General features: G+C 44.4%; 2 protein-coding genes across 4 annotated transcripts; both read left to right on the top strand.

Annotated features, from left to right (window-relative positions):
• Window positions 1–32,565: 32,565 nt before the first annotated feature.
• LOC125508563 (WD repeat-containing protein WDS homolog) lies at window positions 32,566–40,892 on the top strand. 3 transcript variants are annotated; one of them, XR_007283604.1, is made up of 6 exons: window positions 32,566–33,640; window positions 34,301–34,402; window positions 36,776–37,420; window positions 39,933–40,026; window positions 40,158–40,617; window positions 40,777–40,892. XR_007283604.1 is itself a non-coding variant. In XM_048673321.1 (4 exons), the coding sequence occupies exons 1-4, from the start codon at window positions 32,984–32,986 to the stop codon at window positions 38,256–38,258; spliced, it is 1,575 nt and encodes a 524-aa protein (XP_048529278.1). In that variant the 5' UTR covers window positions 32,569–32,983; the 3' UTR covers window positions 38,259–38,616. The 3 variants fall into 3 exon arrangements, 1 of the variants encoding a protein (XP_048529278.1); XR_007283602.1 differs by having other exon boundaries at window positions 40,155–40,617; XM_048673321.1 differs by lacking the exons at window positions 39,933–40,026; window positions 40,158–40,617; window positions 40,777–40,892 and adding an exon at window positions 38,088–38,616 and having other exon boundaries at window positions 32,569–33,640.
• LOC125532841 lies at window positions 39,976–44,958 on the top strand. Its single transcript, XM_048696732.1, has 7 exons — window positions 39,976–40,026; window positions 40,155–40,547; window positions 41,040–41,201; window positions 42,269–42,384; window positions 42,504–42,674; window positions 43,173–44,326; window positions 44,501–44,958. The coding sequence occupies exons 1-6, from the start codon at window positions 39,976–39,978 to the stop codon at window positions 43,540–43,542; spliced, it is 1,263 nt and encodes a 420-aa protein (XP_048552689.1). The 3' UTR covers window positions 43,543–44,326; window positions 44,501–44,958.
• The last annotated feature ends 27,131 nt before the right edge of the window (window positions 44,959–72,089 follow it).

Here is a 72,089-nt window from a genome sequence, read left to right as displayed (position 1 = left end):
GGATTTTTACGTAATATAAATTTATATTGAAATTGTATTTAATCTGACTAGAAATTTTGGGATAAAAATATTTCGGATCCCATCAAAATGTGGGAAATTTTATTGAATTCTGTTTTGAACGGTTGGTTGAAATGGGCTGTACTTTTAACAAACTGTAAATGGGCTGTAGTAAATTCCATTAGAATTCAAAAATGGGCTACACATTCTTACAAATCTCAAATGGGCTATAAGTTCTCTGCCACACACTTCTAGCCTTACTAAGTTGATGCGTCCCCTAAAAAAACAGAGTTGACGCGTATGCAAGGCTTTGTCAACTTATAGTCAACACACGGTTCTAGCAGCAGTGGCCGTTGGATGTCCATCCAATGGATGTTGTGCTTCTTCTTCAATCTCGGATATTCTACCTTCACCCGCCCAAAAAATGATCCCTCCCCCTGACATCTGGGGCGCACCGTTTCGGAAGCTGACCTGTGGGCCTACTAAGTTGACGTACCAAGGGTTTTGTCAACTTAGTCAATATAAACGATTCTAGCTGCAGTGACCGTACGATGTCCATCCAACGGCCGTAGTGCTTCTTCAACCTCTGTTCTTCTTGCTCCAGCCGCCCAAAGCAGTGCGTCATGCCGCCTGCTCCTGCCTCCCATGGCCGACTGTGCTACCGTGGAGGCCTCACCGCCCCCTACTATTCCCACCGCTGGCCAGGCCCTGCGGCGACGGCAGCCTCACACCGCAGCCGAACGAGTGAACCCTCATACTCCTCTCCGCGTGGGCATCCACTGCCGCATCTTCACCGGCTCCGCGTCATCCCCTTCCTAGGCCTCGTCGTCATCCACCGCCCTGGTGCTCTCGGCGCGGCGTGGTCAACATGGAAGGAACGACTTCCATCGGACGTGGACTGTACGTGGAGAGGCTGACAGCTGGGTCCACGGCGGCAGCAAGGAAGTGCCTCCTTATTACGCAGAAAATAATGATTCCTCCACCTGACAGCAGGGACCCACCGGACGGGCCACCAGTATTTTGCGAAAAAAATCATTTCCCCCTGACTGTTGGGACCCATCGGACGGGCCACCGTATTTCGCGAAAAAAACGTTCCCCCCGCTGTTAGCTCAGACCCACCGGAAGTGCCTCCTTATTATGCACAAAAAATGAATACTCCCCCGGCTAGCTGGGACCCACCTTGCTGGGAGGCTGACTTGTGGGCCTACTAAGTTGACGGGGACGAAGGGCTTTGTCAACTTAGTCAATATGAACGATTCTAGCTCCAGTGACCGTACGATGTCCATCCAACGACCGTAGTGCTTCTTCAACCTCTGGTCTTCTTGCTCCAGCCGCCCAAAGCAGCGCCGGTCGTGCCGCATGCTCCTGCCTCCCGTGGCCAGCTGTGCTGCCGTAGAGGCCTCACCGCCCCCTATTATTCCCACCGCTGGCTAGGCCCTGCGGCGACGTCAGCCTCACACCGCAGCCGAACCAGTGGACCCTCGTAGTCCTCTCCGCGCGGGCTTCCACTGCCGCGTCGTCCCCTTCCTAGGCCTCGCCGTCGTCCACCGCTGTGGTGCTCTCCGCGCGGCGTGGTCAACGTGGTCAAGGAACGACTTCCATCGGAAGAGTACTGTACGTGGAGAGGCTGACAGCTGGGTCCACGGCCACAGCATAGTTTTTTTGTGATTTGCCAAGTAAGTCGCTTTGTCAGGCCTGTTGGGCTGCAAATCTTTCAAGACGAGGAGCTTTCATTCGGCTGGCCAAGAAAATGGCCCATCAGTAATGAGAAATGGGCTGTACATTTTTAAAACACATCAAACCGGCAATTAGTTTCAAATATCTTTTTTCATTTCAAGATTTTAAATTACATTAACTTTTATGCGTGGAGAATTTGTTGGATTTTATATTGATATACATTTATTTTTAAAGTCAGTTTGAATGTGAGTCGAAATTTTGGGATTAAAAACAGTTCGGACCGCACCGAAATATGCAAAAATTCGTATAATTTTTTAACCGTTGCCACAATATGGGCTGTAATGCTAACAAAAAGAATATGGGCTCCAAAAAAAACCTTAAGAATTAGCAAATGGGCTGTAAATTATTAGAAATAATGGTAGATCGGTTGTATGCTGTTTTCCACAGATTTGAGGCTTTCCTAAAAAAAGGTTGACGCATAAGCACTGACTATTGGATGTCCATCCAACGGCCGTCGTGCTTCTTCAATCTCTGCTCTTCCTGCTCCAGCCGCTCAAACAAGCGCCGGCGGGACTGCCTGCTCCCTCCTCCTCGCGGCCGGCTGTGTTGCCGCGCAGGCCTCACCGCCCGCCCGTACTCTCAACGCTGGCCTAGCCATCCCTCTACTCACCCACACCTGCTGTTATTCTCCGGCGACGGCAGACGAACCAGTAAACCCTCATACAATCGTACTCCCCTCAGTGTGGGAAACAACTGCCGAGTCTTCCCTGCCTCCATGTCGTCCCCTTCCTAGGCCTCACCGTCGTCCACCGCCCTGGTGCTCTCGGCGCGGTGTGGTCAACGTGGTCAAGGAATGACTTCCATCGGATGTGGACTGTACGTGGAGAGGCTGGCAGCTGGGTCCACGGCTGCAGCAAGGAAGTGCCTCCTTATTACGCGGAAAATAATGATTCCTCCACCTGACAGCTGGGACCCACCGGACAGGCCACTGTATTTTGCGAAAAAAACGTTTCCCCTGACTGCTAGGACCCACCAGCTACATCTTCGCACGCAAGGAAGTGCGTCCGGGCAAAAAAAACAATTCACCCCCTGACTGCTGGGACCCATCAGCTACATCTTCGTAGGCAAGGAAGTCCCTAACAGTCGGGACCCACCTGGTCGAAGCGTACGTAGCATTGTCATTCTGGTCGCGAACGTGTACGTACATACTGGTCAATGTAGAGGCGCACACGTGTCGTAGTAGAGGCGCACACGTGTCGTAGTAGAGGCACGCACGTAGCATGTACACGTACGTATAGCGGCCAAGGTGCAAGAAACAAAATACGGCCACGTATGTGTACATACGGGCGGGGTCTCGAACGCCTACTCACGCATACGTACGGCGAGGGCTCGTGTACATTGCTGGGTCAGAACGGAGAAACAGCGTCATCGCCGTGTTCATCGGGAGGCAACAGAATGCTCGTGTTCATGGGGAGGCAACGGAATGCGTCGTGTTCATCGGGAGGGCTTAGATGGAACAGGCAATGGAAACGAGGCCTGGCGTACCACAGAACGGAGGAAACGGCCTTGTGTTCGACCGGCCACATTCGAAACGGGATCCTGTTGATCGGGAGGGGTCTGGCGTACTGCAAAACAGAGGAAACGGACCTCCTACGGTCGAAACGGGGGTCCTGTTGATCGGGAGGGGTGTGGCGTACCGCAAAACGAACGAAACGGACTTGTGTTGGAGCGCTACGGTCGAAACAGGGGTCCTGTTCATCGGGAGGGGTGTGGCGTACCGCAAAACGGGACTCCACGAGATACTGTTCATCTCCACCGTCGACCCCCTCCAGCCTCCACGAGCTACTATTCATCCACCGTCGACCTCCTCCAGCCTCCACCTGCGACTGTTCATCCACGGGCTCCTGTTCATCCAGCCTCCACAGCGCGCTACTCCACCGGCTACTGTTCAACCAGCCCTCTCCACGGGCTCCTGTTCAACCACCCCTCCACGGGCTACTGTTCATCCTGCCCTCCACGGTCTATTGTTCATCCTGCCCTCCATAGGGTGGTCCTGTTCATCCAGCTCTCCACGAGGTCCTGTTCATCCAGCCCCAACCGGCTCGATCGATCGGGGTCCTGTTCATCCAGAGGCAACACCACGGGGTCCTGTTCATCCACCCCCACTGGGAACTGTTCATCCACCCCCCCCCCCCCCCCCCGGCTCACTGTTCATCCAGAGGCAGTATCGATCGGCTACAGTTAGCAGCAGTAGCGAAGGAATCGCTCGATCGGGTTCAGTTAACAGCCATCGATCGATCGCTCGGGTTCAGTAACGCGTAGCCTATAGTGCAATCGCTCGGGTTCAGTTAGAGCCCAATGCCTCGCACACACGCGCGTACGTGTACGAGAGAAACGCGCATCGCTCGGCCCCCGACCTCCCACCGTAACCGGGAACTCCCCAAAATTTTCCTCGCCCTCGCTTCTACCATGGTTTTTTCCGTCATGGACGGCCCAAAGAATGTCATGCAGCTGCGTCTCCGGCTCGCCCAGGACGAAAAGCCCATTTTCTGTCATGATTTTTTGTCATAGAAGTAGGAGCCCACCACATCTATGATGATACCGGGTTTTGTCACAATTATCGTCATAGAAGTGTCATATGTATGACAGGAAAAAAATTCGTTCAGCCCAAAATGTCACGGATGTGTCTTTTTTTGTAGTGACTAGAGGAGAGACAACATACATCTCATCAAAATATCGAACGAATACCAAATTCACATGACTACTAATAGCAAGACTTCTCCCATGTCCTCAGGAACAACGTAACTACTCACAAAGCATATTCATGTTCATAATCAGAGGGGTATTAATATGCATATAGGATCTGAACATATGATCTTCCACCAATTAAACTAACTAGCATCAACTACAAGGAGTAATTAACACTACTAGCAACCCACAGGTACCAATCCCAGACTTGGAGACAAGAATTGGATACAAGAGATGAACTACGGTTTGGAGAGGAGATGGTGCTGGTGAAGATGTTGATGGAGATTGCCCTCTCCCGATGAGAGGAGCGTTGGTGATGACGATGGCGATGATTTCCCCCTCCCGGAGGGAAGTTTCCCCGGCAGAACAACTCCGTCGGAGCCCTAGATTGGTTCCGCCAAGGTTCCACCTCGTGGCGGCGGAGTCTCGCCGGAAATATGGCTTCTGATTTTTTTCCTCATCGAAAGACTCCATATAGCAGAAGATGGACATCGGAGGGCCACCAGGGGGCCCATGAGGTAGGGGGCGCGCCCAGGGGGTAGGGCGCGCCCCCCACCCTCGTGGGCAGGGTGTGGCCCCCCTGGTGAACTTCTTGCGCTTAATATTTATTATATATTCTGAAAATGACTTCTATGAAGTTTCAGGGCTTTTGGAGCTGTGTAGAATAGGTCTCTAATATTTGCTCCTTTTCCAGCCCAGAATCCCAGCTGCCGGCATTCTCCCTCTTTATGTAAACCTTGCAAAATAAGAGAGAATAGGCATAAGTATTGTGACATAATGTGTAATAACAGCCCATAATGCAATAAATATCGATATAAAAGCATGATGCAAAGTGGATGTATCAACTCCCCCAAGCTTAGACCTCGCTTGTCCTCAAGCGAAAGCCGAAATCTAAAAATATCTCCACATGTTTAGAGATAGAGGTGTCGATAAAAATAAAATACGGACACGAGGGCATCATGATCATTCTTTGAACATCAACTTATATAATTCTTGTCATATGATCTCTTATGCTAGAGTAACAATTCAATCACAATTTCAAGTATGGATCATAAACTTCATTGAAAATTAACAAACTATAATATCAGTCATTGGAGCAATTGCAATTTACCATAACATAGGAAAGAGTCAATATAAGAGCTTTTTAGCAAGTCCACATACTCAACTATCATATAGTCTTTCACAATTGCTAACACTCACGCAATACTTATGGGTATGGAGTTTTAATCGGACACAAAGAAAGATAGGGGCTTATAGTTTTGCCTCCCAACGTTTTACCTCAAGGGTAATGTCAACAATAATAGTTCATGAAAACTCACATCCAATTAGCCATATATACCAGGATCTTTCCAACATGTTGTGCTTGCAAAAAGATAAAATGTAAAAAGGAAGGGTGAAGATCACCATGACTCTTATGCAAAGTAGGAGATAAAATTAAAAGATAGGCCCTTCGCAGAGGGAAGCAGAGGTTGTCATGCGCTTTTATGGTTGGATGCACAAAATCTTAATGCGAAAGAACGTCACTTTATATTGCCGCTTGTGATATGGACCTTTATTATGCAGTCTGTCGCTTTTATTTCTTCCATATCACACGATCGTATAAAGCTTATTTTCTCCCACACTAATAAGTCATACATATTTAGAAAGCAATTTTTATTGCTTGCACCGATGACAACTTACTTGGAGGATCTTACTCAATCCATAGGTAGGTATGGTGGACTCTCATGGCAAAACTGGTTTAAGGGTGTTTGGAAGCGCAAGTAGTATCTCTACTTGGTGCAAAGAATTTGGCTAGCATGAGGGGGAAAAGCAAGCTCAATCATGTTGGATAATCCATGAAAATATAATTTATCTCGGATGTAAGAAAACATAACCCATTATGTTGTCTTCCTTGTCCAACGTCAACTCTTTAGCATGTCATATTTTAATGAGTACTCACAATCATAAAGGATGTCCAAGATAGTATATTTATATGTGAAGACCTCTCTTTCTTTATTACTTCCTTTTAATTGCAACGATGACCAAAACTATGTTTGTCAACTCTCAACAACTTTTATTCATCATACTTATTATATGTGAGCTCATTACTCTCCATAAGATCCATATGATCTCTTTCTTTCTTTTTATTCTTTCTCTTTTATTTTATTCACTCAAGATCATGGCAAAATAATCAAGCCCTTGACTCAACACTAATCTTTATTATATATAGCTCACAGACTCAATTACATAGAAGGATCATAAAGCAAAACTCACAACTAGATCACACTAAAAGCTTTATACTACTAGATCAAGATATTATCAAAAGGATCGAACTGAGAAAAATGGTAGAGATAGAAGTGATGGTGATACGATACTGGGGCACTCCCCCAAGCTTGGCAGTTGCCAAGGGGAGTGCCCATACCCATGTGATTATATCTCTCTTTTCGGCGATGGTGATGTGATATTCTTGGCGATGATGCCCCTCAGGATACGATTTTCCTCCTCGAGCTTATTGACTTGCTGCTTGAGGTCCATTATCTCCTTTCAAAGCTTTTCTGTAACAGTCAAAGCTCCCTGCACCCAAGGGTGCTGCATAGATGCGGGAGAACCAGTGACATTCTTTTTCATATTCTCATAAGAAAGAAATCTAACATTGGAAGGGATAACCGAGTGTGGAATAGCCGAGCTATGCAGTTCCCCCATTGTGAATCCATCTCGGAAGCGAGAAGTGACTTCTTGATCCTCCTCCATGGCATATATTCTCTTCAAATCAGCCTCCATCTCTTCCTCCGTTGCTGGCCCAAAGTGGTCAACATTGTTGTTTGTCATTGATCTCGGTGCCGGATGAGACACCCGGCTCTCCCCGACTGACTCTTGCGAAGACATCTTGCTCTAATCTGCAGCAGTAACAGCTCGAAACACAAACAGAGGATAATTGCGTGATACGGGAGTCAAAACCTCTGGGAGATTATATAATGAATTTTTACCGACCAAAATACGTAACGTGTAAGAAAACGGAGTCTGGAGAGCACACGAGGTGCCCATGAGGTAGGGGGCGCGCCCTCCACCCTCGTGTCCTTCCCGGACTGCTTCTTATTTTTCTATTTTTCTAAATATTCCAAAATGGAGAAATATTGCCATTAGAACTGTTTTGGAGTCGGTTTACTTACCGTACCACATACCTATTCCTTTTCGGAGTCTGAAACGTTCCGGAAAGTGCCCCTTATGTATTCCTCTGGGGTTACAGTTTCAATAACATTGGTTTCAACATTTATAAGATTACCTGAGATATAGTGTTTGATTCTTTGACCGTTCACCACCTTTGGATTTGTGCCTTCAAAGTTGTTGATTTTTATGGCACTGGAACGATAGACCTCCTCGATAACGTAAGGACCTTCCCATTTAGAGAGAAGTTTTCCTGTAAAAATCTTAAATGAGAATTGTATAGCAATACATAATCACCTACATTAAACTCGCGCTTTTGTATTCTTTTGTCATGCCATCTTTTAACTTTTTCTTTAAATAATTTGGCATTCTCGTAGGCTTGGGTTCTCCATTCATCGAGTGAGCTAATGTCGAATAACCTCTTCTCACCGGCAAGTTTGAAATCATAATTGAGTTCTTTAATAGCCCAATAAGCCTTATGTTCTAATTCGAGAGGTAAGTGACATGCGTTTCCATAGACCATTTTATACGGAGACATGCCCATAGGATTTTTATATGCAGTTCTATAGGCCCATAATGCATCATCAAGTTTCTTGGACCAGTTCTTTCTAGAGCAATTAACAGTCTTTTGCAAAATTAATTTGAGCTCTCTATTACTCAATTCTACTTGACCACTAGACTGTGGGTGATAAGGAGATGCAATTCTATGATTAACATCATATTTATCAAGCATTTTACAGAAAGCGCCATGAATAAAATGTGAACCACCATCAGTCATTAAATATCTAGGGACTCCAAACCTTGGAAAAAATAACTTCTTTAAGCATTTTAATAGAAGTGTTATGATCAGCACTACTAGTTGGAATAGCTTCTACCCACTTAGTAACGTAATCAACAGCAACTAAAATATGTGTGTATCCATTAGAGGCAGGAAAAGGTCCCATATAATCAAAGCCCCAAACATCAAATGGTTCAATAACAAGTGAATAATTCATAGGAATTTCTTGACGTCTACTAATATTACCAATTCTTTGACATTCATCACAAGACAAGAAAAACTTACGGGCATCCTTGAAGAGAGTAGGCCAATAAAAACCGGATTGCAATACCTTGTGTGTAGTTCTATCTCCAGCGTGGTGTCCTCCATAAGCTTCGGAGTGACACTTGCGTAGGATCTATTCCTGTTCATGCTCAGGTACACAACGTCTAATAACACCATCTACTCCTTCTTTATAAAGATGTGGGTCATCCCAGAAGTAATGTCTTAAATCATAGAAGAACCTTTTCTTTTGCTGGTATGTAAAGCTAGGTGGTATAAATTTAGAAACGATGTAATTAGTATAATCAGCATACCATGGAGCAGTACGAGAAGCATTTATGACATTTAATTGTTCATCAGGAAAGCTATCATCAATAGGTAGTGGGTCATCAAGAACATTTTTTAACCTAGACAAGTTGTCTGCAATGGGGTTCTCAGCTCCCTTTTTATCAATGATATGCAAATCAAATTCTTGTAGCAAGAGAACCCATCTAATAAGTCTAGGTTTAGCATCTTTCTTTTCCATAAGATATTTAATAGCAGCATGATCAGTGTGAATAGTTACCTTAGAATCAACAATATAAGGTCTGAACTTATCACAAGCAAATACAACTGCTAAGAATTCTTTTTCCGTAGTGGCATAATTTCTCTGGGCATTATCTAGAGTTTTACTAGCATATTGAATAACATTTAATTTCTTATCAACTCTTTGCCCTAGAACAACACCTACAACATAATCACTGGCATCACACATAATTTCAAAAGGTAAATTCCAATCAGGTGGCTGAACAATAGGTGCAGAGATCAATGCTTTCTTAAGTATTTCAAATGCTTCTACACAATCATCATCAAAAACAAATGGTATATCTTTTTGTAATAAATTAGTCAGAGGCCGAGAAATTTTTGAGAAGTCCTTAATGAACCTCCTATAAAAACCGGCGTGACCGAGGAAACTTCTTATACCTTTGATGTCCTTGGGACATGGCATCTTTTCAATAGCATCTACCTTGGCTTTATCAACTTCAATACCTCTTTCAGAAACTTTATGCCCCAAGACAATACCTTCATTAACCATAAAGTGGCACTTTTCCCAATTCAAGACAAGATTAGTTTCTTCACATCTCTACAAAACTCGATCAAGGTTGCCCAAGCAATCATCAAAAGAGGATCCATAGACGGAAAAATCGTCCATGAAAACCTCACAAATCTTTTCACAAAAGTCAGAGAATATAGCCATCATGCATCTTTGAAAGGTAGTAGGTGCATTACATAAACCAAAATGCATATGTCTATAAGCAAAAGTACCAAAAGGGCAAGTAAAAGTAGTCTTTGATTGATCATTGGCCGACACAGGTATTTGAGAGAAACCAGAATAACCATCTAAAAAATCAAAAATGTGTATGTTTGGATAATCTTTCTAGCATTTGATCAATAAAAGGTAAGGGGTAATGATCTTTTTTAGTAGCTTTATTTAATTTGCGGAAATCAATTACCATCCTATAACCTGTAATAATTCTTTGCAGGATCAACTCATCTTTATCATTAGGAACGACAGTAATACCTCCCTTCTTAGGGACACAATGGACAAGACTTACCCACTGACTATCAGCAACTGGATAAATTATACCTGCCTCAAGAATCTTTAGTATTTCCTTCCTTACCACTTCCTTCATCTTAGGATTCAGCCGTCGTTGATGATCACGAACTGGTTTGGCATCTTCCTCCAAATTTATTTTGTGTTGACACGGAGTGGGACTAATGCCCTTAAGATCATCAGGAGTATATCCAATAGCAGCACGGTGCTTCTTCAGAGTTTTCAATAATCTCTCTTCTTCATGCTCTGAAAGGTTAGCACTAATAATAACAGGATATATCTTTTTCTCATCAAGATAAGCATATTTAAGAGTATCAGGTAATGGTTTAAGCTCAAACACGGGATCACCCTTGGGTGGAGGAGGATCCCCTAGGATTTCAACAGGAAAATTGTGTTTCAGGATGGGTTCCTGTTTAAAGAATACTTCATCTATTTCCTTTCTTTCATTCATGAACATATCATTTTCATGGTCTAGCAAATATTGTTCTAAAGGATCACTAGGAGGTACGGCAATAGAAGCAAGACCAATAATTTCATCTTTACTAGGCAATTCCTCTTCATGGTGTTGTCTATGAAATTTAGAGAAATTAAATTCATGAGACATATCACCTAAACCAATAGTAACAACATCCTTTTTGCAATCTATCTTAGCATTAACAGTGTTCAAGAAGGGTCTACCAAATATAATGGGACAAAAGCTATCTTGTGGGGAACCAAGAACATGAAAATCAGTAGGATATTTAGTTTTCCCACACAAGACTTCAACATCTCTAACAATTCCCATAGGTGAAATAGTATCTCTATTGGCAAGTTTAATTGTGACATCAATATCTTCTAACTCAGCAGGTGCAATATCATGCATAATTTCTTTGTATAAGTCAATAGGTATTGCACTAGCACTAGCACCCATATCACATAAGCCATGATAACAATGATCTCCTATTTTAACAGAAATAACAAGCATGCCTACCACTGGTCTAGGTTTATCTTTAGCACAAGGTTTAGCAATTCTAGTAGTTTCATCACAAAAATAAATAACATGCCCATCAATATTATCAGACAAGAGATCTTTAACAATAGCAATATTAGGTTCAACTTTAACTTGTTCAGGAGGTGTATAAGTTCTAATATTGCTTTTATGAACCACAGTTGAAGCTTTAGCATGATCTTTTATCCTAACAGGAAAAGGTGGTTTCTCAACATAAGAAGTAGGAACAATAGGATCATTATAAGTGATATTCTTTTCTTCAACTTTAATAGGTGCAACTACTTTTACTTCTATGGGAGGATGATATTTAAACCACTTCTCCCTAGGGAGATCAACATGAGTAGCAAAAGATTCACAGAAAGAAGCTACTATCTCAGAGTCAAGTCCATATTTAGTTCTAAGTTTACGGAAAACATCGGTATCCATAAAAGATTTAACACAATCAAACTTAGGTGTCATACCTGACTCCTTACCTTTGTCGAGGTCCCAATCTTCAGAGTTGCATTTAATTATTTCCAATAAATCCCTTTTGAATTCAATAGTCTTCGTCATAAAAGAGCCATCACAAGAAGTATCGAGCATGGTGCGATTGTTATTAGAAAGCCGAGCATATAAATTTTGAATAATCATTTCTCTTGAGAGCTCATGATTGAGGCATGAATATAACATTGATTTAAGCCTCCCCCAAGCTTGAGCGATGCTTTCTCCTTCGGGAGGCCAAAAATTATATATATATATATATATATATAATTGTGATCACGATGAACAAGATGAATAGGATAAAACTTCTGATGAAATTCCAATTTCAATCATTTGTAGTTCCATGACTCCGTATCATCACATAGCCTATACCATGTCAATGCATCTTCCTTCAAAGATAAAGGGAAGACCTTCTTCTTAATAACATCTCCGGGTACACCTGCAAGCTTAAATAATCCACAGACTTCATCCACATATATTAAGTGCTCATCAGGATGCGTTGTTCCGTCTCCTGTAAAAGGATTAGCTAGCAGTTTTTCTATCATACCCGAAGGAATTTCAAAGAAAACATTTTCATTTTCAGTAGGTTCAGTAGGTTGAGGAGCAACTCTTTGCTCTACTGGTCGGGGTGAAGATACCCCGAACAAGCCCCTCAGAGGATTACTTTCCATAGTAACAAGTGACAGTAAATTTCAGCACACTATATAAATTTTTCCTTACCAACTTGCACCTACCAAAGGCGCTTCACTCCCCGGCAACGGCGCCAGAAAAGAGTCTTGATGACCCACAAGTATAGGGGATCTATCGTAGTCCTTTCGATAAGTAAGAGTGTCGAACCCAACGAGGAGCAGAAGGAAATGATAAGCGGTTTTCAGCAAGGTATTCTCTGCAAGCACTGAAATAATAGGTAACAGATAGTTTTGTGATAGGATAATTTGTAACGAGTAACAAGTAACAAAAGTAAATAAAGTGCAGCAAGGTGGCCCAATCCTTTTTGTAGCAACGGACAAGCCTGGACAAACTCTTATATGATGTAAAGCGCTCCCGAGGACACGTGGGAATATCGTCAAGCTAGTTTTCATCATGATCATATGATTCACGTTCGGTACTTTGATAATTTGGTATGTGGGTGGACCGATGCTTGGATATTGCCCTTACTTGGACAAGCATCCCACTTATGATTAACCTCTATTGCAAGCATACACAACTACAACAAAAGTATTAAGGTAAACCTAACCATATCATGAAACATGTGGATCGAAATCAGCCCCTTACGAAGCAATGCATAAACTAGGGTTTAAGCTTCTGTCACTCTAGCAACCCATCGTTTACTTATTACTTCCCAATGCCTTCCTCTAGGCCCAAATAATGGTGAAGTGTTATGTAGTCGACGTTCACACAACACCACTAGAGGAGAGACAACATACATCTCATCAAAATATTGAACGAATACCAAATTCACATGACTACTAATAGCAAGACTTCTCCCATGTCCTTAGGAACAAACGTAACTATTCACAAAGAATATTCATGTTCATAATCAGAGGGGTATTAATATGCATATAGGATCTGAACATATGATCTTCCACCAATTAAACCAACTAGCATCAACTACAAGGAGTAATTAACACTACTAGCAACCCACAGGTACCAATCCCAGACTTGGAGACAAGAATTGGATACAAGAGATGAACTAGGGTTTGGAGAGGACATGGTGCTGGTGAAGATGTTGACGGAGATTGCCCTCTCCCGATGAGAGGAGCGTTGGTGATGACGATGGCGATGATTTCCCCCTCCCGGAGGGAAGTTTCCCCGATAGAACAGCTCCACTAGAGCCCTAGATTGGTTCCGCCTCGTGGCGGCGGAGTCTCGTCCGGAAAGATGGCTTCTGATTTTTTCCTCATCGAAAGACTCCATATAGCAGAAGATGGACATCATAGGGCCACCAGGGGGCCCACGAGGTAGGGGCGCGCCCAAGGGGTAGGGCGCACCCCCCACCCTCGTGGGCAGGGTGTGGCCCCCCTGGTGAACTTCTTGCACTCAGTATTTATTATATATTCTGAAAATGACTTCCGTGAAGTTTCAGGACTTTTGGAGCTGTGCAGAATAGGTCTCTAATATTTGCTCCTTTTCCAGCCCAGAATCCCAGCTGCCGGCATTCTCCCTCTTTATGTAAACCTTACAAAATAAGAGAGAATAGGCATAAGTATTGCGACATAATGTCTAATAACAGCCCATAATGCAATAAATATCGATATAAAAGCATGATGCAAAATGGATGTATCAGACGGCGTGATGATGGTGATGATGTCGCTACCGACGCAAGGCTTCGCCTAAGCACCGCTACGATATGATCGAGGTGGATTATGGTGGAGGGGGCACCGCACACAACTTGGAACAATCAACTTGTGTGTCCTAGGGTGCCCCTGCCCCCGTATATAAAGGAGCAAGGGAGGAGGCCGGCCGGCCTTTGCAGGGCGCGCCAGGAGGAGGAGTCCTCCTCCTAGTAGGAGTAGGACTCCCCTTTCGTACTCCTACTAGGAGGGGGAAAGGAAGGAGGAGAGGGAGAAGGAAAAGGGGGGCGCCGCCCCTCCTTCCCTAGTCCAATTCGGACCAGAGGGGGAGGGGCGCGCGGCCTGCCCTGGTTGTCCCTCTCTCTCCCCACTAAGGCCCATGTGGCCCATTACTTCTCCCGGGGGGTTCCGGTAACCCTCCGACACTCCGGTTTTCTCCGAAATCACCCGGAACACTTCCGGTATCCGAATATAGTCGTCCAGTATATTAATCTTTATGTATCGACCATTTTGAGACTCCTCGTCATGTCCGTGATCACATCCGGGACTCCGAACTACCTTCGCTACATCAAATCACATAAACTCATAATATCGTTCGTCACTGAACGTTAAGCGTGCGGACCCTACGGGTTCGAGAACTATGTAGACATGACCGAGACACGTCTCCGGTAAATAACCAATAGCGGAACCTGGATGCTCATATTGGCTCCTACATATTCTACAAAGATCTTTATCGGTCAAACCGCATAACAACATACGTTGTTCCCTTTGACATCGGTATGTTACTTGCCCAAGATTCGTTCGTCGGTATCTCAATACCTAGCTCAATCTCGTTACCGGCAAGTCTCTTTACTCGTTCTGTAATGCATCATCCCGCAACTAACTCATTAGTTGCATTGCTTGCAAGGCTTATAGTGATGTGCATTACCGAGAGGGCCCAGAGATACCTCTCCGACAATCGGAGTGACAAATCCTAATCTCGATCGATGCCAACTCAACAAGTACCATCGGAGACACCTGTAGAGCACCTTTATAATCACCCAGTTACGTTCTGACGTTTGGTAGCACACAAAGTGTTCCTCCGGTAATCGGGAGTTGCATAATCTCATAGTCATAGGAACATGTATAAGTCATGAAGAAAGCAATAGCAGTAAACTAAAACGATCAAGTGCTAAGCTAACGGAATGGGTCAAGTCAATCACATCATTCTCCTAATGACGTGATCCCATTTATCAAATGACAACTCATGTATATGGTTAGGAAACATAACCATCTTTGATCAACGAGCTAGTCAAGTAGAGGCATACTAGTGACACTCTGTTTGTCTATGTATTCACACATGTATTATGTTTCCGGTTAATACAATTCTAGCATGAATAATAAACATTTATCATGAAATAAGGAAATAAATAATAACTTTATTATTGCCTCTAGGGCATATTTCCTTCACCAAGGCCAAGCCGAAGCTCTCTACCACCGACGGGCAGCCCTCCACGGACACCGCTCTCTACCGCAACATTGTTGGTGTTCTTTAGTACCTCACACTTACCTAACCAGGCATTCAGTATGCCGTGCAGCAAGTTTGCATTCACATGCACTCACCTCATGATGTTCACAGGTCTCTGGTCAAGCGCATCCTCCGTTACATTCACAACTTATGGTCTTCGACTTCACGCCTCCGCCTCCACCGAGCTTCTTGCCTACACATATGCAGATTGGGCTGGCTGTCTTGACACACGAGATGAACATCTGGCTACTGTGTCTTCCTTGGCAACTCGCTCATCTCATGGTCCTCTAAGCGACAGCCCACTGTGTCCCGCTCGAGTGCCAAGGCTGAGTACCATGCGGTGGCCAACGTTGTAGATGAGACTTGTTAGCTGCGTCATCTCCTTGGTGAGCTTCGGGTCCCCATTCCCACGGTTACGATGGTTTTCTGTGACAATGTTTCAGCCACCTATCTTGTTGCCAATCCAGTGCATCATAAGCGCACCAAACTGATTGAGCTAGATGTTCACTTCATGTGCGAGAAGGTACGGTTGGGTGAGCTTCGCGCGCTTCACGCACCGACCACTCAACAGTTCATCGACATTATGACCAAAGGGTTGCCACCTGCTGCATTCTAGGAGTTTTGCTCCAGTCTTTGCATCGCCGACGACAATGCTCGGACTGGGGGGAAGGGGGTGAACGTGACATATGTGTACATATCTCCCAATTGATCTCTCTCCCCCCCCCTCTCTCTCATCTCTAGCCATGTATACTTTAACTTCTAGAGATTTTTTAGGGTTAGTTGGCTTGTCACGCAAGACATCTCCTGTATATATTGTATACGACTTTGATGAATACAATTGAGTTGCATCCAATATCCTTTCTACACAGGCCACCGCACGACCAACCACTGGATCCCCCACTCCACGATTGATGACCCACAAATATAGGGGATCAATCATAGTCTTTTAGATAAGTAAGAGTGTCGAACCCAATGAGGAGCAGAAGGAAATGACAAGAGGTTTTCAGCAAGGTATTATCTGCAGGCACTGAAATTGTCGGTAATGTATAGTTTGATAGCAAGGTAATTTGTAATGAGCAAATAGTAGTAACGGTAACAAAGGTGCAGCAAGGTAGCCCAATCCTTTTTTTAGCAAAGGATAGGCCGGAACGATCTCTTAGAATAAGCAAAGCGTTCTTGAGGACACACGACAATTTCATCTAGTCACTTTCATCAGGTTTGTTTGATTCACATTCGTTAATTTGACAATTTGATATGTGGGTGGACCGGTGCTTGGGTGCTGTTCTTACTTGAACAAGCCTCCCACTTATGATTACCCCCTTTCGCAAGCATCCGCAACAATGAAAGAAGAATTAAGATAAATCTAAACATAGCATGAAACACATGGATCCAAATCAGCCCCTTACGGAATAACACATAGACTAGGATTTAAGCTTCTGTCAGTCTAGCAACCCATCATCTAATAACTACTCCACAATGCCTTCCCTTAGGCTCAAAGATGGTGAAGTGTCATGTAGTCGACGTTCACATAACACCACTAAGGGAAACAACAACATACATATCATCAAAATATCGAACGAATACCAAATTCACATGATTACTTATGACAAGACTTCTCCCATGTACTCAAGAACAAATGTAACTACTCACAAATCATATTCATGCTCAAGATCATAGGGGTATCGAATAACATCATGGATCTGAACATATGATCTTCCACCAAATAAACCAACAAGCATCAACTACGAGATGTAATCAACACTACTAGCAACCCACAGGTACCAATCTGAGGTTTTGAGACAAACATTGAATATAAGAGATGAACTAGAATTTGAGATGAGATGGTGCTGGTGAAGATGTTGATGAAGATTGGTCCTCCCACGATGAGAGGATCTTCGGTGACGATGATGGCTTCGATTCCCCACCCCGGAGGGAAGTTTCCTCGGCGAATCTCTCCGCTGAAGAGCAAAAGTGCTCCTGCCCAGATTCCGCCTCGAGACGGTGGCGCTTCATCCTGAAACCTTCCTTTTGATTTTTTTTCAAGGGTAAAAGGCAGCATATAGGAGAAGATGGGCCCCGAAGGCCTGCCAGGGATGCCGCAAGCTCGGGGGGGGGGGCGCCCCCCAGGCTTGTGGCTGCCTGGTGGATCCCCCTCTGGTATTTCTTTCGCCAATAATTTTAATATATTCCAAAATAATTCTCCCTAATTTTTCATCTCATTTGGAGATGTTCAGAAAAAGTGCCTCTGATGTAGCCCTTCCCGGTCCAGAATTCCAACTGCCGGCAATCTCCCTCTTCATGTGAAACTTGCAAAATAAGAGATAAAATGCATAATAATTGTATCATAAAGTGAAATAACAGTCCATAATGCAATAAATATTAACATAAAAATATGATGCAAAATGGACGTATCAACGATGCATTTTCTGGACATCACCACTGATGAGTGATATTTTTACACTCATTCACCCTTTTTTAAACCGACATATTTCGTTAAAATAGAGATATTCGCTCTGGTATTGCTACTAATGACTAATTGAAAGGATCGATATAGTTGACTAGAGGGGGGTGAATAGGCAACTAACAATTTTTAGCTTTTCTTCACCAAATTAAACTTTGCATCAAAGTAGGTTGTCTAGATAAGCAACTAGGTGAGCAACCTATATGATGCAACAACAACAAGCACACAAGCAAGCAAGGGAAATAACAAAAATAAGCTTGCACAAGTAAAGGTACGAGATAACCAAGAGTGGAGCCGGTGAAGACGAGGATGTGTTACTGAAGTTCCTTCCTTTTGAGGGGAAGTATGTCTCCGTTGGAGTGGTGTGGAGGCACAATGCTCCCCAAGAAGCCACTAGGGCCACCGTATTCTCCTCACGCCCTCACACAATGCGAGATGTCGTGATTCCACTATTGGTGCTCTTGGAGGCGGCGACCGGACCTTTACAAACAAGGTTGGGGCAATCTCCACAACTTAATCGGAGGCTCCCAACAACACCATGAAGCTTCACCACAATGGAATATGGCTTCGCGGTGAACTCAACCGTCTAGGGTGCTCAAACACCCAAGAGTAACAAGATCGCAAGGGATTAGTGGGGGGGATCGAATTTCTCTTGGTGGAAGTGTAGATCGAGGCCTTCTCAACCAATCCCTAGAAAATCAACAAGTTTGATTGGCTAGGGAGAGAGACTGGGCGAAAACAGAGCTTGGAGCAACAATGGAGCTTAGGGTTAGAAGAGGTGGTCAACTCAGAGAAGAAGACACCCCTTATATAGTGGAGAGACAAATCCAACCGTTATCCTTAACCAGCCCGCGACCTGCGGTACTACCGCACCAACCAAGCGGTACTACCACAAGGGCTCACGGTACTACCGCAGTGAGCCGCGGTACTACCGTGGCCACGGCAGGAGCTAGCCCAGGCCTATAGCAACTAAGCTGGGGCGGTACTGCCGCTCGCGCGGTACTACCACACCCCCTTGCGGTACTATCGCAAGGTAGGATTGGACCAGCGTGGGAAGGGCGCGGACAAATAAAGAAACGTTCGTGGCAACTTCCGCTGATTTTCAAACAGTGCAAAAATCCGACACGGTACTACCGCTCAAGGCATGCGGTACTACCGCACGGGGAGCGGATGTAAAAAATTACATCCGCCCCTACTTCCGCTTATGGTGCTGTGCCGGACCAGGACTCACGGTACTACGGCTCCCAAGCAGCGGTACTACCATGACCACCTGCGGTACTACCGCTCCTAAGAGCAATACTACTGCAAGCCCCAGAACAGCAACACTAGGAATTCTTCTTTTTGCACAAACACGAAGAAACGGAGGATGTTCCAAAGTGCTAAGGGAAAGGCGATGCAAAGAGGAGTAAACGTGTACGTGACGATTCCACCCAAACCTTTCCAAAGCGGACCCCCTCTTAATAGTACGGTTTTCCTACGACTCAAATCCATTGAAAATGGAACGTAGAAAACGCCGTCTTCAATAATCTTCGAGGGGCTCCTAACCGTCTTGTGCCTAGTAATGAAATATCTAAAATACTCGAGGCACACGATTAGTTCGCAAATGCATTTTCATCAATCACCAAAACACCTTAGTTATGAATATGCCCTTACAATCTCCCCCTTTTTGGTGGATTAATGACAATAGGGGATTTGCATAAGGGAGAAAGTATAGAACATGAGCAAACCATACATCTCTAAAATATAGACGGCCCCCCTAGATGTGTGCTATTTAGATAAGTGCTTTGGACTGCACGACACACATACTAGGATCAACACTCCCCCTATATTTTATAGACATGGCATATCTTGCAATAATAATGCTAACACTAAGCAAGATAGTAAATAAGAGCATAAACTAAGTAGCACAATATATCATAAGCTCAAGAAGGTGCGATAGATAGAGTGCATATGTCTTACACCATATGATAGAAAAGTCTCACAAGCTCAGCCTTGTTTAGTCATCCATTCGGCCTCTGGAGTGATGTGCTCCTTGAAGCCGCCAGAAACATCCTCTCCAAAAACCCTCATGATCTTCTTGTCGCGGCGGCGACTCTCCTTGGAGGCAACGTGAGTCCGGTACTGCCCCTTGGCCTGCATGCAGAACAAGGCCTTCATCTTGGCCTTCAGCTTCTTAGCCCATGAGGGCTCAGTGGAGGGAGGTGCATATCCAGCAGAGCTGTCCTCAGCAATATTCTCCTCCGCAATCTCCTCCTCATCAACAACCCTCTTAGCAGCCTCAGCCTCGGCACGAGTAGTAGTGTTAGCCCACTAGGGCTTGATGCGGAGTCTGATGAGGTCATGACGGATCCAGTCAGGGGCCAAAAACTCCTCAGTGGGATAGAGCTTCTCCCAGGTCTTCGATATCAGGAGGAACAGATATGGACCATAGATGGGTACCTTGTAGGTGAACACCGTGAACCGAAGCTCGCACCACATGATGTGTGAGACATCAAGTGGTTGAGTCTGAGAAATGCGCGCCTCCTCACAAATGAGCAACATGTCCAAAAGATAGGCATGCACCTTGTCCTTGTCCCCAATGCGTGGAAAAAGGGAGTGACGGAAGATTCGATGCATGATGTCAAGGAATGGGTTGAGCACCCACGTCGACTTGTCATTGGCCAGTTTCTTCTCAACATAGTATGACTGAAGCTTATCCTTGCTAGCTGACTCAGTGTTGGCATGAGGGCGAACACCAACAGGCGTGTGGAGCCCCTCATCAGGTACTCTGAGCAAATCCATGAACTCCTTCCAAGTAGCAGTCAACTGACGTCCATTGGTCATCCACGTCATCCGCCGATCCTCACCAGTATGGAAGTGGACCGAAGCAAAGAACTGGGCCACCAGCTCGGGGTCAAAGTCCAGGTGGAAAGAGATCACATCTTCAATGGCAAACTGCTCCACCAGATCCAAGGCCTCACCAAAGTAAGCACGATGCTTCTCATCCCTCATGTGATTCATGTCAATCCAGTGCACATCCACATACATATTCTTCTTGGCCTTGATCATATCCAGGTAAATGAGATTCTATTGCTTGGTCCAGAACAGTTCATTCCCTCTGAAGTTTGCACGAGGATTTGCATAGGGGTTGATCTTCCTTCGAGAAACAAACTCAGCAAGAGGTATCTCATCCATGCCCTTTGAGGGTTCCTTGAACTTGCTTGCAGTGGTCTTGACATTGCGCTTGGGGGCATTGGAGCCCTCTGGAACTTCATCTTGGTTGCGCAGATGTTTGGAGCCCGTGTCACGGCTTGGTTTGGAACGACGAGCAGGGACACCGGAGCCACCACCTAAGACACACACAAACCACAAAAACACGAGAGCGAGAAGGATCAATGCAAAGACCACACCAAAACAGGTGAAACAAGTAGAATGCGCATTTGGTAATTGCCATGAAGAAGATTTGACAGCAGCGGTAGTACTGCCTATTTGTGCAGTACTAAAATTTTAGTGCCGCTCCTAGGCGCGGTAGTACCGCGCGGTGGCACGGTAGTATCGTGGCTTGGAGCGGTAGTAGAACTTTTAGTAATGCGGCTCGTGCGGTAGTACCGTGCCTGAGGAGCGGTAGTATCGCACCTGAGACGCGGTAGTACCGCACAGCATCAGATCCGAACCAACTGAATCTGAGAACAACCGCGACAACGAGGCGGTACTATGGTTGATCAAATCTACCACGGGACAACATATCAAGTACAATTTCTACGCATCACTACTCTCCTACATCCCACTCTTGCAAAGATTCGGCCTAAAATCGCAAGGTCAACAAGCATCTCCCCCAAAACCTAGAAGCGAAAGGACGAATAAAAGAGAGAGGGATTTGGGGAGAAACCTTGGTCCATGGCAAGAGGAAGTGGTGGGGAACGATCCGGCGAGGGTCTCCGACGCCTTTCTTGAGCGAGAGAGAGAGAGACCACGGGGGAGAAAAGGACGAATGGGTATGGGAGAGTTGGAACTCCCCTTGCCCGCTCTTAACCCCCACGAGCCCACGGCAGCGTGGTAGTACCGCACGTCATCGCGGTAGTACCGCACGGACGGAAGTACCGCACCAAGGACAGTAGTACCGCTCCCCCAGGCGGCGGTAAAAAATTACTGCCGCGCTGGGTGCGGAAGTGCCGTGTGCTCCTTACGCGGTAGTACTGTGGCGGGCCGCGGTAGTACCGTGCGCTCAAGAAGATGCAGGTTTCAAGAAGGGGAAAACTAAGCCTTTGCACGGCAACCTTCAAGCGAACGGACACCCAAAAAGCTGACACATGAGATAACTCAAACAAAAACGGCACGACGAATGGAAGACAAGAGACGAGAAGGACTAAGACACTCAACACAACCTCTCTAAAGAGAGGGCGGTGGATGGAGCCACCTATGTTTGAGGCAATTAGTATGGCACCGCGAAGAATTATCCTTGGGACCATGACCAAAACTCGTCTTTGAAGCACAAGTACCATAAAAAATGGCTAATGTGAAAGAGTTGATTAATTTATGCCTAATGAGGGGAGGGAAAGTTCATTGAGAGAACAACACTCCCCCTATGTCCATGCCTACACCTAAACGAGATAACAAGTTGAGTATGGTGGGATGTGCACGGGTTCAAGCAACATTGCTCAAATCAATGATATTTAGCTCATGCCTTAACTCGCGAAATCTTGCTTCATCCAAGGGCTTCGTGAAGATATCTGCAAGGTTATCAAGAGTGTTGACATAGTTGAGGTCGATCTCCTCTCGCCTAATATGATCCCGGATGAAGTGATACCGGATCTCAATATGCTTCATCTTGAAGTGTTGCACCAGGTTGAGAGAAATCTTGATTGCACTTTCATTGTCACACCAAAGAGGCACTTTGTCACAAATGACACCGTAATCCTTTAAAGTTTGCCTCATCCATAAAAGTTGTGCACACAACTACCGGCCGCCACATACTCCGCTTCGGTGGACGAGAGAGACACACAACTTTGCTTCTTTGAAGACCAACTTACCAAAGAGCAACCAAGGAATTGGCACCCTCCGGAAGTGGACTTCCTATCCACTTTGTCTCCCGCCCAATCCGAGTCCGAATAACCTACAAGCTTGAAGTTTGATCCTCTTGGGTACCATAAGCCAAAGTTTGGGGTATGATCCAAATATCAAAAGATTCGCTTGACCGCCACAAAGTGACTTTCCTTAGGTGCGGCTTGAAACCGTGCGCAAATTCCCACACTCAACATGATATCCGGTCTAGATGCACAAAGGTAAAGCAAGGAGCCAATCATGGAGCGATATACCTTTTGATCCACCGCTTTACCATTGGGATCTATGTCAAGTTGGCATTTGGCGGGCATAGGAGTGGAAGCTGGCTTGACGTCATTTAGCTTGAATCTCTTGAGCATGTCTTGAGTGTATTTGGCTTGGTTGATGAAGGTTCCTTCTCTTCGTTGCTTGATTTCGAACCCGGGAAAGAACTTCAACTCTTCCATCATGGACATCTTGAACTTGGAGGTCATGAGTGCGGCAAATTCCTCATTGAAAGCTTTGTTAGGGGAGCCAAATATAATATCATCAACATATAGTTGGCACACAAACAACTCCCCTTTGACCTTCTTAGTAAAAAGAGTGGGCTCGATTTTCCCAATTTCAAACCCACGATCTTGCAACAACTCGGTAAGGTGGTCATACCACACACCTGGGGCTTGCTTAAGGCCATAGAGTGCCTTATCGAGTTGGTACACATGATCGGGAAAGTAGGGATCCTCGAACCCGGGGGGTTGCTTGACATATACCAACTCATTAATAGGACCATTAAGAAAAGCACTCTTCACATCCATTTGTTGTAACTTAAAGTTATGATGAGAAGCATATGCAATCAACATGCGAATGGATTCAAGGCGAGCAACAGGAGAAAAGGTTTCATCGTAGTCGATACCCTCGACTTGGGAGTAGCCTTGTGCTACCAAACGAACCTTGTTGCAAATGATAATACCATGAGCATCTTGCTTGTTCTTGAATATCCACTTGGTTCCAATGACATTATGGTTCCCTGTTGGCCTTGGCACCAATATCCACACCTTGTTGTGCTCGAAGTTGTTGAGTTCTTCATGCATGACACTGAGCCAATCCGGATCCTCGAGCGCCTCATAGACCTTTTGGGGTTCAACACAAGAGACAAACGCGTGATGTTCACAATAGTTTGCTAATTGTCTATGAGTGCTTACCCCCTTTATTAAGCTTCCAAGTACATTTGTCATGAGATGATCTTTGGTGGATAGCTTGGATGCGATCTTGGCGGCACGATGCTCTAATTCCTCCTCTGGAGAGAGTTGACGAGCGGTCACTTGATCTTGATCATCTTGAGCGTCTTCTTGAGCTTGTTCTTGATCTTGAGCTTGCTCTTGATCTTGGACTCGCTTGAAAGGTAGAACTTGACCTTGGGCATCACTTGGTGATTCAACACCATCTTGAGGTTGATCTTGCCCTTGGTCTTGTTCATGAGGTTGAGGGCCTTCACTTTGTTCTTCAGAAGCGTGTGGGCCTTGAGTTGGTGATGGTTCCACATGAGTGGAACACTGTCCTTCTCCTTCGGCCACAAGGGGATCATCAATGGGTAGGATAAAACCAACACCCATTCTTCTTATGGCTTGGGGAGGAATTTCATCACCTACATCACAAGTTCCACTTTGCTCCACTTGGGAGCTGTTATTCTCATCAAACTCCACATTACATGTCTCCTCAATAAGTCCCATGGACTTATTGAGGACACGGTAAGCATGGGAGTTTGTAGCATAACCAACAAATATGCCCTCATGAGCTCTAGCCTCAAAATTAGACAAACAAACACCTTTCTTGAGAATGAAACACTTACACCCGAACACCCGGAAGTACTTGAGGTTGGGCTTGTTACCGGTGAGTATCTCATATGGAGTCTTGTTCAAGCCTTTGCGGAGGTAGAGCCGATTGGATGCATGACACGCGGTGTTGATGGCTTCGGCCCAAAAGTTGTATGGAGACTTGAACTCTGCCATCATGGTCCTTGCCGCATCCATCAACGTCCGGTTCTTCCTCTCCGCTAAACCATTTTGTTGAGGGGTGTAAGGTGCGGAATATTGATGTTTGATCCCCTCATCACTAATCTTATTGTCAAGATCTTTGCATTGTGTTGACGTTGAGCTTCATTTGCAAAGTCAATGACGGTTTGTTGGGTCTCACTCTTCCTCTTGAAGAAATATACCCAAATGTATCTTGAATAATCATCCACAATCACCAAGCAATACTTCCTAACCCCAAGACTATCAAAAGATGGAGGCCCAAAGAGATCCATGTGAAGGAGATTCAAAGGCCTCTTTGAGTAAATGATAGTCGTGGGAGGGTGAGCCTTTTCATGTAGCTTTCCTTCGATACAAGCACTGCAAGCACGATCTTTGGCAAAACTAACATTTGTTAGTCCACGGACATGGTCCCCCTTGAGAAGACTTTGAAAAGATCTCATATTGACATGGGCTAAACGGCGATGCCAAAGCCATCCCACGTCAACTTTAGCCATTAGGCATGTCGCGGTCTTAGTGGGTCGCTCCAAAAAGTTAATCACATAGAGATCGTTCTCGACATGCCCAACAAAGTCTACTTTAAGAGTCTTGCTCCACAAGAGGGCCACGGTATCAACATCAAAGAAGGTGACAAAACCCATGAGTGCTAGTTGACGAATGGAAAGTAAATTGTATGTAAGGGACTCAACAAACATGACCTTCTCGATCTTAAGATCATGAGAAATGACAAACTTGCCGAGTCCCAATACCTTAGAGGACGAGGCGTCACCCCACTCGATGTTGGTGGGCATGGATGGAATATTTTGCATGTCCACCACGAAGTCCTTGCTTCCGGTCATATGATTAGTAGCTCCACTATCGAGCAACCACGATCCCCCACCGGAAGCAAACACCTACAAGAGATCAATGCTTGGTTTTAGGTAACCATTTTGTGATGGGTCCTTTGATGTTAGTAACAAGGGCCTTAGGAACCCAAATAGACCATTCAATGTACTCATAAGGAGAACCAACAAATTTGGCATAAACATGCCCATCACTAGCATGGCACAACACATAAGAAGGGTTAAAGTCGCCGGCTTTGTTGGGAAGGGAAGCGTTGTCCTTCTTGGCATCACTACCCCTCACGGTGTACTTCTTCTTCTCCTTAGTAGCGCCCTCTCCCTCCTTCACAAAGGTTTGCTTGAGAGGAGGAGGTCGTTTGGCCTTGTCATTCTTCTTCTTGTTCTTGGACTTGGGCACGTACCCAATCCCTTCTTTGGCCACAACTTCCTTTTGGTTGCTCAAAAGGTCGTTGAGGTTCTTCTCGCCTTGTATGCAAGGCACAAGACCTTTCTCAAGTTGCTCCTTCAACTTAGCGTTCTCCTCAATAAGATGCACATGCTCACAACATGGGTTAGTAGCATTTGCATTATCAATTAACATCATATGAGGAAATGTGGCTTTTTCCTTGGTTAGTTTTACTTGAAGTTGATCATGATACTCTTTGAGGCTATCATGAGCACCCTTCAAGACCTTGTGAGCCTTGTCAAGTAAGTCAAACTCCTCTTTGAGTCTAGCAAGATCAACCCCAAGCTTGTCCTTCTCGGAGTTTAGCACACGAGAAACAACAAGAGCATGATCAAAATCTTTCTTTAACTTAGCGTGATCAACGTTGTGTGACTCCTCAAGAGCCAAACAATGACCACGCTCTTCCTCAAGAGCATTGGAAAGATCCGAAATCTCATCGGCATAGTCACGACTATGCCCCTCCATCTTGGAGATAGTATCTTCGTGAGCCTCGATCATGTCATTGGCTTCACCAAGTTGTTCCAAGGGAGCAACGAAGTGCTTCTTGGATTTACCCTTGAGTTTACCCATAAAGGACTCAAACTCATTCTCCTCCACATTAGATCCCTCATATCCATCAATGCAATCCGTCAAAGAAGGATTATTAATGATGGTAGTTTTGATGTTGGGGGTTACCTTGTTGGTGGCTTTAGCCATGAGGCACTTGGCAGTGATGTTCTCATTGGGTGAGTCAAAGAGTGACACCCGTGGAGTTGTCGCAATGGCAACGGAGGCCATGACAACCAACTCACCATCTTCATCATCATCATCCTCATTGTACTCTTCTTGTACCAGCAACGCCTTGGAAGGAGTCTTCTTGGTGAAGTTGCTCTTGTTGGGGAAAGACTTGGCTTTGTCCTTTCGGATGAGCTTGCCACCATTGTCTTCCCTCTTCTCATAAGGGCATTCCGCAACAAAATGACTCACATTGCCACAATTATAGCAAGTCCTCATACGTTGCTTGACCTTCGCGTCACTTGAGTTGTTCTTGTTGAAGTTGGGCCTTGAGTTCTTCTTGCTCCAAAATTGCCTTGAAGCAAGAGCCATGTGTTCATGATAGGCATACTTTGTATCTTCAGGGTTGCTCTCCTCTTCTTGCTCTTCGTCCTCTTCTTCCACCCTAACCTTGGCTTTTAATGCAAGGTTGGGCTTCTTTGCTCTTTGAGAACATAGCACCGCATTGTCGGCAGTTTTGTCCAAGATGCTCATAGCCACAAATTCATCCAACACTTCACTTGAGGACAAGGTGTGGAAGTCCGGCCTTTGACAAATGACGGAGGACATGGCCCTGTGGTAAGGCATCATTGCCTTGAGGAATTTGCGCTTGATCAAATTGCCATCCGTGTCCTTGCTCCCATGATCTCGGAGTGAGACCGCGAGTTTGGTTACTCTCCGGTAAAGCTCATGAGGTTCTTCATCTTCCTTCATAGCAAACTCATCGGCTTCATCTTGCACCACTTCATAGTTGGAGCGTTGAATGCTTGTGCTTCCCCTGTAGAGGGAAACAACTTGGTGCCATGCATCTTTGGCCATGGCGAAGGGCCGGAGGTGAGGAAGATCTTCGGGTGGAATAGCATCTTGGATGATGAAGATAGCATTCTCATTGAATTGATTATCCGCGGCTTCTCCAGGAGTGAAGCTGCTTCGGTCATGCAGATAGAAACCTTCTTCAATGATTCTCCAAAGATTAGTATTCACATGATTTAAATGATGCTTAAAACGATAGACCCAAGAATCAAAGTCCTCATTTTTCACAATCTTGGGGGGAGGACCGGCATGATTCAAATGAGTGGAAGGAATCGGTCCACCATAAACAAGTGGAGGCTCCACATGGGCAAAGATGCCGGTGCCATTTTTACCACTAGAAGAAGGAACTTGATCACTAGTAGATTCCCCCTTGTCAGAGTTAGCATTCGTCACCTTGTTAGTAGGATCACCCACTCTCAATGGTGCGGTGGAAAGTTTAAGCCCTTCTATGAATTTGTTAAACAAGCTTTCAACCTCGATCGTCATGGAGGTCTTCAATGTGTCCAAGGCCACATTGAATTCCTCACGAGAGATCGTGGTTCCCCCATCGGCCGTAGACGAGATTGGATTCACACCAGAGTGTTTCTCCGCACCATCTACGGTGTCAACCATACTCTTGACGGCAAAGTCATTAGTAAAGAGATGAGGCTCTAATGCCAATTGAAAGGATCGATATAGTTGACTAGAGGGGGGGGGTGAATAGGCAACTAATAATTTTTAGCTTTTCTTTACCAAATTAAACTTTGCATCAAAGTAGGTTGTCTAGATAAGCAACTAGGTGAGCAACCTATATGATGCAACAACAACAAGCACACAAGCAAGCAAGGGAAATAACACAAATAAGCTTGCACAAGTAAAGGTATGAGATAACCAAGAGTGGAGCCGGTGAAGACGAGGATGTGTTACCGAAGTTCCTTCCTTTTGAGGGGAAGTACATCTCCGTTGGAGCGGTGTGGAGGCACAATGCTCCCCAAGAAGCCACTAGGGCCACCGTATTCTCCTCACGCCCTCCCACAATGTGAGATGCCGTGATTCCAGTATTGGTGCCCTTGGAGGCGGCGACCGGACCTTTACAAACAAGGTTGGGGCAATCTCCACAACTTAATCGGAGGCTCCCAACAACACCACGAAGCTTCACCACAATGGAATATGGCTTCGCGGTGACCTCAACCATCTAGGGTGCTCAAACACCCAAGAGTAACAAGATCCGCAAGGGATTAGTGGGGGGAATCGAATTTCTCTTGGTGGAAGTGTAGATCGATGCCTTCTCAACCAATCCCCAGAAAATCAACAAGTTTGATTGGCTAGGGAGAGAGATCGGGCGAAAACGGAGCTTGGAGCAACAATGGAGCTTAGGGTTAGAAGAGGTGGTCAACTCGGAGAAGAAGACACCCCTTATATAGTGGAGAGACAAATCCAACCGTTATCCACTTAACCAGCCCGCGACCCGCGGTACTACCGCACCAACCAAGCGGTACTACCGCAAGGGCTCATGGTACTACCACAGCGAGCCACGGTACTACCGTGGCCACGGCAGGAGCTAGCCCAGGCCTGTAGCAACGAAGCTGGGGCGGTACTGCTGCTCGCGCGGTACTACCGCACCCCCTTGTGGTACTACCGCAAGGCAGGATTGGACCAGCCTGGGAAGGGCACGGACAAATAAAGAAACGTCCGTGGCAACTTCCGCTGATTTTCAAACAGTGCAAAAATCCGACACGTTACTACCGCTCAAGGCACGCGGTACTACCGCACAGGGAGCGGATGTAAAAAATTACATCCATCCCTACTTCCGCTTATGGTGTTGTGCCGGACCAGGACTCACGGTACTACGTCTCCCAAGGAGCTGTACTATCGTGACCACCTGCGGTACTACCGCAAAGGCCTGCGGTACTATCGCAGGGGCCTGCGGTACTATCGCAGGGGCCTGCGGTACTACCGCTCCGAAGAGCAGTACTACCGCAAGCCCCAGAACAGCAACACTAGGAATTCTTCTTTTTGCACAAACATGAAGAAATGGAGGATGCTCCAAAGTGCTAAGGGAAAGGCGGTGCAAAGAGGAGTAAACGTGTACGTGATGATTCCACCCAAACCTTTCCAAGCGGACCCCCTCTTAATAGTACGGCTTTCCTACGACTCAAATCCACCGAAAAAGGAACGTAGAAAAACACCGTATTCAATAATCTTCGAGGGGCTCCTAACCGTCTTGTGCCTAGTAATGAAATATCTGAAATACTCGAGGCACATGATTAGTCCGCAAATGCATTGTCATCAATCACCAAAATACCTTAGGGATAAACATGCCCTTACACTAATGAATGCAAAGGATTGCACAAATCCTCTCTTTGATGGGGTTTCACAGGAAATGGGCTAAAAGGGGAAGAAATCCATGTGAACATGGAAAGGAGTGGAAATGGAGATATAAGAAATCATCAGGAGGCACACAAGCAAAGATAACACAAAAGACAGTGTTCCATACGGCCGCAAGCGCTCGTATGAGCGGTTGTATGGTGCGAATTCTGAGGTGCCTCCTCCACCTAAACAACTTCTATAAACAGGACCACATCGAGATGTCAACAGAACATCGTCGGTTGAAGCCAGAACAGAACCATCGTCATCACCCTTCACAAATCCTAGACGCCGCCATCACCATCATAGTCCATCTCCCTCTAGTTCATACTTGTAATCGTGCACCGCACAAGGCATTCATTGTAAGACATATTTGCATTCACCGATCTTCAAGATGTGTTGTTTAATGTGTTCTTCTTGCGATCCGATCTTCATGCGTAAGTAGTTCGATAAGGTATGGGTTGAGGCATAGGCCTTGCAACCCTTTGTATTTGTTGTAGGGATCAATGAAAGTGCTTTGAATTAACATCCCGTATGTGTGAACGAAATTGTTTCATAGATGTCTGTTGTCTCGTCCGCGATCTTCATCCTCGCAGGTATCCAGGATCATGGAGACCGAGCCACGAAGAGGCTAAGGACATGGAGAAGGTGAAGTGTTATTCTGAACACTAGTGACAGAAGGGTTTAGTACAGTAACACAGATCCAATCCTTGGGGATTCATGAGGTGTAGTCATTAACGCCTAAAGCTCCTGTCTGATTATTTTAATCTTAGTTATCGAGGCTTAATTATCGACGAATAGGGCCTGCGGTAGGACAACTTATTCTTGATGCAGGACTCGTGTCAGTTAAGATGTTATTCGGACACATCCCCCACTTTGATTCATAACAAGTACATCTCGATGGGTGACTTCCAGCGCACAAATTAAGACCATATTTGGTCCCAACACAAATACATGATTGTAAGCATTAAGACCTTATACTCGTACCTATTTTTATTACAAGTGTTTGAATCACCATTTGCTTGATTGTTATGGTCAAAAGCTGAAATTGATCCTTTAACGAAAGCTTGCTAGAGACCATCGCTTCAAGGAAGCCTTCCTCTCGTGGGTTCGATTATCCAGGGTCACCTATGAAAAGATGCATGATACTTTCTGTTACTTTACCGGATCACTAAAAGAAGGTATGGGCCATTGCACCCACAATCCCCTAGAACGTCGAGTTCATCGATGGCCCGACCATTGTTTCTGGCAGCAAATGGCTATTGCGTCCTTCAATGGCTGGTTTAGTGCATTTTTAAGCTCCGAACGACAGTGTACTCTAAGGTAAAACACGAGCAATACGTTTTTGGTTGTAATTTTATATTTTGCAGGTCGTTTTGTGTCATTTTAATTGTATCAACTACTCTTTCTTGATAATTATCTAACATAAGTTGCCCAATGTCTTCTTTGAAATAGAAATTCATTATTGAACAAAAGTGGCGTATTTCTAGGCTTTGTACAAGGCCTTGGTGATTGGCGATCCGGAACTAAGTAGCTGTCAACCCGAAACTTAGGGCCTGTTCTGAAACTGCCCAGCTTCCCCAAAACTTCCTAGATTTAGCTTCTCGTACCGCTTCTCACTTCAGGTGGCGATTTAAAAAGCGTTCAGAACACAACTTCAGCTTCTGTCGTTAGGCATAGGGTTGCTAGCCCATTTGGCAGGATTAGTCACGAGGCTGTGGCCTAGTTGAGGCCCAAAGCAAATGGGCAACGTGAGAAAGAGAGAGAGAGTTTGGAAAAGAAAATCAAACCGGTATGTGAAACTCACTTGGCAGTGGCAATCCGTCGTAATTAGCCTGAACTCCAACTTCTTGGTTTCTACAGATCTGGAAAAGGGCAGCTTCCTCAACTCCTTCCTTTTTGCACTAAAACGGGTCGCCGGCTTTCTGGAGTTAGAGCGTTCGGCTTAGCTTCATGCATGGAGTTAACGAAGCTGAGAGCTGGAGCGTTGCCGAGCAGGCCCTTAGTAGGGCTAGTCTTCATGAGCTTCATTCATTACTTGCGCCATCCAAAATTATTAATCCTCTTCGTACTTAGTGTCAAATTTGATCATACATTTGACTACTAGTAAATCCTAAGTTCATGTAATAAAAATTATATCATTTGAAACATTATTTAAACATGCATCCAATAATATAATTTTTGTTGTATATAATTATTTTTTGCTAATATAAAATCTATGATCAAAATTTTAACATAAATCCGAGGGAGATTATGAACCCGGACGTGGGGAAGAAGTGGTCTGCATCATCAATGGAGGGAGAGAACAAAACCAACTCGGGACCCCACCGCCGATCTTATCCTCGTCTAGTGAGCTCGGGCGGCTCGGATTCAACTCCAGTGTAGAATGGACGGCCACGGCCCCTCCAGCGTCCCGTTCGAAAACAACCGTCCGAGCTGTGTATGCATTCCCAAAATATCTACTTTTATCGGCCCACAGATCCACAAGGAAACCAAAACTCCCCACAAATTTGATCTGATCATTTCAAAATCCCACACCACCTCTTCCAAAATCGCGTCGTCACACCAAGAAGCTCTCGGAATTTCGAGTTCTCCTCCAATTTTTCCTGTCATCGGGCGCGCAGATTTTGACCAGTTATCAGCTGTTCTTCTCCAGTCCCTCGAAGCGCAGAATTTTGTTCCTTTTTCCGGCTGTTTTGATCCGACGGTTCTTCCGAATCACTCTCTCCGCAGCTGACGTCCCTTTTCCGGGTTTTGCTGTTGCTGGGGGCGTAAAATCCCTCAAGCTGGCGAATTCGGCGTGTCCATGGACCAGCCCGAGAGCTCTCTCCCCCATGCCGCGGTCCAGAAGGGGCAGACCCCACGCCACGAGGAGCTCGTGCGGCTCATCGCGCAGTCGCTCTACTCCCTCGGTTACCGGAAGGCGGCAGCCACGCTCGAGGCGGAGTCCGGTGTGCCACTGTACCCCCCGGAGCACGACCGCCTGCTGCTCGACGTAATGTCCGGCCGGTGGGACGCGTGCGCGGCCACTATTGACTCTCTTACCGGCATTACCGAGAGGAACCGTGCGGTTGCCGAGTTTTTGGTGTGGAGAGGGCACTTCCTGGAGCTGCTGGGCACTGGGGACGCTGGTCTACGCCTTGCAACGGAGGTGCTCTCGCGTCGGATCGCCCCTCTTGCCATCGACAGAAGATGTGTGCACTGGCTGGCACGCGCAGTGGTCACGTCCGAGGGCGCGGTTGCACCAGAGGCTGTGGCTGAGTGCAGGATTGGGCTTTTCTTGGATTTGGTTGAGGCGTTGCCGCCATGGTTCCGGGTGCCAAGTGGGCGGCTTGAGCATTTGGTGGAGACTGCGGTTATTCAGCAGGTTGCTTCGTGTATATACCATAATCTGCCGGATGAGGTCACTCTATTTGAGGATCACAAGTGCCATGAAGAGCAGATCCCTTCTGACTGTAGACAGGTGTGAGTTCTTGTAATTCTTGTTTTTTCTTACCAGCTTCTCGATAAATTTCATAGCCTGCCAAGAAAATGGGAAATCGTGCGCCATACTCAGAAACTAGAGTTATCGAAGCAGAAATTTGAATACGGCAACTTCTATTGAGTAGTTCGCTGAGCACACTCCAGCATGTCTATTTACATAAGGTCTTTAAATTTCTGTCCCATGATGTTGCTATATCTGCAGCTTCATCCCTCCCTGTGTTGACTATTGGAAGCATATAATTATCATTCAACCGGAACTTGTGCTTCAGAAGTACCACGTGCTCCTTTTCCATCGGCGAGGCAGGACTTGTATCATTTTGTAATCTTTACACTTGAAGTGTAGATTAATCTGCTTCATTCGCTTGTATGCTTTCCATAGCCACCATGCTAATTCACATAAAACTTACTGTTCAGTACAGGTTTACCCTGGGTTTCAAACATTGCTTAATCCTAAGTGACATGGTTATGATTTATAATATTTTAAAACCAATATCCACACAATTATTAATTTTGTTTATCAAAGGGGACGACTGTTTACGCACACTATTTGTGTATCCTAAATGAATAGACATAGTACATGCTTGGGTGCTGGGGCCGTATTGCAGAGATGGATACTTGAAATTTCTATGCCTGTTTGCAGATATTGTGTGCTCATAAAAACGAAGTTTGGTTTGTAAGGTTCTCAAATGATGGGAACTACCTGGCATCATCTTCAAGTGATTGTACTGCCATCATATGGAAGGTATAGTTTTACACACCCTAACATTGACCTGAAAAGTAACGTGCCTTGTTACTTGCATAAATAATGCTAAGATTATATCTATTTTTCCTGGCACTAGAATTTTGAAGCAGAACCATCAGATTCAGGGCACAATAGAATAGTCTTGTTTTTCTGCTCCCAGCTATACCTGACATCATTAAAATATAAAGTGAATAAACTGTTTTACTCTGACAGCACTATTTAACTCTTGGAGCATTGCTCAAACAAGCAGTGCAATACGACATACTCCCTCCGTTCCAAATTACTTGTCTTGGATTTGTCTAGATACGGAGGTATCTAGTACTAAAATGAGTCTAGATACATCTGTATCTAGACAAATCCAAGACAAGTAATTCGGAACGGAGGGAGTATTTATCAGTACAGAGCTTGCTCCAAACTCCCAGAGTTGTAGATAAGCTGACTGCATTAAGTACTATCCGCAGTGAGATACTCTTTCAGTTGAACTCTTGGAGGTGTAGTATTCACCGTGACACATTTATATTAAGGACGCTCTTTACCTCTGCTGAATCTGACTATGAATAGTTTACACTCTGTCAACCTTATCAGATATCCTTGTTACATATGATCGTTGGCTGATCATTACTAAGAACTTCATTCATGATGGATACATTTTATTCAAGGCAGTGCATAGGAGAAATATGCATCTTTCTCTTGCTTCTGGTTTGGCTCCTAGTAAAGCACCCAGCCACCTACTCCCTCCGTTCCTAAATATAAGTCTTTTTAGAGATTCCAATAAGAGACTACATATGGAGCAAAATGAGTGAACTACACTCTAAACTACGTCTATATACATCCGTATGTAGTCCATGGTGAAATCTCTAGAAAGACTTATATTTAGGAGGGCCATGAGCCCTCACCCTTGATTGGCCACCTGGGAGCTCATCTCCCATGTTTGCCATGGCTCTGGGGCCTGGTTGAAGAAAAGTGGGATTCTAGAGAGCTTCTGATTATTTTTTATTCTTTGCTTAAGAAAGGATAACTGTTCTGTGCTTAAGGAAAGTTTTGCCATTTCCCTGATAAAAAAATCCCTGAATAAAGTTATGCATTTAATTATTTTTCCAAATTAATTAGTTAGTTTCAGAGTTTTCTCTGAATAAGAAAAGTTTTGCCATTTTGATGTTACCAGGCTGGGCCACCCATGAACAAGTCAAAATACATGATGTTTTCGAGTACATGTAGTCAAACCATTTCGAATTTAGCCACTAATTTGTTCAATCTTTTTTATTATTACTTGTACGACATAACACTGAATTACTTCCATAGTATAGTAGTATTTTATAGTTTCGTTATTTTATATTGCTATGGATATCGATGTGAAAAGATGATTGTTGGAGACCATACTGATTTCCACCTACGACTGGCAGTAGTTTTTCCTGTTCATACTTTCATTGCTTTTGTTACGGCCTTTTCTGCCGTCCTCTTGTATCATATTCCCATCATTCATCATTGGCATATGCATATTACCACGATATCTCTCTTCAGATGATTAATGTCGTCTTCTCTTCCAATTTTTATGCTATGATAGGAAGATGGGACTATATTCAACTGAGTAGTGATACAAACCTGGGCTTGGGAAGATCATGCTTCTCATGTGAGATCTTGGTCTTCTTTCTGGTTTGTTCATATACTTCATTTTAACCGGACCTGTGAAGACTTAGGCTCAGTTTGCGGTTGCTGAACTGTGCTGCGATGTGCTTATTCTATAATCTGGGAAAATAGTCACTAAACTAGAGACAAGTTGGTTAAATAAACACTAAATGCGGTCACGTGCATTTGTGTCGTTATGAAGATCACTGCATAAGTTAACTGGGTTCATGAAAGATCATATAGGCGGGTCTATTTATGCTAATTGAACTTCGTTTGTACAAGGGGTGCATGGAAAATGTACATCTTGAGTGAAGTAAATGACATTTCATAGCTCTCATGTACGCACTGTAAGATGTGTCAAAAGCCTACCACTGTTGCCTATGTTCCCTTTTCTGTTGATCATCATTGATGTTTCCTATTCGAAGCTAGTGGAGAGATGAGGGTGTAAGTATGTTAAGTATATACATGCACCACAAGGTGTGAGGTTATGAGTTATGACTATGCGTCCTTTTGATTTTATTTATTTTTTATTTTTACAGCTCGTTTAAAGGTAGTAAGCGCGATTTATAATATGAATATTGTAACCAGCCTTTTGTAAAATCACATGTTTTCATCCACAAGAATATCCTGTTTTTTATTGGCATTCACATGTAGTCTTTATACAATTTATGTGTTATGTTAACTCATTTCCTCGCTTGTATTACAACTTCAAATTGTTGTCATGTCTAACCCCTGGAGATGATGTAGGTGGAAGAAGATGATACATTAACCAAGAAGTACTGCCTCGAGGGTCACAAAAGTCCTATTTCTTTTGTTGCTTGGAGCCCAAATGATAGAATGCTTCTCACTTGTGGTAATGGGGAATCTTTAAAACTGTGGAATGTTGATACTGGTGAATGCAATCTTAAATTTGGTGCTGCAGTAAAACACATCATCGCGTCATGTGCATGGTTTCCAAATTCAGAGAAAATAGTATGTGCCAGCTCTGAACCTGAAAGTTCTCCAAATATGATTTTCACTTGTGACCTAGAAGGCCAAGAACTGGAAATGTGGGCTGGAGAGAGAATACCCAAAGTTAGTGATCTTGCTGTGACACCTGATGGCAAACATCTAATCTGTGTATGTCCCAACGAAATTTGGATTCGAGAACTTCGGAAGGGGCGGGAATGGAAAATTCCTGAACGGCAGACAATTTCATCTCTTTCTCTTTCAGGTGATGGACAGTCAATGATTGTCAACCTTAATAGTCAGGAAATTCATTTGTGGAAAACCAATGGAAGTTCTAGAGTGCCCGATAAATTCAAGGGGCACAAGCAAGGAAAGTTTGTGATTAGATCATGCTTTGGGGGATCAGACTATCATTTCATTGCTAGCGGCAGTGAGGATTCACAGGTACACCCTCTTGAAGAGTTTAACCTTCCCTTCGAAGAAATCTTGGCCTGCTTCCATTTCAACTTCTTGCTTAGATTCCATTCTCAGCCTGCGTATGCAATATAATCAACCTCTCGTACCTGAGCCTGTTAGGTGGTATTTTGAAACAAGGAATGGCATTTGTTTAGAATAAAGCAGTACCATGCGTTTGGAGGTTTTATTCTCTTGCACTATACCTTCTCCGTGAGGAGCGATGCTGAATTTGCAGACTCGCATAGCCAGAAGTAGTATTCTTTCATACCTGAAATACCAGTATTCTTGCTGATCATTGCAGACTCACCAAGTTTGTGTTGAAGAGGGCATGCTTTGGTTTGCAGTTTTGCTAAATTAGCACTATTAACTAGTGGAAGCAGACACATTAGTTGGCATGTACTCCAATACATGCAAACAAACTTGGTGATATAGTAGAATTTTAGAGGACCACTACAGACAAACCAACACAAACTTTTGTGATCAATCACACTAATGTTTAAATCAACCTGCTGTATGACCTTTATTATCTATAGAAATGTAGGATACAAATAGCAAAACTCGTGTCGAATGCGAAACAATGGGAAGAGTTCACATCTGTTTTCTTGTGCTCTTGTTGAGCGTTTCTGTTTTGCTGATGCGTAGAGATAATGGGCAGGTGTACATTTGGCAAAGATGCATGGAGATGCCGATAAAGGTCCTATATGGGCACTCAATGACTGTAAATTGTGTAAGCTGGAACCCCGCGAGGCCCCAGATGCTGGCTTCCGCAAGTGATGACCGTACAGTTCGAATATGGCTAGGGCGCAAACCCCACAGTTTGACTTGAAAAGTTTTGTATGTTTTCCCTGTGAATAGTTGTACATTTTGACTGTATGCACAAACTAGTTGGGGATCCTTTTCCCTCGTAAAGAGCTTTTAGCTACTTGAGAGAGGTAAACTTTAAGCAGCCAGAGATAGCAGGATACGGGTAAGTTATTTATGAGATGGCGGTGCCGGTTGGAGTTTTGCCCGCACACTCTGTAAAGAAACACAGTTGCATCAGGGCCTTGTACGCATGAGTGCTGTTGTTTAGTCTGGATGGCTTGTGCTTGGGTAGATTCACTTCTATTCCTGCCTACTGCCTATCTTGCGTAGAAGAAACTGGGACAGCTGAATTTTGTATGTGAAAAGTCCGTCTGTCCTTCCGGGTCACGAATTGTTTTTTCGTTTTGGTTGCGGGGGGACTTTTTTTTTTGCGGGGGGACTTCAAAGTTTACATTGTGCACATTGAACTATTCTTTGCCTCTGTAAACTAATGTAAAATCTTTTGGATCAGTACTTTAACGATCCACAAAAGATCTTATATCAAAAGACACTGTTTATTCATATTTTTTTGGAATCGATAACTCCCGAACGCCCGCGTTCACAGCCCCTTGGTCCGAATGCGCTGATCGACGTACGTCCAGTTTGCACGAATCTTGACGCGAGCCGATGCCACGTAGGACAGCCAGCACCCGTTAGGGGTAACGGTCTCTCGGTCCGAACTCCCCTCCCCCACCCCACTTCTCCTTCCCCACCACTCCGCCGAGCAGTTGTCGTACACCACGGTGAAACCGCCGCCGCGCGCCCCCTTTTCCCCTCCCTATTCTCCAGTTGCTCGCATTTCCCATCCGCATTGCACCCCTCTCCCCGCCGCTCCCCCACCGCTCGCTGGGTGGTTTCAGTACCGCCCGCACACTTCGTTCTCTTCGGCGAGATCTGAGGCAGTCGGATCTCAGCCGGCCGCCGTTGTTCTCGGGGGGGGGGGCGAACTGCGGCGGCGAGTGGATTGATTCGTCCGGAAGAAGCTATCCAGCGGAGGTTGCGTGCGAGGTGACGGCGATTTTTCGTCGGAGATTGGGTGTACAAGCGCTTGCTCACCGGAGCTACTCCTCGGCGGATTTCAATATGTACAGACAATTGATGCTACCTTTGCAACATACACAAAGTACGTTTTTATCGTGTCTCTCTGCGATGTGAGATTCCTTTCATTCCTAGTGTTCACCCCGTTCATGCTGATGGCAAGTTTCTGACGTTACTACTGTCAACTACAATTTCGTACATATATACGTGTGACTTTCAGAGAGAGTGAATCGTGCGAACTATGTTTCCGCTTTCTTTATCTGCTGACTACGGCTTAGTCGATGGCAATTTACCACATGTCCCATCTATACTGTGGATGGAACTACAGTGCTATCATACCTGTTTATCTTGTTTTTTTGCAGATATATTTCCATTTTTGATGGCAACTTTTGCATACTTAACATATGTACATGTCCTAGTTCTTCTGCATGTCATTTCTCACCACCTGCCGCACTGTTAGTGTGACTTCACCATCAGCCACATGGCAACATTCTTACTATTTGTGCTTCACATTTCTGAGCTGTCATCTTCTAGTACACATACTTAGTTCACGCTTTAGGATGGCAACTTTATTACCACTCAGGGTGCACTGACGTTTCGTGTTGACATTTTTTGGCAGCACTATGGTTCGGAACGCCCCTGACTCTGACGATGATGACTTCATGCCTCCCAGAGCTGAAGTTGCGGGTGCTGCTAACGGGAATGCAAAGAAGGTATGTACAGTCCACATGCCTCTATCTTTCTTTTTCATGTTAAACATGTTTTTGTCTGTGATGGTACCAACCCCTAAGCCCATATTATCACCTTTTCTAACTTAAATTTTTGCACATGTGTTTAACAGCAGAAAGCCGCACGCAATAGGGGATCACATGAACGCCTAACGGGACTGTATGAAGATTTCGATGATGCCCAGAAAGAAGCTGCAAAGGAAATCGGTATGCAGGCATTGATGAACATTCAGTGCACTAACTTAAATAACCCCATGTGTGACTGGTTTGCGAGGTTATACCATCCGGACAAGAGGGAATTTGTCATACCAGGACGTGGTAGGATTCCACTTGATGAGGAATCTGTTTTCAATACACTTGGTGTCCCCAATGGCGGCATGGATGTCCCATACAAGATCGATACGGAAGTGCAATCACGTCTTTTTCCTGAGATGTTCCCTGGTCTTACATCCCTCCCGGTGAACTCTGCTTTCGCGAACATGCTTGCTGCGATGGAAGCTGCTTATGTACCTCATCTCAAATGTGTTTGCTCCCATGACATCGTTATGGCCCAGCAGCAGATGCTTCCCTGTTTTGGTATGAACTTTTTGCCATGTACCCCGCGTGCACCTTACCTGCTTAGTCATTCATTTTCATTTGTTAGCTTTGAAGACCATTACCTCCTTTTTTTCACCAAAATAATGCCGCAGCTTACGCTTTTTTCCTTGTTCTTTTGTCATTTCCTCCATCTCACAGGACCAGATAGGGAATGTCGCCAACATGAACTGGTGCAAGTTCATAGTTGGTTTCCTTCACACTTGACTGTCAAACAAAGCGTTCAACAAAGGCTGTCGGCTGCATCTGATGGCAAGTTTACTTAATGCCATACCATCTTTCTTTTATATTCTTATTCGCACCCCCTCCCCCATACTCGACTCTGCTTTCTTACTTATTTTACGCATTACAATTTTTTTTCTATGCCAGTGGCTTGACCTGCATGTCTCACACATTCTCTTCAGCTCATGTATGTCGATAAGCTTGACATCAACACTGTCAAACTTAACCCGGTTGGTGGACTGCCTGCACCTCACAGATTTGCTGCGTGTGCTTGGACTGATGCTGCAATCAAGGCTGTTCTCGCTGCGGACAGGAAGCCCGATGGGACATTTGGCAAGCTACAGGCTAGTCCTTCTATCCGAACTATACTTTATGGCCCATGGCCCAATTCTTTCCTGTCTTATCGTTAGCAATTTACTTTTCTACATAAATCATAAATTTTACTATACATTTACCCCATGGCAACTTTAACTCAGCTCACATGGCTTCATTGCCATGCTGTTGTACATCTATACAATTGCCCCTTACAATTATCACTTCAACAAGGCACACTTAGAAAGTTCTCCTGCATCATGGCAAACTCGCCGTCCATCAAATAGTTGCGACCATTTTTCACATTTTTCTTGCCATGAAAAATGACCGCTAATTGCCACTTCAAACGATAACTTCAACATGGGAAATTCAGTTATTTCACCATTGCAAATGCATTTTATCGATCATGGTCAATTTCATAATTGACCATGCCAAATTTAGTTCTCACATTTCATTGATGAATTTAGTTTACTTTCATCTTTTTACCGACTTTTCAAACTTGCCACCTTTTCTTCTTTTTTTCAGCTTATGGGAGAGCACAATGTTGACTACAACATCTTTGGGCCCCCCGACAACTTCGGCAAATGGATGGACAGTCACACAAACGATGCATGCCCTTTAACTGTTAGTACCACACAACTTTTTCTTATGCAGCAATTTTTCCAACATAACTCATACCCTTTGCTGAGCATTTTTGGCCTCTTCCATTTTTTCTTTCTGTGTTTTCCAAATGCAAGCGCGAAGTAACGTCGAGAATCTCGTTGGACAGTTTGCGTCCGGTATGACCAACCTCCTTGGCAACCTTGTATGGGGCTGGACTGCAATGTCGGCTGGTGACAGAGAAGAAGTTGCCAACCAGTTTCGTTCTTTTGTTCGCGGTGGCACTTCTCGTCCAACTGGGTCTAGTGGTAGATATGACCACAACGATTCGCAAGAGATACCCCCTAGCAATGAAGACTTATCAGTTGACGATAGTGACTTCAACGACGATGAACCGCAAGACGAAGCCCGTAATGATGGCGATAACAGAATGGACGGCAACGAGCATGACACGTCGCCTGAGCACAATTGCGGAGGTGCTGAGACATCCATCGTATAGGGTTTGGGCGGTCGTTCTGGTACTCAAGCCTCGAAAAGGGTTAGGGAAGCACAAGATGCCGACCTACAAGCTGCTTCTAAAAGGACAAAGTTGGACCCCGTTGCTGCTAGAAAGCGGTATACTTTCCTCTTCACCACTGCTTCTTGCAATTTTAAATCATTTATTTATTTATTACATCTATTTTCTGCTTCATACTTCCCACTCGGCAACTAATGCTTTTTTGTTTTTCTCGTAGGGAGGCAACCGCTGGCGGAAGAGTAACCACCGAGAAAATCGCCCAACAGCCTCCCAGATCTTCTGCTCGTGCAGGCAAGGCTCAGATGACTATACGTTCATCTCCTCGCTTCGTGTCCTCCAACACGGGAGATTCGGTTGTCCTTGAGGACATGAGGGGTGTGGCTAAAAGGTTAGCACTACGACATATGTACATTTTTTAAGTGTTATGTTTTTGTATGTCTACCTTTACATACATTTACATGATAACTTTTAGTTGTCCATACATGGCAACCTTTTACCTTGCACACTTATGTCACCCCCACTTTTTTGCTCTCATACCTGCTAAGGTGGCAACTTTACTTCATTACATTTTTCTTCTACCACATGTCCCAACTTTCGGGGTACCCTCCATGTGGTAACTTGAACCCCTACAGAAATGCCTTTTCATTACTACCTACTGATCCACATCATGTGCACTTTCTATTTCTGCTTCATCTTATCTTCGTTCATAGTTACAAATTATTAACCACATGGCAACTTTTCTGCTTCTTTCATACTTCCAACTTTTCCCCCTCTGTTTTGCAGTCCTTTAACCTTCATTTTACACCACAGTCAATTTTTTCACTTATGACTTTCATGCACGGCAACTTACAGCCTTTCTATTTGTTACTACCTTACTTACATGCAGGCTAAAGAAGAGAAGCAATGTGTCTGCTCATACGACTAAACATTCCAAGAAAGACCCCTTGCAGCGCATGCATGCTAAGCTTGCTTCATCTGACAATGTGGACTTTGTTAAAGCATCTGCTGCCACTAGTTCTCATGCAGCAGCCAAGTTGTTGTCATCTGTTGTTGCTGTGTTGACCGGCAATGAAGGTGCAACATCAGGGGGCTCTAATGAATTGATCTCCCCAAGATCAGCTGACGTTGCGCCGGCATTGGTATCGATGAGGCAAGGGCTCGAAGGTAGCCCACTACTGTCTGATCTTCCACACCAACCACACCAGCCTAAGGTGAATGCACCAAACTCCACTGTTGATACGTCTGACAAACCTTAGTCAGTAGGTAAAGATTGCACAAGTTTGGCTGCCTCAATTGCTGTTCAAAACAAGGGTCCGGCAGTCACGCAACAAGGACATCAGGCTGGCCCGCATGATCGTGCTGCTCATACGCACACTGTTTCCAAAGCTGCTCCACACGTTGCTGACAAGAAATCAGCTAAACAGGCAGTCGGTACCAGGAAGAGCACTCGGAACAAAGCTGATCAGCCAGGCAACGTGCATCGTCAGGACATAGGGTATGTGTCTGCGTCAACCTTCTTCCCGCCTGCCCCCAGGGCAAGATCGTCGATCTAGTTCAGACAAATGTACTTGGAGGTGGAAGGTCCAGGAACCGATAGTCCCTCAGAAAGAAAAGATTCATCCAAATCCAACGCTCAAGCACACACGTGTCCCACTAGATATGGGGGTCCCTTACACTCCAAGAGTTAACCATCAGTGAAAGGGACAACCAAGAAGGTGCCTATCGATATTCCGGACATGACTCCGCGCCCCACTTCCAATCCTAAGGATGCTGGATCAGTTGACAAGGACGTCTTTGTTGATCTGTCTCCGTTGGCAGCGTCTCTTGGTGTGACCGAGAAGCAGAATGAGCGCGAGTTCAGGCACCCTATTGTTTTCACGCCACCACCGTTCAGCCTCGAAATTGATTTGAGCCAGCCAATTGAGCCTGTTGATGCTATCCCAGTGTCTTATGCATTCCCGTCACAACCGGAGCAGATGATGGCGCAGCCAATTGTTGATGGCAGAAAGGCTGTCAAATTTGCCGAGCCTATTGTTCAAGGTACTATCCACATATCACTTTTTGCGGTGGCAACCTCATTTTTTTTCTTTTGTTGGCAATTCCAAGATGTTGTACTCCATGTGTCCATTGCCCTATTTTGTCATCTTTTTCTTTCTATTAACTGCATGGCTGTTTACAAATTGCCTTCCTGACAAGTTTGTTTACCACACGCAGGATCACCTATGGAGATATCATCATCAATGGATGAAGCCCTATGCAAGATGGAGCAGGATGTGCTCCTCCAGAAAAAAATGCAGCCAAAAGCCCCTTCTAGCTCACCTGTCGCACACGCTACCACTTCTGTAGATGTGCAGAGCAGCGCCACCCCAGGTTCTGTGCGGCAGGCAAGGGTTGTGCAACCCCCCCGGAAGTGGACTATGAACCTCCAATAAAGGCCACAAAGCAACAACAAGCACTTTACGAAATCATTAGGCGTTTTGGAAATGCGTGAAGCAATAGCAAGCATATGAATGCAATCAGAGAGTAAGTTTCTGCTCATCCTCCACTTCTTGTGTAGCGACCCGACCTTAAACGGTCAAGTCTCTGTGCTTCAGTGTCATTCCTGGATCGGTAATGCTGACACACAGTATTCGAAGGATTTATAACAGAGTAGCAATCACACACTTATTACATCGAATGTCTCAAAAGAGAACTTATTACAATAATATGGCTTAAGGCCATCTAATGCGATAATAACGGAAGACTTGGAAGATAAGTAAGTCCATCAACTCCAACGGCATAGCTGAGCTGCACGACAACGACCTAACAAACCTTACTCCTCGTCTGAAAAGTCTGCAACATAATACGTTGCAGCCCGAGAATGGGTCAGCATATTCCATGTGCTGACAATGTAACATAGTAAAGCAAGAACAGAATAATGCTATCACTATATGCATATTTAGCTGGTGGAAAGCTCTATGGTTATAATTTTTGCAAAAAGCCAATTTTTCCCTACAACAAAGGAATAGATTTTAATTTAACTATCTTAGTGGTTGAACAAATATTGAGAAGGTAACCCCAACTCAATCCCAATTAAGTAATTAACAACCCAACAATATTAATTAAGAGTGATGAGATACATGTGATAACCCAAGTACTAGATACTCAAGATTGTCCATAACCGGGGACACGACTAACCACGATTAGATTGTACACATTACAGAGGTTTGCGCACTTTTTCCCACAAGACTCGATCGCCTCCGTTGTATTTCTCGCACTACATGGTGTTTGAGAAACGGATGACCGAGACACAGCCTCTCAGAAACATTAACTCTCTACTTCGGGTAGACCATACCAAACCTACAAAACCCACTACCTGCTGATCCACCTCTTCGAGAGCTTCACGTAACTTACTCAACTATGCTAGAGCCCATAATAGCTTGTGGCTGCACATGGAAGTTTCTAGCATGAATCATCCCAGTTCCCTTTGAGCCTGGGTGGCGGTCCATAGGAAGATCACACGGGTACCCCGGGATTTCCAAAAAAAACAGGCAACACTGGGTTCCCCAGGTGCCTCAATCCACCCAGATGTGTATTCAAGTTGCCACCTTAAGTTGAACCATTAATTAATAATCTCACATCTGTCATGGATTTCACTCAAACCCAGACCACGTCTACGAGCATAGCATAGCAATAAGCAACACGCAGAAGTAACTCCCAAGGGTTTGATAGTAACAGGGTAATAGGTTCTACCTCAACAACTACTTCCCAACCCACAAGTTAATGACTTCCTAATCATGCAATGTGTGAGGATTGGAACTAATGCAATAAAACTAGGTATGAAAAGAGTATGATCAATGTGCTACTTGCCTTGCTGACGATCCGCAAAACCTAGAGACTCGTAGTAACACGCTTCACACTCCGGGTGTTCTATCGCAAACAAACACTAACATACATAAGCAACAAGCAAAGATGCACAATCAAAACTCAAATAAGAGGGGTTGACCAGAAAGTTCAACTTAAGAACTCCGGTACGCAAAAAGAATCAAATCAAACGGAGCAACGAAATTTAAACGGCAAAAGAAACAAGATCCGTTTACTAATCTGAACTAAGGTCAAATTTTACAATAGCAAAAACTTGTGCAAGTTGGTTAAACAGAAAGAGGGTCTTGAGACGAAGATCCAGGCGCTTGAATCGCCTGATTCCGACTAACGAGTGAAAAGATAAACAGAAACTAAGATCGGATCAAAAATCGCGATCGAGAAAAACCGCAGATAAATCCGATAAAAAGAAAACTGAAAAACAGTCTAACGAACGAGCGTTCGTTAGCTGTGACTAACGGGTGAAAACCGTTCGTTAAAACGAACGTAGGGACGAACGTCCGCTAAATAGAAAAACCGAGAAGAACCGGCGAACCGATAAAAAACGAATTAGGGTTTCTAAAAAAGCCGAATGGTTTAAAAAAACCGGTGGCTTGGGATCCGGCGCGGTACCTCCGGCGAGGGGCTCCGGTGTGGCGGGGTTGGGCGGCGGGGCGGCGGCACTAGGCGGCGGCGACAGGCGCAGGAGGCGGCGGCTGCGGCAGGCGCGGGCGGCTGTGGTGGTGGTGTGGTGGTGGTGGGGGGGGCGGGTGGCGCGTATATAAGGGGGGGGGGACGGCGACTTGGGGAGGGGGCAAGGCGCGGCGGAGGCGGAGTCCGGCTCGGACTCCGGTCCGAGCTTGACGGCGGCGGCGCTCGCGCGGGGAGGCGGCGACGGCTTGGGCCGGCGGCCCGGCTGGGTTCGGCCCAGTCGGCTGGAGAGATTTTTTTAAACAATTTCGCCGACAGAAATAAAATCCTAGGAAATAAAATAAAAATATAAAAATGCCAAAACAAATTTTCATCGTCTAAATGAAATATTTAGAACGAAATGAACATTTGCTTGGCCCTAAAATGCAGTTTCGAAAACGTGCAATTTTTATAATGCAAATAAAATCCAAATAAAATCGAATAAAAACAAAATAAATGATTTTAATATTTTTTCCTCCAATATTTCAATTATTTTGAAGAAGTCATATTATCTCCTCTCTTATATTTTAATATGAAATATTTTTCGAAAATAAAAATTATTAAAATCAAAATCCTTGTTTCATTATTTGATAAAAAATCAAATATGAAAACCTGGAAATCCCTAACTCTCTCCGAGGGTCCTTGAGTTGCTTAGGATTTTGAGGATTGCGAAAACGAAAATGTAATAAAATATGATATGCATGCATGACCTATGTATAACATTTTAAATTGAAAATTTGGGATGTTACAAACCTACCCCTTAAGATTAATCTCGCCCTCGAGATTCAGGTTGGCTAGAAAATAGGTGCGGGTGGTCTTTGCGTAGATCATCCTCTCGTTCCCAGGTGGCTTCATCCTCGGTATGGTGGCTCCACTGAACTTTGCAAAACTTGATAACCTTGCCGCGGGTGACTCGGCTGGCAAACTCAAGAATCTTAACTGGCTTCTCCTCATAAGTCAAGTCACTGTCCAACTGAATCGCCTCCAAGGGTACTGTATCTCTTAACGGTATATCGGCCATCTCAGCATGACACTTCTTCAACTGTGAAACGTGAAACACATCGTGAACTCCTGACAATCTCTCAGGTAATTTCAACCTGTAGGCAACTTCACCCATCCGTTCCAAAACACGATACGGTCCTACAAATCTCGGGGCTAACTTTCCCTTAACTCCAAAATGTTTCACTCCTCTCAAAGGTGATACTCGCAGATATGCTCTGTCTCCAATTTCATAGGTTACCTCCTTGCGTTTCGAGTCTGCGTAACTCTTCTGCCTGGACTGAGCAATCTTCAGTCTATCACGAATTAGCTTAACCTTCTCCTCAGACTCCTTGATCAAGTCTGGTCCAAACAACTGCCGGACTCCTACCTCATCCCACATCAACGGCGTTCGGCACCTGCGTCCATACAGGGCTTCAAACGGTGTCATCTTCAAACTGGCTTGGTAGCTATTGTTGTATGAAAACTTTGCGTAAGGCAAATTGTCATCCCAGCTAGATCCATAATCTAGCGCACAGGCTCTCAACATGTCCTCCAAAATCTGATTGACTCTCTAAGTCTGTCCATCTGTCGGCAGGTGAAATGTTGTACTGAACTCCAATCTTGTTCCCAAAGTTTGGTGTAACTGATGCCAAAACTTTGAAGTAAACTGGGTTCCTCTATCTGATACGATGGCCCTCGGAACTCCATGTAGGCATACGATCCTGGACATATATATCTTGGCCAACTTCGCACTTGTATATGTGGTTTTCACTAAGATAAAGTGAGCCACTTTGGTCAAGCGATTAACTATTACCCATATAGAATCATATCCTGCTTTGGTTCTGGGCAATCCGGTGATAAAATCCATGCCAAGTTTATCCCACTTCCATTCGGGTATTGGCATAGGCTGTAACAATCCTGTTGGCTTCTGATGCTCTGCCTTCACTCTCTGACAAACATCACATACTGCTACATACTCGGCAATATCCTTCTTCATACCAGTCCACCAGAAACGTTCCTTCAAATCCAAATACATCTTGGTGTTTCCGGGGTGTATCGAGTATGGTGAGTCATGAGCCTCCTGAAGTATTAACTTCCTGATCTCTGGGTTATTGGGTACATAAACTCGGTCCTCAAACCATAAGGTATCGTGCTCATCCTCACGAAAACCTTTGGCCTTTACTTGGCTCATCATGCTCATAAAATAGGCAGGGGCGTTAGTCAGTCCAAACGACATGACTGTATATTCGTATAATCCATACCGCGTGGTGAACGCCGTCTTTGGTATATCCTTCTATCGAATCTTCAACTGATGGTATCCCGATCATAAATCAATCTTCGAAAACACTTTAGCTCCTTGCAGCTGATCAAACAGATCATTGATCATCGACAGTGGGTACTTATTCTTGATCGTCACTTCATTCAAAGCCCGATAATCAACAACCATCCTTAGGGATTTATCCTTCTCCACCAAAAGTACTGGGGCTCCCAAGGTGACGAGCTTCTTCGAATGTAACCTTTCTCTAATAACTCCTTGATCTGTTTCTTAATTTCCTCTAGATCATTTGCGGGCATCCGATAGGGTCTCTTGGATATTGGCCCTGTACCTGGCAATAGCTCTATCAAAAACTCAATGTCTCTATCCGGTGGCATGCTTGGTAACTCTTCTAGAAAAACATCCGGAAAATCCTTCACTACAGGCACTTCCTCCTGAACAACTCCCGTGAGGGCATTCACTTGGCTCCTCCTAGGCACACGCCTAGATACATACTTAATCCTTTTTCCCTCCAGGGTGGTGAGATAAATCGACTTACTAGCACAGTCAATGCTTCCTCCATACTTTGACATCCAGTCCATACCTAATATCACATCCAATCCTTGTGACTCCAAGATAATTAGGTCGAACGGAAAAACATGTGTACCAATGGTTAGGGGTATCTGGTTGCACCATCGGCTAGCCATGTACTCTGCTCCAGGTGAACTCACTAGGAGAGGGGTCCTAAGGGTTTGGGTTGGTAGTTTAAACTTATCCACAAATTCCCTTGATATGTATGAATGCGATGCACCAGTATTGAAAAGAACAAGAGATGTAAATGACTTAACCAAAAACTTACCTATTACCGCGTTCGGCTGCTCTTCAACCTCCTCCATGTTAACGTGGTTCACTTGTCCTTTGTTGAATGGATTAAGCTTCTTCCCAGCGCTCCCATTTCTGTTTCCATTCCTTCCTTCAGGGCAATCATTGGCATAGTGCCTGTCTTCCCGCACTTAAAGCAAGTAACTTGACTTAGGTCTCTTTTGGCGAGTGTGGCTGGGTTGGAGCGGTTCTAATTGTTATTAGCTCCGTTCCCATTTTCATTCTTAGCACCATTGTGATTATGCGATCCTCCTCCAGTGTGGTTGTGACCTCCATGGTTATGAACAAGTCCTCCTGAGTTCGGGGTTAGGCGGGGTTTCTGCTGAGCTCCTGAGTTATACTTCCCTTGTTCGTACTTTCTCTTACGGCTCTCAATCTGCTGCTTCTTCCCTTCAATTATAAGAGCCTTATCTACCAACTCCTGGTAGTTGTTGAAGGTTGCTACCATCAACTGCATGCTCATCTCATCATTCAGCCCTTCCATAAACTTCTCCTACTTCGTGGCATCTGTGGCCACATCATCAGGGGCATAACGAGATAACTTGCTAAACTCATCCACGTACTGAGCCACAGTACGGTTCCCCTGGCGTAAGTTGCGGAACTCCCGCTTCTTCATTTGCATAGCTCCAGTCGAGACATGAGCTATGCGAAAAGCTTGCTGAAATTGGTCCCATGTCACCGTGGCTATGGGGTAGGTGACAGTGTAATTCTTCCACCATGATGCTGCTGGTCCATCCAACTGATGTGCGGCAAAACGCACCTTCTCAGCATCAGTGCATCCTGCAGTGGTTAACTCCCTTCCAATCCCGCGGAGCCAATCATCTGCAACTATAGGCTCAGTGCTACTGGAAAACACCGACGGTTGTAACCTTAGAAAGCGGGCTAGGTTGTCCACTGGTGGCGGGTTTTTGTTGTTGTTGCCCTGGTTCTGAACTAGCAATTGCATCAAAGTATTTTGCTGCTGGATCAACTGGGTGAGCTCCGGCAGGAATGCAAATCCGGAGTCACGTCTCAGAGGCATCTGATGGGTTTAGATGGAAGAGATCAGAATAAAAAGGGGGTCTAATGAGAAAGCACTACCCATATGCACATGAGACAAACACAATCATTTCACTCAATCAATCAAGCAAGGGCATACAAGCGGTCTAGAACTATCGCAAAAGTGATCAACTACTACTAAATACATGGGGGAATACTATTGATATATGGTGGTCATCTAGAAATTTTGATCGGTGGAAGACTCCATGATGTCTGCTCCAGCTTCGTCTTCAAAGTCATCCTCACTAGGATCAGAATCGGTGTCGTCGATGATGATGTAGTTGTCCGGGCAAGTGGAATCGTCGTCTTCTACTCCCGGTGCTGGTCCTCCCATGAATACTCTGATCTTCTTAACTAGGTCGTCATTCTTCTCCAGTAGTGTCTTGATGTCCTCCTCATATCCATCGCGTGTAAACTTGAGTTCTTCCTCCAGCTCGATGATCCTAGTCTTCGCCTTCTTCAAGTCTATCATGTCTGCGCACATCTAGTTCTCCTGACGTCGAATGTGCTGGTTTAACTCCTGGATGAAAGCTGCAATGGATCTATCCTTCTTGGTGCTGATAACTTCCCATTGCTCGTCTCGGCGCCCACATATTTGGTAGATAGTGTCCTTAAGTTCCCTGTTGTAGACTTCTCCAATGCGTCCCATGGTGATGTGAGCTGCCATACTCTTTCCTAAACTCCAGGTTGGTGCATCGAAGGAAACTCTATGGGTTTAGTGACTGGCGTGAAGGTCCTTCCTGGAACTTGTACTTGAATCATCCAGCGCTCCTCCTCTGGTAAGGTGGCGTTGTACGTCCCGGTGAAGCTTGGTATTCCAATGTTCAAGTACCTAGTGACTTCCTTCAGGTGGCGTCCAAATGGTGTGTCTTCATCCGGTTGTGCAAACTTGTTCCTTGCATCCGCCATCCTAGAGAGTAGAAAATGGAGAGGAGTCAGAAATGAGAAGAGAAGTGTGACCTATGGTTTAGCTTAGTGGTCATGTCCTACACTCAGCATGTGCTCTCATACCATCTTGTAGCGACCCGACCTCAAATGGTCAAGTCTCTGTGCTTCAGTGTCATCCTTGGATCGGTAATGCTGACACACACAGTACTCGAAGGATTTATAACAGAGTAGCAATCACACACTTATTACATCGAATGTCTCAAAACAGAACTTATTACAATAATATGGCTTAAGGCCACCTAATGCGATAACAGCGGAAGGCTTGGAAGATAAGTGAGTCCATCAACTCCAACGGCATAGCCGAGCTGCACGACAATGACCTAACGAACCTTACTCCTCGTCTGAACAGTCTGCAACATAATACGTTGCAGCCCGAGAACGGGTTAGCACATGGAATATGCTGGCAATGTAACACAGTAAAGTAAGAACAGAATAATGCTATCACTACATGCATATTTGGCTGGTGGAAAGCTCTATGGTTATAGTTTTTGCGAAAAGCCAATTTTCCCTACAACAAAGGAATAAATTTTAATTTAACTATCTTGGTGGTTGAACAAATATTGAGAAGGTAACCCCAACTCAATCCCAATTAAGTAATTAACAACCCAACAATATTAATTAAGAGTGATGAGATACATGTGATAACCCAAGTACTAGATACTCAAGATTGTCCATAACCGGGGACACGGCTAACCATGATTAGATTGTACACTCTACAGAGGTTTGCACACTTTTCCCCACAAGACTCGATCGCCTCCGTTGTATTTCTCGCACTACACGGTGTTTGAGAAACGGATGACCGAGACACAGTCTTTCAGAAACATTAACTCTCTACTCCGGGTAGACCATACCAAACCTACAAAACCCACTACCTGCTGATCCACCTCTTCGAGAGCTTCACGCAACTTACTCAACTATGGTAGAGCCCATAATAGCTTGTGGCTGCACACGGAAGTTTCTAGCATGAATCATCCCAGTTCCCTTTGAGCCTGGGTGGCGGTCCATAGGAAGATCACACGGGTACCCCGGGATTTCCAAAAAAAAACAGGCAACACTGGGTTCCCCAGGTGCCTCAATCCACCCAGATGTGTATTCAAGTTGCCACCTTAAGTTGAACCATTAATTAATAATCTCACATCTGTCATGGATTTCACTCAAATCCAAACCACGTCTACGAGCATAGCATAGCAATAAGCAACGCGCAGAAATAACTCCCAAGGGTTTGATAGTAACAGGGTAATAGGTTCTACCTCAACAACTACTTCCCAACCCACAAGTTAATGACTTCCTAATCATGCAATGTGTGAGGATTGGAACTAATGCAATAAAACTGGGTATGAAAAGAGTATGATCAATGTGTTACTTGCCTTGCTGACGATCCGTGAAACCTAGAGACTCGTAGTAACACGCTTCGCACTCCGGGTGTTCTATCGCAAACAAACAATAACATACATAAGCAACAAGCAAAGATGCACAAGCAAAACTCAAATAAGAGGGGTTGACCAGAAAGTTCAACTTAAGAACTCCGGTATGCAAAAAGAATCAAATCAAACGGAGCAACGAAATTCAAACGGCAAAAAAACAAGATCCGTTTACTAATATGAACTAAGGTCAAATTTTACAATAGCAAAAACTTGTGCAAGTTGGTTAAACAGAAAGAGGGTCTCGAGACGAAGATCCAGGCGCTTGAATCGCCTGATTCCGACTAACGAGCGAAAAGATAAACATAAACTAAGATCGGATCAGAAATCACGATCGAGAAAACCGCAGATAAATCCGATAAAAAGAAAACTGACGAACAGTCTAACGAATGAGCGTTCGTTAGCTGTGACTAACGGGCGAAAACCGTTCGTTAAAACGAACGTACGGACGAATGCCCGCTAAATAGAAGAACCAAGAAGAACCGGTGAACCAATAAAAAAATGAACTAGGGTTTCTAAAAAAACCCGAACGGTTTAAAAAAAACCGGCGGCTCGGGATCCTGTGCGGTACCTCCGGTGAGGGGCTCCGGTGTGGCGGGGTTGGGCGGCGGGGCGGCGGCACTAGGCGGCGGCGACAGGCGCAGGAGGCGGCGGCTGCGGCAGGCGCGGGCGGCTGTGGTGGTGGTGTGGTGGTGGTGGGGGGGGCGGGTGGCGCGTATATAAGGGGGGGGGGACGGCGACTTGGGGAGGGGGCAAGGCGCGGCGGAGGCGGAGTCGGCTCGGACTCCGGTCCGAGCTCGGCGGCGGCGGCTTGGGCCAGCGGCCCGGCTGGGTTCGGCCCAGTCGGTTGGAGAGATTTTTTTAAAACAATTTCGTCGACAGAAATAAAATCCTAGGAAATAAAATAAAAATCTAAAAATGCCAAAACAAATTTTCTCCATCTAAATAAAATATTTAGAACGAGATGAACATTTTCTTGGCCCTAAAATGCAGTTTCGAAAACGTGTAATTTTCTAATGCAAATAAAATCCAAATAAAATCGAATAAAAACAAAATAAATGATTTTAATGTTTTTCCTCCAATATTTCAATTATTTTGGAGAAGTCATATTATCTCCTCTCTTATATTTTAATACGAAATATTTTTTGGAGAGAAAAATTGTTAAAATCAAAATCCTCCTTTCATTATTTGATAAAAAATCAAATATGAAAACCTGGAAATCCCCAACTCTCTCCGAGGGTCCTTGAGTTGCTTAGGATTTCGAGGATTGCGAAAACGAAAATGCAATAAAATATAATATGCATGCATGACCTATGTATAACATTCCAAATTGAAAATTTGGGATGTTACATCTTGCTACAACCTTTTTAGTTCAGACCTTTCTTCATCTGTACCAGTCTTTTTTATTTTTTTATTGCTCATTTATTCCAGCTCATGTTTGGACAGAACTAAGGTCATCGACTGCTATGAGACGTTTGTTCACATGGATGATCTCGTTGAGTCCCTGATGCCTATTGGGAGACTATCTCAGAATGTTATCTCTGCGGGTATTGGCTTCATCATCAGCCACGTTGACATCCATCCCGATAAGATCATTATGAGCACAACCATCACGAGGAGGATTTTTTATGGCGACTTCTCTCACAAATAAATTCGTAAAGCGTTTGCCCAGCATGGGGACTTCAAGCTCACAATGAAGAAATTTGTATGTAGCCTCTCCTTTTTGGCCTGTCACACTGCTGTTATTCTTAGTATCACCTCCCTGTTTTGTAAACTATCCCTTATGGTTCTTTTACCTTTTACACTTTCCCCCCGCGTATTGTGGAGGTGATGTTCGCGATGTTTCAATAGCTTACTCCCGAGGACCCACGCGAGAAAACTGGTCACTACTACACAATTTGCATCAACTTGGCGAAGCAACGCTTCGAAGTTCTCGACTCAATCCGTTCGGGAGATGACGAGTCGCTTCGCTCCCACGCAGATTTTTTCATCAACAACTTGAAGGAAACCTGGGCGCGTCACTACAGTGGCTCGAAGGTCCAGATCAAACATTTCCCTATCGAGTATGTGAAGTCCATAAGCAGGGAAACACGTAAGCTTCTGCCCTTCTTTTGTCTTTAAACCTTGACAACTTCGATTAAATGAACATGGCAACTTCACTACATTTTACATGGAAACTTTACTACATACTGCATGACAACTTCAGTTTTAGACCCATGGCAACTTAGCTACATATTACATGGCAACTTCACTACATACTGCATGGCAACTTTAGTTCTAGGCCCATGGCAACTTCACTTCTTCATTCTACATTACACCCTACAACTACAATAACATGCCAACTCCAACACATCCTACATGGCAACTTCAACCCCCCAATAGATGCCATGGCTTCATTCATAGGGTCAAGCCAATTTCTGCCAAGATCACTAACCCTTTTGCAACATGCTACGAAACCCCCTTCCAACGTTACTTCCACCCTTTCTCCTGTGCTTACTATGAATAGTATACTACATATAAAATGTCATTTTTTCTAATCCACTTCACACGACAATTTTTCTGTCTAACTGCGTTCTCCAACATTTACTACTCTGTTGCTTCCATTCTCACAACCATTTCATTTTCAAATTTATAAACATGCTACTTTTCTCACTACCACAATGTTTACTTACTCATCACACACCATCATTTTTTGCACTTGCCCCCATGCCATAATAATCTTCTAGTACCATATTTTTTTGCTTCTTTTAGCATGGCAACTTCTAATTTATTTTACCCTTTGTTCTCACAATGATAACTGAAAACAGCTATGACTGTGGTGTCTATACCCTCGAATATCTTGCATTGTGGGAAGGCAGGAAGGTGCCAACTTTGAACAAGGAAATAGCTGCAGAGCTTAGGAAGATCTATTTGTGGAATTGGGTCACAACTGTCAATTTCAACAAGCGGGAGGGTGCGCTAGCTTGGTTGGAGTCTGACGTCAAAGCTGCTATCAAGAGATACAAGTGACTGCATAAGATAACAAAACACCACTTTCTTTTATCTATGTACTTACATTCAATGTTCTGATGAATGTAAGGTACCACGCCTCTCCTTTTTTTCCTTTTTTCACTGTCACTGTTGTTATTGTAAACGCAAGACCATCGTCTATCTGTCGTGAACCTTTTGTGGTTGTAATTTGCAACATATAACTTCAATGTCAGACCTCGTTTCCGTAAGTGTTTCGGCTTGTCACGCTTGTGCTAACATTTTGTTTTTGTTCTTATAACACTTTAGGATCACACAATTTGCCATGAGGGTGTTAGTTTTTTTCTACATTTCTGTTCCGTAAAGGCCCGTTCTCACAACGGTGTAGTTTCTTCAAAATGACAAACAAACATTAGTTGGTTACTGCAACACTTTTTTGCAACTATCTCTTTATTTTTTTACGTTCATCATAGTTCCAATTTAGTGGCACCTTTTCCTCAAAAAGTCACACCTCTAAGCCAGTGTGAGTTTAATACATTTGTCAAGCAGCATGGCAACTCCTCATGTCTGCTCACAATGTCACCTATGTTTTTTGATTTTTGAAATGCTAAAAGTCACCCAATTGACGCAGACGCACGTAGAGTTGACGATAAGCACAATCATTCCAAATTATACAAACACATACCCCGTTAGTTGCCCCATTTTTCACACAACCCCATCTTACTGTTATTCTTTGCCACAGTCGAATAACTACATTTTATTTACAACAATGTGGCAACTTTTATGACTTTTTTTGATACCACAACAAATGTCTTTAATTTTAACGGCAAACTGCACCAAAATGCCACGGACGAAGCTACAGTGTACCATTCGGCCAACCATTGCACATTTTCAACACACACAACCTGCTAGCTATCTCACTTTTCTAAGTAGCCCAAGCTTCCGCCGCTGTCTTCTTTGTAGGCTTCTTGTGCTTTGCTTGGATCTCGAGTGCTGACTTGTACCTTATCTGCTTTGGTTGCCCTTTAGTGACTGTCCTTGGAGGGTTCCTCACGTGCACGTGCGTGTTGGATGCGCCGGAACCTACCTATGAGTTGTCTGTTGGTGGCCCTGTTGACGTAGGAGCGGTCTTGCTTTTCTTTGGGAATCGATGCAGTGCCTCCTCCTCCATTCTCCTCTTAATTAACTCCAACTCTCTTTCAAGCGCATTTGTGTGTCTCTCAACTGCCCTACTCATCACATCATTCTTGTAAGCCTCATCTGATGTGTTTGTAAATCTCCTTGTCATCACCACACGCCTGACTGTTTCCATGGTTGTGTTGGCCCCATCTTCATGCTCTACGAGTACTTGCTGTGATCCATGCTGGCAGAGTGCTTCATCTGCGTTCCAAGACCAACGCTGAAGGATGTACCTTGGTGGCACGTGTTTCACGCCATTCATGTCCATCACCCTCAGAATATGGTAGCAAATCATACCATCTCTTTCAAACTTGCAGCATTGACAGTAATACACCCCTTATGCTATGTACGCCGTCACCATGTAGTTTCTTCCCTTGTCCAGGTCTTAGGCTTCGGAGTCCGACATGTCCCTCATGGTGCAAACCTTGTACGTGAAGTCGCCGACTTGAAACACGGTGTAACCGGTTGACAGCCTTAGCTCCCATCGGAACCTGCAATTTTTATTATTTTCCATTGCAAGTTAGGTCATGGAATACCAGCTACATACGTGCGCGGCCGCACCGTGCACTCATGGCAATTTCATTCAATCACACATGGCAACTCCAGACATTCATTTTTAATGGCAACTTATGATATCCAAACATTTGCATTTTCCACTCTTGCCATCATTACAAGCCTTACCATTACAAGAAGCATGGCAACTTAATTCCTCTATTCATGATATCTTTCATAGTACTACACCCATGACAGATTTAAATTTGTTGCAGCTACGATGGCAACTTCTAGCTAATTCTTCCTACAAACATGGCAACTAACACTTCTGCTTGATGGCAACTATAGACATTCAGACAAGGCAATTTCACACAAAAAAATTCAACAATTTCAAGTCATGCATCTGTCCATCGGACACGAACATGGTAACTTTTTGGCTACATCAGCAGCGCAAGTTTTACTTTGTTAGAGCAATAATGCCAACTCTCTCACCATACAACGCATGGCATGGGTTTGCTGCCAAAGTCACAACAAATTCCATTGCCAAAGCATGGCAATTTTAGATCAAACTCTACACACATACATGGCAAATACTGCTTCTACAGAATGGCAACTAAGGTCAGTCATGCATGGCAAATTCACATGTCTACTTTCAAGAAGTATCCTTCATCTTTATCGTTCATCTACCATGCAGCTGACATTCAAACAACAAATGGTAACCATTGTTCAAACCAGCATGGCATACACACGTGCATGCAACATGCCAATCATTTCTACTAACAAGCAAGTCAATACCATTCCGCACCCAACATGGCAACTACCTTTAAACTACTAAGCAAACCAACTTTTGTCCTTTACAAACCCCCCATAAGCATGAATGCAAAGACAACTTACTTGTGGAATATTTGTCGGGTATAAACCTTCATCATTTGTCTCTCCATTGGGTTGCAGGTGAGCATCCTTGCGTTCTTCAAAGCTGTGTTTGCCAATGTTTGTAGCTCTACGCCCAATTTTTTTTGCTGAATAGCATTGTACTACTGTACAAACCTAAGAATTGAGTTCCCTGGGTTCACATATCTCTTCAGCACTGCGTTGAAACCTTCGCCACGCTGGGTTGTTTGGAAAAAGGGGTAGAAGCACTGCATGAAATAAGCTGGCACCCAAAACTTCATCTTCTCCCATAGGTTTTGTAGTGTTTTGTTGTCTTGAACCTAGTAATTATCTATCATTGCCTTCCAGCTCTGCTCGAATTCTTCTGGTGTCAAACTGTGGTCAACATACAATTCAAATGCTTTGTGTAGTTCCGGTCTTTCAACAAAAAAGGGACCCAATGTTTCTTCTGCTTTCTTAATAACATGCCACCTACAGTGCCTATGTATCGTGTTAGGGAACACTTCCTCAATACCTGTGCGCATACCAAAATCTTGGTCTGTTATGATGTTCATTGGTTCAAGCCCGCCCATGCATTCTTTGAAAGTCTTGAATAGCCAAATATAACTACCAGCATCCTCGTTCCTAATAAACCCACACCCGAATTGCAGCGATTGGCTGTGGTTGTTTATGCCAATGAACGGAGCACATGGCATCTTGTACATATTGGTGAGATATGTAGCATCAAAGGACACACAGTCACGAAAGTGCTTGTATGCTTTGCGCGCTGCACCATCTATCCAATACATGTTCATCACACGGTCCTCCGCATCCAGCTTGATTTTGTAGAAGAAATCAGGGTCATCCTTCTCTTTTTGCATGAAGTATGCAATTGTGTCCTCCATATCCGCCAGTTGACTTTCCCTTTGATACTTTGCCACTAGGTTAACGACATCTGAAGGAAGATACGGCATGCTGTTGAGCTTCCTTGTTTTGCTGTGTATCATTGATAGGATTTGGACCATTCTCCCAGGTTGGAGGTTGCAATCATGGAGCAGCTTCACAAACTGCTGCTCCTCTGGTGTGAACCCACGGTGAGCACTCAGAAACCTAACCAGGTCAAAGTTCTTAATCATTTCATGGTTGTGATGTCCCACGTACTTTGTTACCACCCACCAGGCCCCTTCGACGTTCAGCTTCATCTTGGCAGCGCAATTTGTTTTGACCACAATGTCTCTTCGTCTCTGTCCGATGACTGGACCATTTCCTTTCTTCTTCTTCTTATTCCTTCTTGACTTGAAACACCTCAACTCAGCTCGGTTGTACTTTCCTGTTTTTACTAGTTTTCTGCGATGGTCAGTGTATACTGCAAAACCATTGGACTTTGCATAACTCTGGTAGTACTCCTTTGCATCTTCAAATGTAGCAAATTTCATGTGCACATAAGGAGGTGCTGGAGGTGCTAGGGATGATTGCAACTCATCCTCATGCGGCTCACCCTGTACCCCATCACCATCTTGTTCGCAATCATGCTCATGTGTCTCATCCTCCTCTTGATCACCATCTTCTTCATCTTCATCCTCATCATCACCAGCTGTCTCCGCATCTGAGTTTGAGTCGTCTGCTCTTGAGTTGCTAGATCAGATTCAAGACTGTTGTTTCTTCTGGTTATCAACGCTCCTGCTTTGCCTATGACAGTCTGCTCGGTGTAGTTCGGTTGAGAAGTTTGGTATGCGTGTGACTCTGGAATAGCAAGTAGCTCCCCAAGTGGTAGTAGCTGCGTCCGGAGGCCCTGCATTTCATTCATGCACAAATTAGTCAGCATTTTTTTATCATGGTACTGACATGATCCAGGTACCATTAACATCTAAATACTTTACACTAAACACAAAGGTTTGGTAGACAACAAGTTCATTTGTTTTACGGATGGCAGTTTCACTCATTTCCATCCACGTTTACATCATCATGGCAATATGGACGACAACTTATATTTTGTGAGTGTAATATGGAAGCTATCGCCATGTTATGCTTTCTTTGTTGGCTATTTTGTTCCATTTTTTGTCGATATAAATGCATGCGTAATTTTGCAGAAACACATGGTATTCACGGTTTCACACTTACTAGCACTCGACGTACTTGCGGTTGCTTCTGGTGTTAGCTGCTCGGCTAATCCTGATCCTATAAATGAGCCATGTATGTGCAGCCGGTTTCTTGGGTGTGACAGACTGCTTGGCTCTCCCTGATCATTCGTCCATCCACATCCGGTATGCGTGCTTCCACCCAATGCCCCTGCTTTATACATTTTATCCACACTAAGCACTTTTCATTTTTTGACAATCATGTTGCACTTTTTTTCTATGTTCACAAAAGAACAATGTACCTATGTCCAAGTACTGCTGCAGTAGTGGCAACAAAGGGCCAGTCGAGTTTAGCTCGTCATAACCATGCAAATCCCATGACGGTGCTTGTAAAGAACCGTACAACCAGGGATTCCCGCCATTTCCCGAATCCACTCCTTGTCCTCCTTTTTTGATCTGCACAACCAAAGCAGCCACAATCAATTACCCGCGCACTCACGCGCCAACAACCCATACAATGCCCACGGCAACAAACTACAGCATGCAGATGGCAACAAACCATCCAATTCACATGGCAACAACTATGCCATCCAGATGGCAACAACTAAGTCATACAGATGGCAACAAACTACATGATGGCAACAAACCATCCAGTGCACATGGTAACAATTGTGCCATTCAGATGGCAACAACTACACCATTCAGATGGCAAAAACTACGCCATGCTGATGGCAACAAGTTACATCATGGCATCAAACCATGCAATGTGCGCGGCAAAGCACCTATACCATGTAGATGGCAACAACTACGCGACGCAGATGGCAAGAACTAAGCCTTGCATATGGCAACAACAACACCTTGCAGATGGCAACAACTACACAACGCTGAAAGCACCACTTGCATCATGCACACAATGCTATCCACTACATCACACACATACTTCCAACTATAGGGCATGCACATGCCAACACCCACATGAAGCACATTGTTGGGGAACGCAGTAATTTCAAAAAAAATTCCTACGCACACACAAGATCATGGTGATGTACATCAATGAGAGGGGAGAGTATCGTTTACGTACCCTCTTAGACCGTAAGCAGAAGCGTTATGACAACGCGGTTGATGTAGTCCTACGTCTTCACGATCTACCGATCTAGTACCGAAGATACGACACTTCCGTGATCTGCACACATTCGGCTCGGTGACGTCCCGTGAACTCACGATCTAGTAGAGCTTCGAGGGAGAGCTTCATCAGCACGACGGCGTGATGACAGTGATGATGTTGCTACTGGAACAGGGCTTCACCTAAGCACCACTACGATATTACCGAGGTGGATTATGGTGGAGGGGTGCACCGCAGACGGATAAAGATCAATGATCAACTTGTGTGTCTATGGGGTGCCCCCTCCCCCGCATATAAAGGAGTGGAGGAGGGGGAGGGGGCCAGCCTCTCTAGGCGCGCCCCAAGGGAGTCCTACTCCTACCGGGTGTAGGATTCCCCCTTCCCTTTGTTGGTTCTAGGAGAGAAGGAAGGAGGAGGAAGAAGGAAGGAAAGGGGGGCCGACCCCCTCCCAATTTGGATTGGGCTTGGGGGGGGGTGCACCCTCCTTTGCTTCTTTTCCCTCTCTTCCACTAAGGCCCAATAAGGCCCATATACCTCCCGGGGGGTTCCGGTAACCTCCCGGTGCTCTGGTATACTCTCGATTTCACCCGGAACCATTCCGATGTCCAAACATAGGCTTCCAATATATTGATCTTTACATCTCAACCATTTCAAGACTCCTCGTCATGTCCTTGATCAAATCCAGGACTCCGAACTACTTTCGGTACATCAAAACACATAAACTCGTAATACCGATCGTCACCGAACGTTAAGCGTGCGGACACTACAGGTTCGAGAACTATGTAGACATGACCGAGACATGTCTCCGGTCAATAACCAATAGCGGAACCTAGATGCTCATATTGGTTCCTACATATTCTACGAAGATCTTTATCGGTCAAACCAAATAACGATATACGTTGTTCCCTTTGTCATCGGTATGTTACTTGCTTGAGATTAGGTCGTCGGTATCTCAATACCTAGTTCAATCTCATTACCAGCAAGTCTCTTTACTCGTTCCGTAATGCTACATCCCGTAACTAACTCATTAGCTACATTGCTTGCAAGGCTTATAGTGATGTACATTACCGAGAGGGCCTAGAGATACCTCTCTGATACACGGAGTGAAAATCCTAATCTCGATCTATGCCAACTCAACAAACACCATTGGAGACACTTTTAGAGCATCTTTATAATCACCCAGTTACGTTGTGACATTTGATAGCACACAAGGTGTTCCTCCGGTATTCGGGAGTTGCATAATCGCATAGTTAGAGGAACATGTATAAGTTATGAAGAAAGCATTAGCAATAAAACTGAACGATCATTATGCTAAGCTAACGGATGGGTCTTGTCCATCACATCATTCTATAATGATGTGACCCTGTTCATCAAATGAAAACACATGTCCATGGCTAGGAAACTTAACTATCTTTGATTAACGAGCTAGTCAAGTAGAGGCATACTAGGGACACTATGTTTTTCTATGTATTCACACATTTACTAAGTTTCTGGTTGATACAATTCTAGCATGAATAATAAACATTTATCATGATATATGGAAATATAAATAACAACTTTATTATTGCCTCTAGGGCATATTTCCTTCAGTCTCCCACATGCACTAGAGTCAATAATCTAGTTCACATCGTCATGTGATTTAACACCAATAGTTCACATCTTTATGTGATTAGTTCACATCTCCATGTGACTAACACCCAAAGGGTTTACTAGAGTCAATAATATAGTTCACATCACTGTGTGATTAACACCCAAAGAGTGATCATGTTTTGCTTGTGAGAGAAATTGAGTCAATGGGTCTGCCACATTCAGAGCCGTATGTATTTTGCAAATTTCTATGTCTACAATGCTTTGCATGGAGCTACTCTAGCTAATTGCTCCCACTTTTGATATGTATCTAGATCGAGACTTAGATTCATCCAGACCGGTGTCAAAGCTTGCATCGACGTAACTCTTTACGACGAACTCTTTGTCACCTCCATAATCGAGAAACATTTCCTTATTCCACTAAGGATATTTTTGACCGCTGTCCAGTGATCCACTCCTGGATCACTATTGTACCCTCTTGCCAAACTTATGGTGAGGTACACAATAGGTCTGGTACACAGCATAGAATACTTTATAGAACCTATGACTGAGGCATAGGGAATGACTTTTCATTCTCTTTCAATTTTCTGCCATGGTCGGGTTTTGAGTCTTTACTCAACTTCACACCTTACAACACAGGCAAGAACTCCTTCTTTGACTTTTCCATTTTGAACTACTTCAAAATCTTGTCAAGGTATTTACTCATTGAAAATATATCAAGTGTCTTGATCTATCTCTATAGATCTTGATGCTCAATATGTAAGTAGCTTCATCGAGGTCTTGCTTTGAAAAACTCTTTTCAAACACTCCTTTATGCTTTCTAGAAAATTCTACATTATTTCCGATCAACAATATGTCATTCACATATACTTATTAGAAATGCTGTAGTTCTCCCACTCACTTTCTTGTAAATACAAGCTTCATCACAAGTCTGTATAAAACCATATGCTTTGGTCACTTTATCAAAGTATATATTCCAACTCCGAGATGCTTGCACCAGTCCATAGATGGATCGCTGGAGCTTGAACACTTTGTTAGCACCTTTTGGATCGACAAAACCTTCTGGTTGCATCATATACAACTCTTCTTTAAGATATCCATTAAGGAATGCAGTTTTGACATCCATTTGCCAAATTTCATAATCATAAAATGCGGCAATTGCTAAAATGATTCGGACGGACTTAAGCATCGCTACGGGTGAGAATGTCTCATCGTAGTCAACTCCTTGAACTTGTCGAAAACCTTTTGCAACAAGTTGAGCTTTGTAGACAGTCACATTACTGTCAACGTCAGTCTTCTTCTTGAAGATCCATTTATTCTCTATGGCTTGCCAATCATCGGGCAAGTCAACCAAAGTCCACACCTTGTTCTCATACATGGATCCCATCTCAGATTTCATGGCCTCAAGCCATTTTGCGAAATCTAGGCTCATCATCGCTTCGTCATAGTTCGTAGGTTCATCATGGTCAAGTAACATGACCTCCAGAACAGGATTACCATACCACTTTGGTGTGGATCTTACTCTGGTAGACCTATGAGGTTCAGTAGTAACTTGAGCAGAAGTTTCATGATCATCATCATAAGCTTCCTCACTGGTGTAGGAATCACTGGAACTGATTTCTGTGATGAACTACTTTCCAATAAGGGAGTAGGTACAATTACGTCGTCAAGTTCTACTTTCCTCCCACTCACTTCTTTCGAGAGAAACTCCTTCTCTAGAAAGGATCCATTCTTAGCAATGAATATCTTGCCTTCGGATCTGTGATAGAAGGTGTACCCAACAATCTCCTTTGGGTATCCTATGAAGACACATTTCTTCGATTTGGGTTCGAGCTTATAAGGTTGAAGCTTTTTCACATAAGCATCGCAGCCCCAAACTTTAAGAAACGACAACTTGGGTTTCTTGCCAAACCACAGTTCATAAGGTGTCATCTCGATGAATTTAGATGGTGCCCTATTTAACGTGAATGCAGCCGTCTCTAAAGCATAACCCCAAAATGATAGCAGTAAATCAGTGAGAGACATCACAGATCGCACCATATCTAATAAAGTGTGGTTACGACATTCGGACACACCATTACGTTGTGGTGTTCCAGGTGGCATGAGTTGCGAAACTATTCCACATTGTTTCAAATGAAGACCAAACTCGTAACTCAAATATTATCCTTCATGATCAGATTGCAAAAACTTTATTTTCTTGTTACAATGATTTTCCACTTCACTCTGAAATTCTTTGAACTTTTCAAATGTTTCAGACTTATGTTTCATCAAGTAGATATACCCATATCTTCTCAAATCATCTGTGAAGATAGAAAATAATGATGCCCGCCGTGAGCCTCAACACTCATCGGATTGCATACATCAGCATGTATTATTTCCAATAAGTCAGTTGCTTGCTCCATTGTTCTGGAGAGCGGAGTTTTAGTCATCTTGCCCACGAGGCATGGTTTGCAAGCATCAAATGATTCATAATCAAGTGATTCCAAAAGCCCATCAACATGGAGTTTCCTCATGCGCTTTACACCAATATGACCTAAACGGCAGTGCCACTTATAAGTTGCACTATCATTATTAACTTTGCATCTTTTGGCTTCAATATTATGAACATGTGTATCACTACTATCAAGATTTAGTAAAAATAGACTACTCATCAAGGGTGCATGACCATAAAAGATATTACTCATATAAATAGAACAACCATTATTCTCTGATTTAAATGAATAATTGTCTCGCATTAAACAAGATCCAGATATAATGTTCATGCTCAACGCTGGCACCAAATAACAATTATTCAGGTCTAAAACTAATCCCGAAGGTAGATGTAGAGGTAGCGTGCCGACGGTGATCACATCGACTTTGGAACCATTTCCCACACGCATCGTCACCTTGCCCTTAACTAGTCTCTGTTTATTTTGCAACTCCCGTTTTGAGTTACTACTCTTAGTAACTGAACCAGTATCAAATACTGAGGTGTTGTTATAAACACTAGTAAAGTACACATCAATAACATGTATATCAAATATATACTTTTGTCCACTTTGCCATCCTTCTTATCCGCCAAGTATCTAGGGCAGTTCCACTTCCAGTGACCATTTCCTTTGCAGTAGAAGCACTCAGTTCTAGGCTTGGGTCTAGCTTTGAGCTTCTTCATGGGAGCAGCAACTTTCTTACTATTCTTCTTTGAAGTTCCTCTTTCTTTCTCTTTTCCCTTTTTCTTGAAACTAGTGGTCTTGTTGACCATCGACACTTGATGCTATTTCTTGATTTCTACCTTCGCAGATTTCAGCATCGCGAAGAGCTTGGGAATTACTTTTGTTATCCCTTGCATATTATAGTTCATCACTAACACTACAAAAAAATACACTTCCGTGATGATACGTGTTTGTCACAGTAGGTCACTTTTTTTGTCACGCATGTACATCCATGACAAATTTATGACAGAATCAAGATAGTCATACCTGTACTGTCATAGAAGTGTTCCATGACATTACCAAAATTATCATCACGGAAGTGTCCACTTCCATGACGATAAATCGCGCGTCACAGAAGTGCTTTCGTCAAGGGTGACCGACACGTGGCATCCATCGTAACAGAACACGGTTAAGCTATCGGGTCGGGTTTTGGATCCGATAACCCGTTAACAGCCCCGACCAATGGGGATTTTCCATGTGTAAAATCACCATTGGCTGGAGGAAACACGTGTCGGCTCATCGTTGGGACAGATGTCAACCACTCATTGGACGGAAGGCGCCTATGATACGTCGACACGTGGCACAGCCTAACAGAGGCCCATTCCTGTGAAAAGGCCGGCCCGTTTGACTTGGTCAAAAGGTGGCGGGCCGGCCCATGGAAAGCCTGTTAACGGCATGTTCGCATATAGCCCATTTACAACCCGCTAACCCAAGGCTCGTTACGCCCTATCCGAATTAGGCCCAGTAGCGTCATCTGGGCCATCCAATATGATTCCATCCCGTTTTCATTTCTGGCCCATGTATGGCCCATGACGTCTTTCGGCCCATATGAGGCCCTATGTAACTCTTGGCCTATTAACGGCCCGTGGTGAAACTAGCCCGTAATGAACAGTGTATCACTTTACACCCATTAACGGCCCGTGGTGAAACTGGCTCGTAATGAACATTGTATCACTTTATACCCATTAACGGCCCGTTATTCCATTGGGCCGTTTCCAGCCCATGTTATCTTTCGGCCTTCTCAGAGCCCATTTATTCTTGGGCTCATTTACAGCATTCTTTTACTTACGGCCCGTTACTGTCATTTTCTGCTTGTGGGCCAAATTCAGCCCGTGGTTACAGTCGGCCCGTTTGTGGTCCGTTAATACGTTGGGCCATTTTCATAGCGTCATCAAATACGGCCTATTAACGATGGCCCGTTACGGTCGGCCCATGAACGGACGATTCCAACTCTAGCCCATTTACGGCCATAATGCGGCCTGTTAGTGGCCCATGTTTGGCCAATCGATCATACGGCCCGTATAAGGCCCATTGATAATACATCCCATAGAAGGGCCATTGTTTCTACAGCCCGTAGAAGGCCTACTATTTCTATGGCCCGTAGAAGGCCCACTGTTTCTACGGCCCGTAGGAGGCCCAGTGTCACTACAATAAATATTAGCCCATGGTTATTGTGGCCTAGTTTTAAAAAATAGGTTATTGCAGCCACTAGTTAACTGCGGAAAAAGAATTGCAATGACTACAAGCAAAAAAATAAACAAGACAACAAGGAAATAAATAAGCAAGCAACTAACGCTAGGCTATCACGGCTATTACACATATTACATCCACTGGGCATCAAAGTTCGCCACCAATGCAAATATAGGGAAGAAAGCAGCATATCATATACACTGGCCGTCAAAATTGGCCACCAGGGCAAATAAACGCGGTAGCAAAACAAGAGCATAACTGAAACAACTTCAGAAGAGCTCAAGAAATGTTATCCTGGGTATCCACCATGCTGGCAATAAGCTTAGCAAGCTGATTAGCTTTGTCCTGTTTGGCGCAAAAATCCTCCAACGCTTGTTGTTGCACCAGAAAGTATGCATCTGAATGCTCCAGGGAATTCCGCAGTCCTTCCGCTTCTTGTCGCAGCACAGCTGATCGATGTCTTTCAGCTTGTAGTTGAGACTCAAGAAACCACACTGATTCAGACAGTGAGTTTGAATAGCTTGTGCAAGAGGTAGTGGCGAGTAACTCCAACACTAAACCAAGACAAGATGTGTCACTATCCTGAACCTTATCCGCATTACTTCCTTTACCGTTGCTTAATAAGGCACTCTTCCCCAATATTCTGTCAGCATTGTAAAAGAAGAAACAAGCAGACACATAACAAGTTTAGCATGTACTAGTATATGAAACTCATTTCGGTGAACCAGTTCATTAGTAAGGTGGACAGGATTAAACTACCAAGTCTTCTATTGCCAAGTACTAGTACATAATAAAAGCATCAAACAAACATATATCTATGTCCTATGGTAGCAATGGAATCTTAAATTAGAACAGTTGTTCTTCAGGTTTAGGCACTTGTTCTACATGAACAGAGTATAGTAAGACGCAAGAATATAATACTTAAAAATAGAAAATGAGCTCATAGACCTTACCACATTCTTAGTTCGGGACCAGTACAGAACAAGGCGTTCCCAGTCATCGCCCAGTAAATGTGTCTCAGGAGAACGTAAGGGAATTTGATGAGTTTCTTTGCCAGTGAAGTACGTTTTCTTCAGGTAATTCCGATACTGCCACCAAGCATTCTTGAAGATAGCAGAGGTATTAGCACAGGTTACCTCATCCTGAGTTTCCAAATCGGTCCTTCTCTATAGAGAAAAATGGGAAAATTTGCTGTATTATAACCATCATGGAGGTAGGATGTATGGGATGAAGCAAAGTAATTACCATGAATAACATTACTTACACATAACTCCTGGACAAACACCTGCAACTGGCATTTTCCTTCATCTTCTGTATAATATTTCCAAGATGGGAAGATACGCACATACGATTTAACAACATCAAATGCGATAGATGCTAAACTACGACTAGTTGGTTGTGCTTCCTCCGCAGGAATAGGCGTACTAACTGGTGGAGTTGGGGTTCACCGTGATAGTACTGGCCCTTTGGGCACTGGAGCTGCCTTAATAACTGCTCTTATTTGGGAGCTCTGTGGTGGAGATGGTGCTGTGTCAACAGGAACTGGGTTACTATCGGCTGGGGTTGGGTTTAGATTGGGTGAAGCTGGTTCTCTGTCCATCATAGTAGGGGTACAATCTGCGAGAGTTTGGGTTATGTGTGGTAGGCCTGGTTCTTGTGCATGTACAACCGGGGTGCTATCTCCACCAAGAGGTAGCGCTGTTTTATTTGAAGACCGTGTTTTTAGTCCGCTAGATACTGGCATCACCCGCTCCAATTCAAATGGCTGATAAACAGGAAACATAGTTGAATGTACAGACATTGTATGAGAGACAGATGCAATAGATAGTGTGGAAAAAAGAGGGCATGAAATAGTTGACATGTATATTGTTTAACTAAAACGGGTAGCATGACATAATTTCACATATATGATGTCTATCTAAACTGGATAGCATAGCATAACATAATTCAAAGATATGATGAATAACTAAACAGGATCGCATGACATAATTCACCTACATGTTATCTAAGTAATCAGGATCGCATCATTTAATTCACATATGTGATTTATATGCTAAACAGAGGGCATTCGATATGATGTCTGAACTAAGAACATGGTGTTGAATATTGTGTATATGATGTCTAAACTATGCAATGCAAGACACCGTATGCATGATATGAGCAGTATAACCGTGCCAAGTTAGATCATACACCTCAGTGGGGGAATAGGACTGGTCATCTGTCTCTGAATCCATCTCTGAGGAGCTATCGAGACCCAACAAGAGATCTGCTTCGACAGGTAGCACTGTCTGCTCTGAAGGCCTTGTTTTCACTCCAGATTTTTCCATCTCCCACCCAAATGGCTGATTCACAGGAAGAGTAGTTTAATGTACAAACATTGTCGACAAATGGAAATGTAATGAAGAAAAAGATGGGCAAGATATCATTCAAATATATGATGCCTGGTTAAACAGGATGGCATTGCACATTTCACATATATTATGGCTGGCTAAAAGACATGAGACTGCATAATTCCCATATATGATATAGAAACTAAACAGGTGGCATTACAGAACATGTCTAAACTAAGCAGATGACATATATGATGTCAAAAGTAGGCACTGCAAGGCAACATATGCATGATATGACTAACATCATCATGCCAAGGTAGAGCAAACACCTTGGGGGGTAAATAGGAGTGGTCAGCGGCGTCCGAATGCGCCTCAGAACAGATATCTTCCTCTGGATTACAATCTGGAGAGGGGTGGGGAGGGTTTGCCATTGAACCCACCATGGAGCGGTGTCTGCATGACATTGTATTGCCGCGCAAAACTCTTCTCTTTTTCTCTACATGTTCAGCATGACTGTGTACAATATCTGACATGCATACGAAAAAAATATGGTGAGATTATGTAAGGAGAGCATGTAGAAATTTAGAGTGATGGTAACAACCAGTGGATCGATGTTTTTCCGTTGAACTAAAATAGCCCTAATGGATCGACGTGAATGTATAGTAATAAGTGATGCAACAAGTGTACAACCTATTTGCCGTAGCCGTGTCGATCTCAGCATCATTGGGTTGGTCGCTGAAGCGGTTGAGGCAGAGGTGGCTGTCGGAGGTGTGCAGGAAGATCTGAGGGCGATGTAGACAGCGTCCAGGGCACTGCTCTGTTGTGATGGATCATTCTGTCGTTGGAGCAGCTCCGGTGAGCCGTAAGACGTCAAGGCTGAAGCAGCACAAGACATACATCGTCAATCTCAAGTGGGATTCTAATAGCATCTCCAATAGATGATGTAAAATGGATGTAAAATTAACATCACCAAAAACCACCTGACTACAATAGATGAGGTAAAAACTGTTGACTCTGAACTTAACTGTCGAAACTGAAATTTACTGTGGAATCTGAATGCTACTGTCGAAACTGAACGCAATGGTAGCAGAGAGGCACTTGACATGTAGTTTAGGGAGGGCATGCAGTTCATCTTCAACCTGCACCACCCTGACCCGCCAGCCATCACCGGCCGAACCGCCGGCCCCAGCGCCGCCTCACCACCCCGAAACAACTCGGCACCGCCGCCCCGGCCAGCCCTCTAGGCCCCCCGCCCCCCACCCTGAACCCTAAGATATATAGTGGGGTACCTCTCCGGCGAGCCCCCGTCCCCGCTGCGGGTGGTTCTTCCTTAACTCCGGCGAGCCCCCCAACCCTTGAAAATCGACTGACCCAAAAGTCGATTTAGTCGACTGAAGTGTGGCTTAATCGGAGCAAAGCAGCAGCACGAGCGAGGGGGAGAGCAGCAACAGCAGCTGGGCG

Source organism: Triticum urartu, chromosome 1, assembly GCF_003073215.2.
Source record: "Triticum urartu cultivar G1812 chromosome 1, Tu2.1, whole genome shotgun sequence".
Taxonomy (NCBI): Eukaryota; Viridiplantae; Streptophyta; class Magnoliopsida; order Poales; family Poaceae; genus Triticum; species Triticum urartu.
The sequence above is the reverse complement of the archived record's forward strand: the minus strand, read 5'-3'. Positions and strand labels throughout refer to the sequence as shown.

What these genes read in the sequence shown, in the direction of transcription:
- LOC125508563 (XM_048673321.1), top strand. Translation starts at nt 32,984, where the DNA reads ATGGACCAGCCCGAGAGCTCTCTCCCCCATGCCGCGGTCCAGAAGGGG. An exon ending in TCCCTTCTGACTGTAGACAG is followed by an intron (nt 33,641 to 34,300) that starts GTGTGAGTTCTT and finishes GCCTGTTTGCAG; the next exon opens with ATATTGTGTGCTCATAAAAA. An exon ending in GCGGCAGTGAGGATTCACAG is followed by an intron (nt 37,421 to 38,087) that starts GTACACCCTCTT and finishes GATAATGGGCAG; the next exon opens with GTGTACATTTGGCAAAGATG.
- LOC125532841 (XM_048696732.1), top strand. Translation starts at nt 39,976, where the DNA reads ATGCCTCCCAGAGCTGAAGTTGCGGGTGCTGCTAACGGGAATGCAAAG. An exon ending in CTAACGGGAATGCAAAGAAG is followed by an intron (nt 40,027 to 40,154) that starts GTATGTACAGTC and finishes TGTGTTTAACAG; the next exon opens with CAGAAAGCCGCACGCAATAG. An exon ending in CTGCGATGGAAGCTGCTTAT is followed by an intron (nt 40,548 to 41,039) that starts GTACCTCATCTC and finishes CATTCTCTTCAG; the next exon opens with CTCATGTATGTCGATAAGCT.